This window comes from Pyrus communis, chromosome 4 (assembly GCF_963583255.1).
Source record: "Pyrus communis chromosome 4, drPyrComm1.1, whole genome shotgun sequence".
NCBI lineage: Eukaryota > Viridiplantae > Streptophyta > Magnoliopsida > Rosales > Rosaceae > Pyrus > Pyrus communis.
In genome coordinates this window covers 25,270,573-25,342,661 of record NC_084806.1, presented here as the reverse complement: position 1 = coordinate 25,342,661, position 72,089 = coordinate 25,270,573, and the positions used below count along the sequence as shown (strand labels likewise).

Below are 72,089 nucleotides of genomic sequence, written 5' to 3'. Positions count from 1 at the left end.
CTTTCAATACCCTAAAATTACCATTATAAGAGACGACATTTTAATTGTCTCATTCAATTAGCAAATTATATTTCCATCTTCTTAAGTAAATCTCATACCTCAAAAATATATAAGCTACCCTCACAATTCTTCGATAATTGTGGTTACTTTTAACGTTATCATCAAATCAATCACATTTCTACTTTAAGAAGTAAGGAGCAACTAAGGTAGACTTTATCTATCTTTTCTTTTAGGCTTTCAAGCCTAGAAGCACTTCTCTTTGCACTCCTTTTACTTTCACATTGTAGCATTTCACATTTTATTGGTTTCATTATTTATGCATATGTGTTCACTACATATGATGCCCTAGTTAGAAATCCACACAAACCGTATCTATTGTGTATACCTATACACATGATATCTCAAGCTTTCAGGCCTTCTTTATCTACTAACACATGTCGGCACATAGTTTTCTAAGTGAAAACAAACATCATTTCCTTTCCTGAAAAAGTATTTCCCCTTTTCTCATACTTCCTTATCATCCAAAAAAAATTGCCACAACCATAATGATTAAGAAACCATGATCCAGTATGTTGGGATGTTACTATAATTCCTCATCATCCAAATCAGTTGAAAGGTACAACATATATATTCAGTAAGCCTCAGTAGCAATTCAAAGTCATATATCTGTTGTCATGGCGGTTACAAAAATAGTTATGCCTTTCCAGCATATCACCCTTCCGCCAAGTAATCCATATGTAGAAATATATTTTCATATCATCTACAATCATGCCAATTCATATGGGCCTTGACACAAGGGTACCAGTTCAATGACTGATCGTCAGTATATATAAATATATACTTTTGCATGAATAGGTATAAGTCTCCAGACTTTGCATTTGTCCATGAATGTATATGGGAAAAAAGGCGCTCAGGCTATCGTCATTCTTAACTAATTGGTTAAAACAGAGACCAGGTAATATATTTCCAATTGAAAACTTATCATGATCTACACCCAAACCTTATGTTTCTTCAAATCGAGTTGTAACTTCAGATAACAGGATCTGAAAGGAAACCTATATCAAAATTGCCATACACCATACTTTTATTATAGTGGTGGAAGTCATGATTGTTAGGAGTAAAGAAAGCTCACAGTCTTATGAAGGGTGTGAAGCACCAGATTAGTACCTTAGTCTTAGTTAACTTTGGTATTTAAGTATAAATACTGATTGTACACATAATCTTAATGTAATGTAACTACAGTTTCACAATTCTCTCTTTCTCTACATTTTCCTCTCTTTCTCTCTCTCTCTCTCTCTCTCTCTCAAACTCTGATTTCTTACTCACTAAGATAGTATTTTCTAAATAGTATCATTGCTGGAGTCCACTGACGTTGATCTCCCACTTCCATGTTCTTGATTTTCTTGCATTTTCTCTCTTGCCAAACAAATTTTTTCCTCATTCTCCTTCAATTCGCTATGAGATTCCACTATGGTTGCAACGATGAATTCCTCAAATTCTTCTTCCTCTGCAAATTCTTCAGCTTCTGCTCCTCACCCTGAAGTCTATAATCCTCTCCTTGCTTTGATTGCCTCTGGCATCATTCAGAACATTGCCGGTCTGGTTTCGACTAAGTTGCACAGTCACAATTACATCACCTGGCACATTTTATTTCTTCTAGTTCTGAAGCAATTTAAGCTTTTAGGTCTTATCGATGGCACCGACGTATGTCCCTCTTAATTTGTTTGTGACTTTACTGGCCTTTGAGTTCTCAATTCTGCTCATGAAATTTGGCGTGAGAGAGATCAAATCTTGATGATTTGGATAAATTTGACTATCTTTGAAGATCTTGTTCCTTTGACTGTTGGAATGGATGATTCCATATCTCTGTGGCTTTCTCTGGAAAAACGTTTTGTTGGAACCTCTGGCACACACATTCATAGTCATCGTACTAAGATACAGACGATCCAAAAAGGTGATTCTTCGATGACTAATTACCTCAATTCAATTTAAGAAATCTTTAACAAATTGGTTGATGCGGGTGAACCAATTTCTGAGTCTGATTTGGTAGCCTATATTCTATCTAGTCTCCCTGATGATTATGAATTATTTGTTGATTCCATTGAAACCAAAAATGAATTTGTTACTTTTGATGAACTTCATGGTTTACTTTTGAGCAAGGAAATTTCCCTTCAAAAGCGTAAAACTCAATTGACTGCATCCAATGCATTTACTCCAAAAGGGTAAAACTCGATTGACTGCATCCAATGCATCTACTCCATTTCATGCTTAGGCTACTCAATCATCCAATAATTCTGGTCATAACTTTGGATTTCAAGGGAATTATCGAGGTCACAACCAGAATCGTTCCAGATTCAATCAAAATCTCAATTTCGTGGGAAATCACTCTACTAACCAAACTAGTGGAATTCTTGGTGCTAGTCCAGCTCGATCTGGTGGTTTTCAATTTGGTCAATCATCATTCTTCTCTGGAAAATCAATTTCGTGCCAGCTTTGTAATCAACATGGTCATCAAGCTCCTCATTGTGGTCGTCTCTCTCAATTTGCTTCTTCAATGACTTCTGGCATCAATCAGTTTTCTGGCAACCATCAGTTTTTAGGTTATTCACTTATGGCTATGTCTGCAACAACTCCTCCCACACCAAATTATTGGATAACAGACAGTGGTGCTTCCTATCATATTACTTCAGACCCTTCTTCTCTTGACTATGTTATTCCCTACATTGGTAGTGAGCAACTATTTGTGGGCGATGGTAAAGGTCTGTGTATAACTCATATTAGTCATGCCTTTATACGCATATCTAATGCAACTTTTAGACTTAAAGATGTCTTACTTGTACCTGTGGCTTCTCATAATCTGTTATATGTGTACAAATTTGTCCATGATAATTGGTGTTCTCTAACTTTTGAGCTTTTTGGATTCTATATCAAGGATCTAAGAACTGGGAAGATGCTTTTCCAGGGACCCAGTGAAGGTGGTCTTTATCCATTCTACTGGACAACTTCCAATGGATCTTCAGGAATAACAGTGCCTTTTCGTGCATTGATGGTTGCAAAGGTAGATATTCATATCTGGCGTAGAAGGTTTGGACACCCTTTTAGTGCAGTTTTACATAATCACCATTTACTTGTAATTGGTTCAGTAAATAAATTGCCAGTTTGTGTAGCTTGTCATATGGGCAAAGCCTCTAAGCTTCCATTCTATGTGTTGCCTTGTAACTCAGTCAAACCATTTCATTTGGTTCATGTCGATGTATGGGAACCTTCTCCTACCTCCTCTTGTACTGGTTACAAATACTACTTAATAATAGTGGATGATTTCACAAAATACAGTTGGTTATATCCTTTGTATCTTAAATCTGATGTTGCTTCAGTACTTTAAACTTTCATTCTGAAAGTTAAAACACTGTTTGCATCTAAAGTTCAATGTCTAAGATTAGATTCAGGGGTTGAGTTTTTAAGCAAAGCACTCCAGAGTTTCTTTAATGATCAAGGCATTACACATCAGTTGAGTTGTCCTCACACACATAAACAAAATGGGTGTGCTGAGAGGAAACATCGCCATATTGTTGAAACGGATAGAACCTTACTTTCTTAGAGTGGTTTACCTCCCAAATTTTGGGTTAAAGCTTTTCAAACAACCATTTATCTTATTAATATGATGCCTTCACAGACTTCATCCTTGAGTCTATGGGAAAAATTGTTTCAAGTTTCCCTAAAGTATCACACATTGAAGCCTTTTGGTTGTGCCTATTATCCATGGCTTAAGCCTTACTCCAATCACAAGTTAAAACCAAAGAGTAAGTTATGCATTTTTTTGGAATGTAGCTTAAATCATAGTGGTTATAGGTGTTATGATTGTATCACAGAGAAGCTTTATATCTCAAGGTATGTTGTGTTTAATGAGAGTGTCTTTCCTTATCTTCATCATAGTTTCTTAGTTTCTCAGTTTCTACACCTCCTGCAATGTCCAACTTCACTCTTGCAGCTTCTCCTATTTTAGTAACTATACATGTGCCATTTACTTCTCCACTTGTAGTCTCTCATGCTCATGAATCTGCTAGTGCTACTATCTCTTCTGACCCATCAATGTCTAACACTACATCTACTACTTCCCCATCTGCACCATCATTACATGTCATTGATTGAATTGTTGAGGCACCTCACAACACTCGTCCCATGATTACTAAAGCTAAATATGGTATTCACAAACCCAAAGTCTTCACAACCATGAAGCATTCTCTTCCTTCTTCAGTTAATCCCCTCACCAAGATACCATCAACACCAACTACTTACCTATACGCTTCTAAACATGCTCCTTTGATGATAGTAATGCAAGCTGAATTTTAGGCCCTTCAATCCACATGGACATGGGATTTGGTACCTCATCATCCATCTTATAATCTTGTAGGTTGTAAATGGGTCTTTAGAGTGAAACACAAGGCTAATGGGTCTATAGAAAGGTATAAAGCATGTCTAGTTACTAAAGGCTTCCATCAACAAGAAGGCTTGGATTTTTCAGAAACCTTTAGTCCTGTGGCTAAACCATCAACCATAAGAATTCTTCTCGCTATTGTAGTTCATTATAATTGGTTTGTACATCAACTAGATGTTAGTAATGCATTTCTTCATGGTCATTTAAAAATATGGTGCAGCCTCCTGGTTTTGTTGATGCTTGAAAGCCTACCCATGTTTGCAAGCTCAAGAAATCTCTCTATGGTCTTAAATAGGCTCTTAGAGCTTGTTATAAAGCCTTTTATAAAGCCATTCTTTCCTTGGGTTTCTTTCCATCTTCTTCAGATACTAGCCTATTCACCAAGAAAGACACAACTATCACCTTCCTCTTGGTTTATGTTGATGATATAATCATCACAGGCAGCTCATCTTTAGTATGCCATACCATTATTTCTCAACTACAAGCTATGTTTCTTGTTAAAGATCTTGGTGATAATTCATTATTTTTTGGGAATTGAAGTGCAAAGGTCCTCCAAAGGCTTATTTCTTCATCAATCTAAGTATGCTTTAGATTTGCTCAAGAAAACTGATATGTTAGGTGTTAAACCATGCAACATTCTAGTTAGCTCTTCTAAACTAGATCACTATGGTACCCTATTTCCAGATCCCACTTCTTACAGGTCCATTGTTTGTCCATTGCAGTACCTTAACTGGACTCAACCTGATCTAGCTTTTGCAGTGAATCAAGGCTGTCAACATATGCATGCTCCAAGAACAATACATTTGCAAGTTGTAAAGACTATCTTACGATATCTCAAAGGTACCATTGACTCAAGACTATGGTTTACAAAAGGTGCTCAACATCTCACAGCTTGGTCTAATGCTGATTGGGCTAGCTGCCCTGTTGACAAATGCTTTACAAGTGGATATTGTGTCTTTTTGGGATCAAATTTGGTGTCTTAGAGTGCTAAGAAACAAAATACAGTGTCTCGGTCATCCACCGAGGCAGAATACAGGTCTCTTACTAACACTGCTGTAGAAATTACTTGGATTTGCAAGATTCTTTCTGATATTTCATTTCCTCTTCTCATAAAACCTGTCATCTTCTGTGATAACAAGAGTGCTATAAAACTAGCTTTCAATCCAATTTTCCATGCTTAGACAAAGCAAGTTGAGATTGATTATCATTTCATCTGATAGAAAGTTCTTTTGCGATAGATTGGTGTTCAACATGTTGGCACAATGTCACAGATTGCTGGTATTTTCACCAAGTCTCTTCCTGTTGATTGTTTTGCTTCCTTGGCTGACAAGCTTTCAGATTACTCCTCTACCTTTAGCTTGAAGGGGTGTGTTAGGAGTAATGAAGGCTCACAGTCTTATCAAGGGTGTGAAGCACCAGATTAGTTCCTTAGTCTATATGTTAGTTAAGGGAGTGCTAAGTCAGCATAATTAGTTAACTTTGGTGTTTATGTATAAATACTGATTGTACATAGAATCTTAATGTAATGGAAATACAGTTTCCCAATTTTCTCTCTTTTTTTTTTTTTTTTTTTCTTTCTCTCTCTCTCTAGAACTCTGATTTCTTACTCACTAAGATACTATTTTCTACAATGATGCCCTTCAACGCTTAGCAAAAAGGGCAGCGCTTTCCCTTCATTCATTTGTTGGGTTTGATAAAAGGATGGCATTTCTAGAGATACGGCAGACGACAAAACACACCAAGCATTTAAAGACTCATGCATGTGTGTATGCAGTAAAGAGATTCTCTCATTCTCAGGTCTTAAGAAGTAGGTGCCAATGAAGGCATTTTTTGTTTATCTATCTTTTCTTCTCAAACTGAAAAACTCAATGCATGCATAACTAACCAATTATATAGCGTAATTATTCTTGCAATAAACAATGTTTCACAATTTCTTTGACTCATTTCAACAAGACTAATAAAAAGCAATACCAGTCTTCAAGCTTAAAAGTCTACTGATACATGAGAACAATATATATTAACTTACCCTATCACCCGATACAAAAAATAAATAGAAGATTTAAAGTACAAAAAACTACCTCAACTATTGGCTTCACGACACTTTCATACCTCATCTTTTAAAATTGACAATGTCATACCTCATCTTTAGAATTTGGTCCAATGTTATACCTCCGTTAGCTTGTCTGTGAATTGGTTTGTTAAATGCTGACATGGCATGATCCGGGGCCCAGTTCCTTGCCTAGATGGATTCCACGTGGCACCACACCCAATGTTTTCCCGCCAAATGTCATCCAGCTAGATTCCTAATACACGTGTCTTTCTCACAAGACGACACGTGGCTATTCTATTAAAATTTAAATTTAAATGAAAATGAAAATTTAAAAAATTTAAAAAAAGTAAGGGAACGTTGTAAAGTGTGCCTATTGAATTGGTTTCCCTCCCCCCGATACCCAAATCTTGTCGATCTAATTCCCCATTCCCATTTCCAGAATATCAAGAACCCTAACCCTAGTTCTTGCGGCTCCAAATCTCGATCAAAAATTCAACGAAAAACCCAAATCATCTTGTCAACTCGCTTCCCTGACTTCGTTGGTGTTGGAAGGGGCTTTCATCTGGGTTCCATTGGCTTCGAAGGAAAATCAAAGGATTCGCCATAGGGTGGTACGTGCGCGAAGATCCTGACGAAACGACTCCTACCTATTGCAAGTTTTTTGTGCTTTTGATGATTCCAAATGTATAGTGGACTTAATTTTTGTTTATTCTTGTTTGAAAATGTGGGTTCATGCTTTGTGAATTCGAAATGGTACCTAAGGTGTTGGAATGGGTTGAATGTGGGTTTTGTTTATTCTTATTCTTGTTTGAAAAGGTGGATTTATGCTTTGTTAATTCGAAATGGTTCCTACGGTGTGTTGGAATGGGTTGAATGTGGGTTTTGTTTATTCTTTTAGCATTGTTTATTCTTGTTTGAAAAGGTGGTTTATGCTTTCTTAATTCGAAATGGTTACTGAGTTGTTGGATAATGGGTTGGTTGCTTTGTTGCTTTGTTTATTGTTGTGAAGATAAGGTGGTTGGATAGTGGGTTTGTTGCTTTGTTTATTCTTGTGAAGATAAGGTGGTTTGTTGCTTGGTTTGTTGTTGTTCGGAAATGGTTAATGTGCATTGCCTGTTTACATATAGTTGTGGTTTGTTGCAATTGCATATAGTTGCATATAAAATGTTGTGCATTGATTTTTGTTGTTGGCTTTTAAAATGAAATTAGTTACATATAGAATGTTGTGCATTAGTTGCATATAAAATGATTTGTTAGGTTAAAATGCAATTGCTTATGTTTGTTGTTAGCTTTTAATTAGGGTTTGTTTTTGTGAATTTCAGTTTTTACAGAACTGTTCTCTATTGAATTGCATCATGGTGGGGAGATAAGTTATGACATGTACGTTGGGGGAAAAGTGACATATATAGATAACTGTGATAAAGACCTTATGTCACTGTCAGTTATAGATGATATGGTGGAGGTAGTTGGATACATTGAGCGGTTCATGAACTATTATTTCAAGATTCCCATTATGGACCTTTCCAATGGTTTGAAGCAGATTCAATGTGATTCCGATGTTCAGTCCATGTGCAATTTTGTTCCAAAAGATAACGTGATTGAGATGTACATCGAAGAATTGACGACAGAAGAAGCCATAACCCAAGAGCAACAGTTTTTGAAGTCCATAGAAGTGACAGGTCCAAGTAAAGTGGTTATTGAAGAGATAAGTAGTTCAAAAGAGGATGTTGGGCCAACAGCACTTAAACCAATAAGTTATAAGGGCTTGCTAGCTATTGAAGGGCCAGAAGTGGATGATTGTTGCACATCTCAAGTAGTGCAAACATGTGTGACTGAGGTAAGAGAGATAAATGCCGAAGAAAGGAATGGTCAGAAAGAGAAAAATTGTGAAGGGCCAGAGAAGAGTAAGGGGTTATTTATGGCTGAGGTAGGCGAGGGGGATGTAGGAGAGGGGGATATTGAAGTATTCTTTGATGTACCTATTAGTTTGGAGGGGAATGTTGAAGAAGAGAATGAAGAAGCTACTGAAGAAGATGATAGTGACTTTGAAGAGAGTGAATATGGGAGTAATGCTGATAACCCAGTATTTTCCAAGTTTGATGAAAGGGATTCTGAGCAAAGAAGTGCAAGGCAATTTGAGCAAAGCCGGGAAAGAGAAGAAGAGCAAATGGAAGAAGAAATTGATACTGCAAATGTGGAACAAAATGTGGTTGATGATCCAGACTATAACTCTGATGCTCTTGAGAGTGTACACTCTTCGGATGATGAAGGAGGCAAAAAACATAAGCGATTTCCAGAGTTCAATGAGAAAACTGATATGAAGGATCCCACTCTTACACTCGGGCTTGTTTTCAAGGCTCATGTCCAATTCAAGCGAGCTGTCATCATGTACTCCCTAGTGAATGGATATGTCGAAATCTATTTTCCTAGGAATGAGAAATTGAAAGTCGTAGCAAAGTATGCAAAAGGGTGCCCTTGGAAGTGTTGTGCTGGAAAAATGTATAGTTCGAACAGCATACAGATTAAGACCATACTTGATGAACATACATGTGGGAGAACTTGGGTAAACAAGAACATGAAGTCCCCTTTGCTAACTGATTTGTACATGGAGAGGATAAAACTGAATCCCACATGGCCTGTGGATTCCTTTTTGGCAATTGTCAAATCAGAATGGAATCATGGTTGTACAAAGAGGAAAGCTTACAGGGCTTTAGATAGGGCTTTAAAGATCATTGAGGGAAAACATGCAGAGCAGTACACAAAGTTGTGGGACTTTGCTAAGGAAGTGAAGAAGACTAACCCTGGGAGCACAGTGAAGGTGAAGTTGGATAGGGGGAGGTTCCAAAGGATATATGTGTGCTTGGGGGCTTGTAAAGAGGGATTTAAGTCAGGGTGTAGACCATTGATAGGATTAGATGGGTGTCGTTTAAAGAGTGTATATGGAGGTCAGCTACTTTGTGCTGTTGGCATTAACCCAAATGATGAAACATGGGTTATAGCGTATGCAGTTGTAGAAATGGAGAATAAGTCCAGTTGGATTTGGTTCTTAGAGTTATTAGTCGTTGATGTTGGGATTGTCAATCAAGGGGGATGGACATTTATCAGTGATCAGCAAAAGGGGTTAATTCCGGCCTTTAAAAAAGTCATCCCTAATTCCCACCACAGATTTTGTATGAGACATCTCTATACCAACTTTAGAAATTTGTTCAAAGGGAAAACATTGAAGGATGCTTCGTGGTCAGTAGCCAAAACAACAACAGTTCCCTACTTCAAAAAAGCAATGGAGGATCTGAAGAAGCTCGATGAAAAGGCCTACGATTGGTTGGTGAAGTTGCCTGCACATCATTGGAGCAAGTCCTATTTTGAAACACATCCCAAGTATGACATGTTGCTGAACAATCTCTGTGAAAGTTTCAATGCTGTCATACTTATACCGAGACAAAAACCTATTGTCGCCATGTTGCTCCTTATTCATACACTTTTGATGAAGAGAATTCAGATGAGAAGGGATATAATGGCGAACAAAGTTGGAGATCTCTGTCCTAAAATCAAGAAAAAGTTGGAGGAAGCCAAAATTCAGATTGGTAGGTGCATTGCACAATGGTCAGGGGACTCTAAATTTCAAGTTGATGCTGGAAGGGGGGAGCAATATGTGGTTGACATGGTTGAGAAGACATGCTCTTGCAGAAAGTATGCCTTGACAGGAATCCCATGCAACCATGCAATATCGGCCATAAATTTCAAGAGGGAAAAACCGGAGGACTATGTCGATGCTTATTATTCGAAGGCGCGGTACTTGGAGCTATATTCTCATTTAGTAATGCCGATGAATGAGATGTCTATGTGGGAAGAAATTGATAAACCACCGATATTGCCTCCTATATATACAAGGCAACCTGGAAGGCTGAGGAAGAAGAGAAACAAGGAAGCTGCTGAGAAGGACAATGAAGGTGAACAAACTCCCACAAACCTAACCAATAATCCTCAAGGTCCTCCTCAACCACTTAAGCTAGGAAGGAAAGGCCAAGGCACTTTGAAATGTAACATATGCAAAAAGGAAGGTCATAATGCAAGAACCAATCATAGACATCTTCCTCCAAGGGACAAACAGGTAACATTTTCTACTTTATATGGTTTTTTAAATCCCTTAACATCATATTACACTTTTAATCCTTTAACATCCTTTTCTACTTTGTAGGCATCCACATTTGCTCAAGGACAAACTGCACCTAAAAAGAGGACAAGGAAAACAAAGGTAAAAACTTAACCATTTCCTTAGTTGTAAAACATTTGGATTTAGTTAAAAAGCTTGCTTGGTCTCTAAATGAACTTTGGATTTAGGCATCACAATCAGTAGCTGAATCACCTAGAAGCACCAAGCAGAGAAAGACCAAGCAATCCACTAACTGAATCATCCAAAGGCACCAAGCACAGAAATACCAACCAACCTAGCCACAACCACGTTTTTTGCATAGATGGTTGTTTTTTGTAAAGGAATTGTAAAGTTTGAATAGGTTTTATGCATCCAATAGGTCTTTTGTGAATTGAATGGATGATGTAGCAGGTTTTATGAATTCAGTAGGTTTTGTAATGTTGGTTGGAGATGCTAGATGAATTCTGTTAGTTTTTTGAACAGGTTTAACAATTTATGGATAATTAAGCAGGTTTTATGCTTAATTTGGTCTATTTCATATTTTTCTTGCAAATGATGAGTAGTTTGTGCTTGAATACACTTGTTTTGTCGTTGTTGTGGTTATATCATTATTTTTGGGTGAGATTTTTCAAATTTGAGGTCAAGGATGATATAATATGTGCTTAAGGATGATAATAATCTGTGCTTAAAATGGTATATCATAGGTTTTGTTTTTTGCGGGAAAATTCAAAATTCAAATTACCAAAAAAAAAAACCAAATATATTTTCTGACGTGGATGTCATTTGGCGGGAAAATATTGGGTGTGGTGCCACGTGGAATCCATCTGGGCGAGGAACTGGGCCCCGAATTATGTCATGTCAGCATTTAATAGACCAATTCACGGACAAGCTAATGGAGATATAACATTGGACTAAATTCTAAAGATGAGGTATGACATTATCAATTTTAAAAGATGAGGTATGAAAGTGTCGTGACGCTAATAGTTGAGGTATTTTTTGTACTTTACCCAAGATTTAAGTTCGAATTGCCAACACAAAAATATATCAGTTTGATCTGAAGGGTTCTGGTTCATTGTACCTTAATTGTCGTTTCGTTTATGCTAAGAAGAACTTTAGCCCGGCATAAATTGGAAAGAACTTCAAGTACATTGCTAGAGCCATTTACTTCAGGCTTCAGAAGAATAACAGCTTCTTCTAAGAATTCTAATTTTTCCGATATTTTGGCTTTCCATCAAATTCCACTTCCAACTCAAATATTTAAGACAAGTTTACGTTCTCCTACTATGCCCATGGTTGATCGGTACTTGTCTCCCAAGATACAACGACCACGTCCTTATAATAGTAGCACTCCAAATCATAAGGCTCCATGAACCACGATTGTATTGAAAACTCTCATATGGACTGAGACTCTAATATTTAATGCACTATATGTATGTATGAAAAAAAGTTATCTTTATATTTATAGGGGGCTTTCCTATTTATAGAATTTGAGATACCTCTTTGAAAAACATGTGATCATTAATGAAGAGTCAAAGTTACAATTCTTTATTAGAAATGACAGATATTCCACCAAAAGGCATCACTTCTAATTTCTATTAAATTATTTAATTATTTAATTTAATATAATAATAATATTATTATTATTAAATTTTCCAACAAAATTTTCCCAGAAACAGAAGCAAACGAAGAGAATTCCGGGAAAATTTCAGGAAACCAGAGTAGCTAAAAGAATCATAGTCAAAACTTGGAATACATGCATGTGCAGCTGCATGTTATAAATCGACTTTTCTTGTCTCTGGCAGACGAGGTGGAAGAAGACAAAAGACTTGGCATCACCTTACAGCTTTAGAAGCAAAAGGAGGTACAACCTTCTCTGTTTCATTTCTCTGAAATTTTAGTTCCTAGACCGATACTGTGAATACCAAGGAGTAAATAGTTGTTATTTGCTCCCATGGTCATCGGTAAATTCATTTGGTTGTGCTTTGCTAGAATTTCATTGAATTTGAAGGTCAAATTGTTTAAAGGAAATTGCGTTACGTTCTTTATTTCTGTTGATATGGACTTTTGAATGCTCTGTATTTTCTTAGGTAAAGATAATCTTACCTCTCAATTCATAGTTGTGGCAAAAATTACATAATTGTAATACTTGAAGTTCCTCCTATAAAGTAACATTGGATTTAACTGCAGATATTCTTCAGTTGTAGCATGTAGATGTAGTCCAATACTTTGGGGATTCTTCGGTACAACCGGGGGTATGTCTCCCTATTAGTATCTCTCGCATCACATTCCATGGTGATTCTCTCCGACACTTGAGTTAAAAGGAACAATCCAACTTCTTATCTCTTACTCTATCAATTGTATCTCGTGTTCTCGTGTCACTAGTAATTAAACCTAAAATCATGGTGCAGAAAATAAATAAATAAAAATCAAGGATCTAATAATCATAAGTATTTCTCCAAATCAATATCTACTGGAACTTCGTATCCATAAACCATCGAATAATCATCCAACTCATCCGATGAAAACTTAGGAATCCAGCTCCTTGCAACTTCAGAGTGGTGGCCATTGGTCAGAAGCTCTAACACCTAAAAGCAAAGAGAAAATCAAATATATAAAGCAGTCTCAATTCGTGCATGGAGGAATGTATTGTATTCGGAATTTACCTCACTCATTGCGGGACGCCATACTGAGGATTGTCTCACACAATTGGAAGCTGTAAGCACTACTCTCTGCAGTTGTTCTGCATCATATTTTCCTTCCAGTTTTGGATCAGCTAGTTTGGCTATGTCCCCTGATTCCATAAGAGGCTTTGCCTGCGCATGATATATGTCAACCATTACGTTCCTAAAAAGCCGGAATGGTAAACGTGAAGAATTTTCAGTTTGTCTAATCCAATAAATTTACTGATATGTACGTGTCTTTGCACATGCGGTGTGCGTTTGCATGTTATATATATAGAAGTAACAAATTCTTACCCATACGAGAAGGTTTAGTTTTGATGAATCCACAGGCTTTCTTCCAGTTACAATTTCCATAAGAAGAACCCCAAATGCAAAAACATCAATTTTTTCATCGACAATTCCGTTCATGAAGTACTCTGGTGCTAAGTACCCAAATGTACCCTCAATTGGAAGCATAGCATGGTGAGTCCATTTGTTAGGAAGCCACTTTGCTAGTCCGAAATCTGTAATCTACAGAGAGGGAAATTCATATCTAAATTAAACAAATCAATGGCGACCAATTACGTTATACTGAAAAAGGATGTTTGCTTGTTCACCTTCGGCTCATAATCTGGTCCCAGAAGGACATTTGAGGCTTTTATGTCCCGATGGATTATTCGATGCTTGCAACATTTATGTAGATAGTGCAGACCTCTTGCAACTCCAATGGCAATCTTGTATCTAATAGGCCACGAAAGCGACTTGCAGGATTTACCTGAAAATTGTCTCAAGTAATAATTCAAGTTGTTCTAGCAGGCATAATTAATGTCCATAATTCAACAGGTCATGAATAACTCCTGAGGCAGTAAGTAAATCTTTGTTACCATGCAAAGCAGATGACAAATTTCCTTTTGGAGAGAAATCGAAAATCAGGTAGAGTCCGTTTTCAATGCAGCAACCAACTAAGTTAGCAGTATTAGGATGGCTGACATGTAAAATTACACCCAATTCCATGAGGAACTCTTTTTCCTTGTTAGCATCCTTGCTGTCCTTGGCCAACATCTTAACCGCAATGCGTCTTCCATCAGAAAGATCGCCCTTATATACTTCTGAATACCCACCTCGACCTACTATATTATCTGAAACGCAGAGGAAACAAATTGCATGAGAATTCCAAGTAAGCCGGAAACCACAGTGCTACAAGATAGGATGGCAAAACCCCACAGTTTTCAACATTTTCAAATAACTATTTTCAGTACTAATTGTACTGACACTTTTACCTGGTTGGAAGTTGTTTGTGGAATTCATGATCTCCTTGTAGCTGAAGCACTTCAATGAAGGTAGCTGCAGTTCGTTCTTGGATAACCTTCCATTTCGTTTTCTGAATGGTGAACCTAAAAATGAAGTGATGATTCTGCAAGGTGACAGTCGTTGTTTTCTTAGGTTGGCTTGGTTTTTGAAATTGGGAGGAGCAAGAGAGGGGGATGCTGTAATGGTCGAGTCTGCATAGCTACAGGTATCATCTTCTGTGCTCTGAGATTCAGCTTCAAATTCATGTAAAACAGTTCCTGGTGAAGGGTTTTTGTTCCCTGTTTCTTGGACAGTTTGCTTTTCAGAAAAGGATGTAGTTCTGCTACTGTGCATGATATCTTGCAACGACGTTCTTGAACTTGATTGAAGGATTTCTAATATTAATTAGAGACAGATTAGAATACAATCCAGAGGAGTTGCCACACCTCAAACATTTTGAAACTAGCTACCTTTAGAGTTTGCAGATTCTGAATCTGAATTTTGTTGAGGTTGCCTTAATTTCCCAAGTAAAACCAGTGTGCAATTAGCCGGGGCATGCTTGAAGCAATATTTTGTGATGGATGGAGTTCTAATTCAGTGAGGAAGATATGTCAATGATCATGTGATCAATATCAATTATACTATTGAAGAAAATTGGAAGAAAAAAAAAAAGAGTAGGAAAATTTTCACCTTTTGGATTGGTTTCTTGAGCCACCAAGAAGAAGATAGTCAGCTGAAAGTGATTTTGCTTCCTCAATGAGGCCTCTTCCAACACTTGAGCTAAAAACCACTCTTGCTTCTAAATTGACCTGAAAATTAATGTCATGCATATGAGCCTTATTATAACTTCAAAACAAGGTTACCGATACTGAGAACATTTTACAATTTCCAAAAGAAGACGACAATATTTCACATCCTTATGCTCAGGTCACCTGCTTGGATTGGCAACTCCTGGCAAATTCTCCAAGCACAGATATAACATTGGCTTTTGCTCGACGAAGCTGCGATTGATTTTTAGTTGCTAATTCGTGCTTTTTCCTCTCCTCGCCAACTGAAAAATAGATAACCATATGTAAGACCTACAAATACAGATAACTTGAGTAGTTGACCATGCTACTATTTTGTTAAAGTGATAAACAAAAATATTTGTAAATTGATACAAACCAACCGACCAAGAACATGGATGGCAACAATGTTGTCATTTGGAAGAGCAAGAACTCTGATGGGCCATGAGAGCAATTCCCGGCTGTCATTTGCATCGGAAGATATGCCTACGAGTATTTTAGACGGGGCTGAAGGCCGCATTCTGTTTGTCATGAATTAGGTAACTAAGAGGTTGTGGATGCGCACTACTTGATGGCTATAATGTGCAGGAGTACTTTCTTTTAGTTATTTGATCTTGTTGTTCTCGTTGAACGAATTAAGATTATATATACGAAGAGGACTAACATCATGATTAAGTCAGTTGGCGACGTGTGAGGACCCCTTATAGTTCTCATTCCATTAGTCTTGTTTAACAAGCATGAAAAACTCTTTTTAGAATGCCAATTTTAGGACAACTGTTCACTCTCTCACTCACTCTCTCTCTCTCTCTCTCTCTCTCTCTCTCTCTCTCTCTCTCTCTCTAGCTACAATTAAGTGTTATGGTTGGGTGCTTTGGGGTATAAGCAAAGTTGGTGGGCACGTATTTGATTTGTCTTATTTTGTAAGCCAACGGAAGAGACTCTTCTGAAGTCTGAAATGTGGTGAAAAGAAGGAAAAAGTGCTACTTTGTTGGATTTGGTAGGAGGGGGGCTGCAAAATATGTGCCACTTCAAAAAGAGCCCCTCACCTTATCATGATTCATGAATGAAACGTTGATAGGACACTACGGCTTCTTATTCATCGTCGGATGAGAGATCGAGAGCGAGAGGAAAACTATAAGCTACACAAGTTAATAAAAAAGAAGCCACTTAGTATTACGGTTGAGTAGTATTCCTTTTTACTTGTAAGTAAGAAGTCTTAAATTCGATTCTCGTTAAAGATGAATTTAAACGACATTATTACTAACGCTAAACCTACCCATGCCCTGTAGTATAAATAATATCATTTGTTTATAAAAATAAAAATAAAAAAGGATTATATAGTTATATCCCATATGTTTTTTTATTGGCATTGGGCATCCAAGGGCACATGTGAAGGTCAAACTTCAATTTAACATATATGAAGACAAAGTTTTCAAAATATGTGTTGCCATTCAGTCTAACAGATAAATAACGGCTCTAGTACCATATTAGCACATAAGATGTTTCATTTTAGTTCAATTAAAATTTATAATATTACGAATACATCAAGTATATTTGTCTTAATTATAAGAACTTGATGAAACTTTCCTAGTACACTTTTGCACTCAAACCCTAAAAGAATTACAATTTAAAGATTACATTGGCATCCCTTTTCTCAAACTTTTGATAATTTTAAATAGATCAACCCGAATTCACACAAATCATAGCAGTTTCCACAATTCAATTCTGCAGATTCGAACTCTGTATGGCAGTTTCTAATTTATTGGGTGGAGTACAAAACCCGAGAACTAAATCCTAAGCTCCACCACAATGCAATAAACATACGCTTTGTGACCAAAGACGTGACTTGAGCTTTTAGTCTTTCAGCTCTTTACGGGCACTAGTATAATTTGGTCAATTACAAAGACCTAAAAACCACGAGCTTGCCTTCCGATAATTAAATAGAACTCCTGCACTAATCCCAATACCAAAATTGACTCATAATATTCCTAATTACTAAAGATCGATTTTAGTAAATACACCCTGTAGACATCGAAATTTCAGTAAAACAAATGCTCACCAATGCATTAAAGTTTTGACGTGTCAAGGCATACATGGCATACGCCACGTGTTGTACAAATTGTACACATGGCGTGTGACTCAACAAAATAGGAAGAAATACCCTTGAAGGACTAAACAAGTTTTTCTTCTCATTTTGGGCAATGACAAGGCAAGTACATTTCAATCCATTGAGGATCAAAACAAGTTTTTCTTCTCATGTTGGGCAATGACAAGGCAAGCACACTTCAATCCATTACGGATCAAAGCAAGTTCTTCTCATTTTGGGCAATGACAAAGCATACACATTTCAAGTTTAAAATGGTGTTAAGTGGGAAATTAGGCCATAAGTTAGACCACTTCAAGTTTAAAATGGTATTAAGTGGGAAATTAGGCCATAAGTTACACCACTTCAATTTCAATATTGCATTAAGTGGGAAATTAGGCCATAAGTTACACCACTTCAATTTCAATATTGCATTAAGTGGGAAAATTAGGCAATGGTGCTTGGAAAGGAAAAAAATATTTTGTGGTGGTGATTCATTCTCAAAGCCTATAAATAGGCTTCTCCATCAAGGTATCAAGCATCAACCAATTCACAAATACATTTCTCTACTCCCAAATTGGAAGAGAATTCCCCAAATCCTTGAAGCCTTGAAACTCCAAAGCTTCCAACCATCCAAATTCCCAAGAAAAGCCAACACACACCAAAACCAATTCACAAATACATTTCTCTACACACCAAAACCTTGAAGCCTTAAAGTCCTAAAGCTCTCAAGAAAATCCCGAAGGATCAAGAAAGCACTCTTCGTTTCTTCGTCAAATCCTCCTTCAAGATCAAAGCCTATAAATAGGCTTCTCCATCAAGGTATCAAGCATCAAGGAATTCACAAATACATTTCTCTACTCCAAAATTAGAAGAGAATTCCCCAAATCCTTGAAGCTTTGAAACTCCAAAGCTTCCAACCATCCAAATTCCCAAGAATTCCGAAGGATCAAGAAAGCTCTCTTCGTTCTTCGTTAAACCATCTTTCAAGATCAAGCCCCGACGGCCCTTGAAGAAAGTGTTCATCGTTCATCCTAAGATCAAGCCCCAACGGCCCCTTGGATCAACAGCACAAACAAATCCACACATCCAATCGTTCTTCAAGACTAAGCCCAAAAGCCCTTGAAAATCTGCTCATCCATCAACCTTCAAGATCAAGCCCAACGCCCCTTGAAGATCCGTTCATCAACTGTTCATCCTTAGATCAAGCCCCGACGGCCCTTTGGATCAACAACTCATCCACAAACCTACACCCTACGAAGATAGAATCAGAGGACCAAATTTGAGAGAGATCGTAACCCCAAAATCATAAACACAAAAAATATTATTTTGTACACGTTATTCTGGTTTCTTGTTTCAAGGAATCTTTCGTGTTCACACACCCATAACAAACTATGAAAACCTTTCTTTCTCCCTCCCAAAACCAAGCCATAAGTATTCAGCAATCTCATCTGTCGCCCCTTTGCTCCAGTTTGGAGTCGGCGGCAGCTACTTCCCACCCTCCTTCTAGCTTTTCTCCCCCCCTCTTAATTACCCTCTGCCAACCCCTCCACACTTCATATTCCCTCGACTCCCTCCCCCTTCCCCACGCCGCCCCCTACTTTCTCTTAGCTTTCTACAACACCTCCTTCTGCTCCCCTAATATCTCCCACCATTTTGTGAGGAGCCTTGTCCATGTATTTGAGCATTTACCAAGATTCGAGCCATGCTTTTGCCAAGGTCTCTTCCTTGATTTAGGGCTAAATTTACTTGGTCATTGGAGTTATGTACTCAATTGGCACCCTCTGTATGCGTTTGCAAAGTTTAAGGAAATAACATTATCGTTTTTTTTTTTTTTTTTTTTTTTTTTTTTCAAAGTAAAGAGGATCAGTTTTAGTAATGTTAACCTAAATTCTATTTAGAATATTAGCATACAACTCAAATCATTTGACAATAGAACAATTTTTAGGAGGCAAAATTTTGCCCTATCTAAGAACATATGAGAATATTTGAGTGTACAAGCATACATATAACGCTTTAAGGTATGCTCTCAAAACAATTCAATAAACCCATGACTTTCAAAGCCTAGTGAATGATGAACAACAGGACTCTTTAACAAATTAAAGAGGAGAGAGTTTGAGTTTCATTATCTCATCCTTGTTTACACAAGGGATCACCCAAGTGGAGGGCCTTCAAGTCACTTCCTTACTCTTTGGATTGTTCCTTATGTTTTGTGTTCATCTCTCCTTCGATGGTTGCTTCTTTACTTCTCCTTTGCTCCTTGAGGATATGAGGACAGGATCTCCAAAAGTTTGCAAGATTGCAAACCTCTAAGTCTCCACACCAAGGATGATGGTGTGAAGATGAAATGAATTACTAGGGAGAAGAAAGATTGCTAGCTATTTCTCCCTAGAGTGGCCAACCTCTTTGGAAGACAAAGAGAGAAAATGTTTGCTCTTTTGCCTCAAAGAAAACCCTAGAGAGGGAATGGCTATAAAGATACTTTTATACCACCTTACAAAAACTTGCAATTAAGCCAATTTCACCCTCTCTCTAGCATGGCTGGTTTTGGCTTTGTATGGGCTAATTTCTCATTTAGTTTTAGTTGTCATACAACTTAAATTCAATAGGCCTTGTGGACTAAAAAGCCCTTTTGGGCGCGTAACCTGAAACTAACTTAAAAAGTCAATACAAACCTTTCGTATGATTAATTAACTAATTAATTAATTCTTGACTATGCCCAATTAGACCATTTAATTGTTTATCCATCTCGTTTATATTTCTTCACGTTCATCCTTACTCGGTTTATGTATGATCCATTAGGTTCCAATTAGTGAAGCAATGGGCGATTGTTACTTTTACTGGTCGATTGTGAATTGAAACCACATTTCAATTCTTTGTTTGATGAAGATTAGTGTTTGCTAATCTTTAGGGCTTGCACAACCCATGAGTGGCACCTAGCAATATGTCATGGCTACCCAAGCTAAGTAAAAGTGGTTGGAGAACCTATCCAATTACAACTACAATGCAATACGGTCATTCTCTGATACAATACTCTTAATCACATTGTTTAACTGATAGTTTGTTTCATGTTTGCAATCCAGTGTGATACTTCTCTATATGATTCAATTGAATATGATTTGGAACATTCTTCCTAAGTCATATCCATTTGCTTTGGCCAAAGACTCTCGAATCATATCTCAAAGTATTCTCCTTCCACCATGGAAGGTTAGAGATCCCTTGTTGTGCATTTGCATACCTACATGACTAGATAACTTGACCCCAAGAATGCCGTGAACATTCTCAATGGAATTCCTTTGACTTTGACATAGTCAAAGATCAAGGACCTAACTATTAGACAACTATGATGCCTCAGGTCAAAGGACTTCGTTGTATATTGTAACTTATGAGGTCTTTACATGACATGCATTTTAGAACTCTCTTTTGATTGTTGTTTAGTGTATTCGATTACCCTTTCGTGCAACTATGTGTTTGTCTTAGTGTCCAACACTAAATGACTTGAGACTAGTCATACTCACACTTGAGTCAACATAACACATGTTAATCTAAGCGGATTGTCAATGCTCAATTGACAATCCTATGGCTAGGAACGTTTTAGGAATGAGCATAAGAGAAATGTCTTGTTAATCTAAACTGCTTAGATCATTATCTCTTACATCGAATACATCACTTGGATTCCCCTATTGCTTAAACACATGATACAATAAATAGCAATTAACAATAAGCTTTACTCTTCCATTAAACAAATAAGAGTTTAACATAATGAGTATTCCAAAAGCTATTACATCAATGAGGGCTTTATGGGCATACTTCCAACATTTTCCTCCTTAACAAGAGTTAAAAATAAAAGAGATTTTAGGAGTAGATTTTAAAATTAACTGAAGAAGTGGCAAATTGAGATTAGCCACACAATAGGCCATACATAACAATTTGGTTACGAACTAGGTTTAGATTGGAGTTGAACTTAAGATCCCACACTTATTTGTTCTTCCCAATATATAATATTGTGAGGTCATCATACAACACTAAGTTTAGTGTGTATTTCTCACCACTTATAAGTGTGATGTTAACGTAGCAGAATGTATGATGAAAAGACTTAACAAACGTTTATATCCAATAACACAAATTGAAATGCATCAATAATCCATAATCCACAAACAAAAATTAAGAAAGCTCTAAAGATTTGTTGATAACATAAAGAAACTCATAAATTCAATTACATAAGTTGCTTAAATAGAAAAAACTAAAAACCCTACCTTGTAGGACACCATTGACATCGAGTGTGAAGGAGCATGAGATTAAGCACAAACCAACATGAAAGCTTAATCATGGGGAGATTAAAGAAGAAACATTGGAAGAACATCTGAGGTTGAACTTTTGTGGGGAAATTGAACAAATAGAAGATGGCGTGGAGACGAGATTCCTTGAGTTGAAGAACTTTTCTAAGAGTTACTTACCCTCCTTGTGATCATTAGTTCCATAACAAGCCATTTTTCATAATTGTATAGATGCATCACTAGCCAAACGGTTTTAAGAAGAACCCTAAGGCAAGGTCTCCCAAGTTCAATTTCTTTTTTAAGGTTTATGACTTAAGGATTAATGTCATGAAAGTTGTGGTAGTTGGTCGAGAAGGTACTCAATGGAGGACCAGCCGAAGAGCCACCCTTGAGTCTCAATTACGAATCTTGGGTGAACAAAAAACTTGATAGTTCCAGGAGCAAGAAGAGTAAAATACCAATCAACTTCCAAGATTATTGTACTTAATAGTTCTGTCTAGAAATTGGCTCTTCCTTTAATTGTTATTTAGTATTTCAAGTTTAAATAAGGTGTACTTGATATGTTGAGTAACCAAGTTTGAATAGAATTTTATCTCCATTGAGTTAGCTTCATGCAACTGCTCTTTTCTTAGCTTGCATATTGTTATTTCCCTTCCTATTCTTTTCAACTTTTACGTCTTCAGGAATGTACTTGAAGATGCACATTTTTTGCTAAGGAAGCTTGTCAGTAGATGAGAATACTAAGATTTAGTGTGGATTAATTTGCACAAAGAGAGGTTTCCAAGAGGTAAATTTGGTAAACTTCAAGATAGAGATGACGGTCCATTTCGCATTCTAAAACGATTTGGTGAGTACTTATCAAGTGAGTTGTCAAGAAAAACAGAGGCCTCTACAACTTTCAATACGGCTGATCTATAACCATATTATTAAGATGATCAACTACAAAACTTTGACTCAATGACAAGTCAATTTCAACCCAGAGGGACTAATGGAGGACCAGCCAAAGAGCCCCTTGAGTCTCAATTATAAGTCATCAGTAAATGATGAAAATCCTGCTAATTCTGAGGAGCGGCCAAAGTGGAAGAGTAAAATACATCAAGTTCCAAGATTATTGTACTTAATAGTTGTGTGTAGAATGTTGGCTCTTCCTTTAATTAATTTTATTTACTATTTTAACTGTCATTTTCAAGTTTAAATACGGTGTACTTGAGATGTTGAGTAACCGAGTTTGAATAGAATTATATCTCCATTGAGTTAGCTTCCTAGAACTTTCTTTTTCTTTGCATGCGTATTGTTATTTCCCTTCCTATTCTCTACAGCTTCTTCAACAGGAACTTCATGAGTACTCTACATCACCAAGGCTTGTTTTTATTTGACATATTCTTTCCCAGGGATTATATATCCCACTCTGCCTCCCCAACTCTTTTACCATTTTTATGGCCTTGATTTCAACCCTAGCTTGCCTGAAAGCGACAATGTTTTGCTAGACGGAATTATTTTGAAAATAGTCTAATATGTTGGAGATGTTTGTTTCGATTCAACAACTGGTTCTTCTGACTGGTAAACCCTACATCAATAGTGAACATCTGCGACTCGATGAAGAGAAATCTAACTCAAAGTTGAACAAAAGGGTTTTTGTGCAAACTTGTGAAGCCATGCATCATATGTTGAAATGCTTGCCTATGGGTTTTGAAGATTTTCTTTTAGGGTATTTCCGTAAGAGCTCATATTTTGCTTAACTACAAAGCTTGTGTGGATTTTAAGGATTAGTCGATGAAGACGTCATTCTTCAAGCTTGTGAAGGCATTTGAAACTAATGGAACTTATTATCGACATCATTATAATCAGAGGGAGTAGGATTTGACATTCAAAAAGAAGAGCTCTTTCAGAGGAAGGAGAGAACTATGGCTAGTTTTTGGTTCCCTTCACTAAAGATGTAGAATAAGTAGAGAAATTATTAGATGGTACAGTATCACCACGTGGCATTGACAACTGGTAGTACCCACCAATAAATAAATGACACGTGGCATAATAATTATTAAATGAAGAACAATACCTGGATTTTCATCTTCCCTAACGCCGTTAGAGTTCTCTGCCAAAACCAATACTGCTACCCCTCGTATTCCACCTCCTTTTTCCTCTACCTTTTTTGCTTGAATCAAATCCACAAACTACAATTTTTCTTTTCCACCAAAACATAAAATTCCCTCCGCCTCCCTTTTTGCTTGAATTTTGCTTGAAATCAAATCCACAAACTGCAAAAATCAGAAATGTCATGCTATAGTACTGTAACTTTTTGCTTGAATTTTGTTTTATCCTTTTTGGATTCCGGCTTGCATGAATTTTGGGGTCTGATTTAAGCAAGCTTGAATCTGACTGCAATTTCTTGCTTGAATTTTGTTTTACCCTTATGGATTCCAACTTGGGTAAATTCTGGAGTTCTAGGTCATCTTAGATTATTTTATTTTATTTTTTATTTATTTTTATTTATTTTTAATTTTTTTTATTTACAATTGTTACATGTCGAGTGATTGCTTTATTTATTCAATTAATTGGGGCCCCAACTCTGTCTCTGTTCTTGTTTTCTTCTTAAACATGAAATTTGTGTATTATAAATGTTAGGGCAATGCCAATTTTCTATTTAACAAAGAGAGCTAGAGAGAAAGTAAAAGCTAGAGGTACTTGAAAGAATTACAAACATGATACGAAAGACTTGAATGCTTTGCTTTATGGTTTGTGTCCTTTCTATTTTTTATTGATTCGTAAGACTTTGGCAATTTATGAGTTTAGTTAAACAAATTGGATCTTAAAGTGTCTTTGTTTTTACTAATTCATTGTAATTGATTAAGTGGGATTTTGGTATGTACCAGGAACTAAAAGAATGTCTATCAAGGTTTGATGAAACTCCAGGAAATGCCCTATGTCCTTTGGGTATAATGTCCATGGATGGAGATTGCAAGATTGAAAGAGAACTTCTATGGGATTTTTTTCATTTGATTAAGCTTTTCTCTCTAATGTTTTTAGGGGGTGTCAGATTGCAAGAATGAAAGACAACTTGAATTGGATTTTGGGTTGCTTCAGATTACTACTTTCAGTTATAGCTACCGTTCATTTTAGGTTGATGTATGGAATTGGATTTGTTGTATCAAATGCTACAATTTTGTAGTGACATACAATGTTTTAATAGCCTTTTGCTGTTGTAAGTACAAGTGAGCTTGTGGCTGTAAATTTAATGAGACAAAATGGTATCTTATATAACTCATCGTATGGCTGACATGATTTATTATGCCTTGGCACTTTGCTCCTTATATGCTTTATTCACTATGATATCTAGCATGATAGTACATTACTCAACTGACAGGCGCACTTAATCTTAAAACAAGAAAGATATAGAAAAATAATTAAGAGCAAAGTTATTATTGTCACCCATAAACATATGGATGTGAATCCTGCATTACATATAGCTTCACATTAACTAAATGCTAAAAAAAACAAATATGATGAATTCTGCCACATGTATTCATAAATTCTTCCTTCACAAAGTAAATCTATCAATACCTGACTCGCCATAAATTGACTATCTTGTAGCATACTTGTAAATGAAAAACTAAGCTGGATTACTTGGTTATATGGAGGCAATGCATGATTGTTTGTTGTTAACAAGCTCACAGCTAGGAAGACCTGCATAACAATTATAAGATGATACGCAATTAGTCGAATTTAGAGAAGATAAGAGCATTCAAGGTCTTAAAACATACATGATTGTAAACTAACAAATTAGATTACTTGGTTTGATGGTGGCAATGCATGACTATTTGTTGTTAACAAGCTCATAGCTGGATAAACCTGTCTAACATTTGTACAAGTGGGTGCACTGAGTTGTTGAAGAAAATTTGAATCATATGGTGCTGAACCATGTGAAGGGCCTATATTGCTTGGCTTCTTGGGTTTTCCTACAAATCAAATTTCAATTTTTAAGTAATAAAGAATATTGGAATTACATCTAATAGTCAATAAAAATATAAAATTTCACTTACGAGATGAGACAATATCTTTTGATGCTTTCTTTTATGGTTTCTCCATACCGTTTTTTAATTTGGCATTGCTTACTCCTTTCGGCCTTACCACCGGAGGAATCAATATTTATGGCTCATCAACTAAGCAACCATTTGTGTTACAATCATCATCATTATTATCATTCAAAAATATGTCATTGCTCTCTTTACGAATCTTGGCCAAAATCAAAGTCAGTGACGGCTGCAGGTTATTGAGGATGGCAGAGCATGGCTGTTGGCCATGCGTGGGAAGCCGTGAGGCATCGGAGTTTGGCAGGTAGATGATGTCAAAACAATGTCGTGCATATGGGTTCCAAAGGCGTAGAGCTTCTGGCTCTGGTGTAGGCTCAGGTCATGGGTTCGAAGAACCGTAAAAAAAAAATCCATTTTTTTTCAATTAATTTAATGCATATTTAATTAAATAATTTAATGAATGAACATATATAGGATGCAATTCATGGCAATATCAAATTCACACAATTTAATAATTATGGATATAATACATACACAATTTATGTAGAATCTAAAATTCGAAAAACGTAAAGTTGGGTCATGCATTATGATGTGCCACGAGCATAAACGATGACATACCCCAGAAAAAACTTTTCAAAGCCATTTGCCATAGCTTGACACTGATTAATAAAAATTGTCTTTCGCTTTTGACCTCTCTCATTGATTCTAAAAAAGTATAAAATAACCAAGTAAATATTTATGTTTTCTCATCCAGTAAAAATGCATAACCGAACAATATGTTTTTCCAATGGTGATAACGCCAACAAAAGGACCACAAATCATGTTATACCTATTGGTACTATATGTAGTATCAAATGCTGCAACATCCCCAAAGCACTCATAGTCAAGTCGTGACCTTCCATCTCTCCAAAAAGGTTTGTCATTTGATTTTCTAGATCCACTTGCACAGTGTAAAAGATCATAGGATCTTCTGCTTGCTTGTGCTTCAAAAGGTTGATCAAATTTTGAGCATCCCCTGCTTCAAACATGACAGTTTTTCCTTATTCACAATATTGTAGCAATCTCTTTATGTAAAACCTACAATCTGGGAACGCCAACTTCTTCTGCTAAATAAGAATATGTATTTGTAGTCCTTATTCCTGCAGCTACCATGGTTTTAATCATACCCAAATGAGTTTTAGAAACTTTTCTATTTTTTCTCAAAAACTACCTCTCTTCTGGTTTAGCAAGCTCGTGATTGTTTTGAGAAAAAAAATTGAGCAAGTTTCAACGTACCATCCATTTGTACTACAAATTCAATTCTAGCTTTGCAACCTCTTCTTGTCTCTAGTTTATAAGAATTGCTTGCTTCTGACAGGTCACCTTCTACCTTAAAACCTTCTTTTGAACAAAGATAACAAACTTGTCTTAGTTGACTGTAAACACAAAAAATTCCTGAAACAAGAACACGTGTACAAAATATATTTTGTATTAATTAAGGATTTTGGGGTTACAATCTCTTTGTAATTTGATCCTTTGATTTGATCTCTGTAAGGTGTTGATTTGTGGATGTGCGATTGATCCAAGGGCTGTCGAGGCTTGATCTTGGATGAACGGTTTGAAGTTTCTTCAAGGGCCATTGGGGCTTGATCTTGAAGGTTGAGGGAAGTTTCTTCAAGGGGCCTTCAGGGCTTGATCTTTGAAGGTTGATGAACGAGTCTTCAATGGGGCTTTTAGGCTTGATCTTGAATAATGGTTGTGCAGATTTCTTCAAAGGGCTTTTGGGCTTGATCTTGAAGGTTGATGGATAAGCGGATCTTTAAGGGCTTTTGGGCTTAATCTTGAAGAACGATTGGATGTGTGGATTTGTTGAGGTTGTTGATCCAAAGGGCCGTTAGGGCTTGATCTTAGGATGAACGGATGACGAACGATGAACACTTCCTTCAAGGGCCGTCGGGGTTTGATCTTGAGTTGGTGGAAGTTCTTCAAGGGGGCCTTCAGGGCTTGATCATTGAAGGTTGATGAACGGGTCTTCAAGGGGGCTTTTGGGCTTGATCTTGAAGGTTGATGGATGAGCGGATCTTCAAGGGCTTAATCTTGAAGAACGATTGGATGTGTGGATTTGTTGAGGTTGTTGATCCAAAGGGCCGTTGGGGCTTGATCTTAGGATGAACGGATGATGAACGATGAACACTTTCTTCAAGGGCCGTCGGGGCTTGATCTTGAGTTGGTGGAAGTTCTTCAAGGGCCGTTGGGGCTTGATCTTGAAGGAGGATTTGACGAAGAACGAAGAGTGCTTTCTTGATCCTTCGGTATTTGCTTGAGAGCTTTAGAGATTCAAGGCTTCAAGGCTTCAAGGTTTTGGTGTGATGTAAATTCCCTTCCTTTTTCTCTTGATGGAGAAGCCTATTTATAGGCTTTGAGAGTGAATCATCACCATCCTTTTTTTTTGGTGAAGTGAGTGGATGTTGTAGGTGAAATAAATGGGGTTGGTAGGTGAAGTAAGTGTGTGATGTAGGTGAAATAAGTGTGTGAGGTTGGTGAAGTAAGTGGAAGTTGTAGGTGAAATGAGTGTGTGATGTAGGTGAAATGAATAAAGGTTGTAATTTTAATACATTGGTCAACATTTATTTCATAGAAATTTCAATGCCTATAAATGCCCCCACTTCAAGGCGAGTCGTATACATGTGCTTGTCACGTGTAGAAGATGTGTTTTGAAGTCCCTTAATGTAGATGTCGATCTAAGGGCCGTCGATGCTTGATCTTGAATTGGGCTGGAAATTTCTTCAAGGGCTATCGGGGCTTGATCTTGAATTCGACTGGAAGATTTTCTGGTTTCCTCCGATCGTTGATTTTCCACCGGCTTAATCTTGAACTGGGCTGGAGGGTTTTTTGGCTTCCTCCAGAGGTCTGAACTTACTCCTTTTATATGGAGTTGAATTTGATTCAAGGGTGGTGAACACTTGATTTTGAATCAGACTTGTGATTTCTTCAAGGGCCATCGATGCTTGATCTTGAATGAAAATAGGACCACGAGCGGTTTTAGGATTCAGACACATGGCAGGCAAGCACGAGGTAGAGGTGATGGCATGTTTCTTTGTTCAATCTTTCCAATTCATATTGAAGAAGGTTAGGGGATGAATCAGCACGTGCAGTTGTTACGTTTGCTGACGATCCACAAGATTGATGTTTCATTGTCACTCGTCTTATCTGTTCTCCAGACAGATGTGGTATCTTCCCTGGAAGTGTAGCAACCGTTGAAGACAACTACTCGAGAGCAACGCTAGGTAAGAAATCAGGGAATAGGTTCCAGGCGAGATCGGAAGGCTGATTCCGAGTGCTGGCTGATTGCTCTCTTTCTCCTTGCCCTGCAGGTAAAAACAAGGACAAAGGAAAGGACATGGAGAAAGCATGATATGAAATACTCTTGCTTTCGTAGAAGTACTGGCGATTTAATGGCGTTGCGTGGCGAGGCTTTGCTCTTTGGCGACGATGCCAGCAGAAGGTTGTTGAGGCTTCTCGAGCTCTTTGATTAGAACGACGATGTCGAGCTTGGATTTGACTTAAACTCCTCTATTTGGATTATGCGGTTCTGCAGGGGAGGGCGTCGTGTTACGGTGATTTGTTCCAGCTCCTTGTACTGTATTCTTCTCTGCTTGTTTTTTTTTTTGCATAGCCGAGGTGGTGCGCAACCCTTTGCCTTTAAATGGTCTTTCAGAGCATCACTTCTTAGCGATTCATCCATGCTTGGTAGCTTCAGTGTAAAGAGCCAACATCATGTCACCTGTCCTAAAGTATTCGCTGAGGGAATTCGAGACTCACCAACAGTTGAAGACGAGCACTCGAGAGCAACGCTAGGTAAGCAACCAGGCAAGGGTTCTGGGCAATCAGTTCCAGATCGGAAGTTTGATTTCGGGTTCCGACTGATTGCTTTCTTTCTCCTTGTCTTGTAGGCAAGAGCAAGGGCAAAGGAAAAGACAGGGAAAAAGCATGATATGAGATACCTTTGCTTTCGCTCCTGATGATATGAGATACTTTTGCTGTCGAAGAAGTAGCGGATGCATTAGCACATATATTTGTTACGCTTATCTCCACATGCTTCGATCTACCGTTTCCTCCTGCCTCATCTGTTCTCTAGGCATCTGGTATCTTCTTTGGGGGTACATCAACATTTGAAGATGAGTACTTGAGAGCAGTGATGGGTAAGCAATCAGGGAAGGGGTTCTAGGTAATCGGTTCCAGACGGGAAGCTTGATTCCAAGTGTCGACTAATTGCTCTCTTTCTCTTTGTCTTGCAGGGAAGAACAGGAACAAAAGAAAGGACATGGAAAAGGCATGCTTTGAGATACTCTTGCTTTCGACCCTGATGATATGAGATACGTTTACTTTTGAAGACGTGGTTGAAGAGGTGTTTTCAGGGAAGAAGAAAACTAAGTATATTGAGAGGTTTGGTTGCAGCTGCATTCTTGGCAGGGAAGAAGAGTCAGGCGTTTTGGATGTATGCCTTGCCATGAATGTTGACATATATAGGCATTTTAATAGCAGGTAGTGGTGCGGGTGCGACTTTGCCACCCACGCTTGTCGGCAAAAGTGTGGTAGTTGGAATAGTGAACTCCACGTGTTTTCAACTTTGTCAGAGATCTTCGACAAAGTTGCACGCGTTATCTGAAAAGCTAAGATTGCGTCTGAAAAGTGTTGACTAACTTTACATAGGAAAACTCGGCTTTTAAAATTCGAAGAGTGGTGTCTCTTCGATTTTTTTTTTTTTTTTTTTTGAATTGGTAGCTGTGTTACCTCTCCTTTTATAGAGGTATCGATCACATCCAACATGCACACTTTAAAGATTGCCCGTTCGTGAAAATCGTCTTCGGTGTATTTTTTTTTTTTTTTTTTGAGATCTTACTCCATCCAACCCTTTTCTTTTAACATCTTTGAAAATGGCTAACCCATCTAACATTTGCTTAGATTTGAGTCTCAGCAGTGATACAAGTGCGCTGCGTCAGGGTAATATATGGTGCCCATCTTTCTTATCTTCTAATGGGCCTCTTACAGGTGAAGACTCCATGATGAGAAATGCAACAATGGCTACGGTAGTAGCTAAGAACCTCCTCACTCCTAGAGATAATAGGCTGTTTTCAAGACGGTCCGATGAGTTGGCCATTCAAGAGTCCCTAGCTCTCAGTGTTCAGTGTGTGGGCTCTGTGTCCAACATGGGCCAACGCCTACTTGCTCGAACCCATCAAGTTGAATCATTGACGATCGAGGTGGAAAATCTTAGACAAGAGATCAGACAGCTTAAGCACGAGAATAGAGATTTGCACATGCTTGCAAATAATTATTTGACGAGCATAAAGAGGAAGCTTGATCAGCTGCAAGAATTTGAAGGTCGGATTCAAAGTGACCATCAGAGGTTTGTGGCTTTCTTTCAGAGACACCGTTTTCCTTCGTCATCTAGCGTTCAACCAAGTATTGAGGCTTCGAATAATCTATCTTCAATGCCACCCGTTCCTGGGGTTTCGCCAAGTAGTGGGGCTTCATGTAAGCAACCTTTGTGAAGGCTCCTTCTCTTTTTCTTTTTTTTTTCTTTCTTTCTTTCTTCTTTTTTTTTTTTTTTTTTGTACGCATTTGTAATTTCTCAGAGATATCAATAGACATGCTTTATTTCATTCAGCGTATTGTGTTAAGTACAAACAAAACATATTAAGATGTGTTACTTCCTTCCTTTTTTTTTTTTTTTTTTTTTTTTTTAAATGATACTTTTGCAAGGTGGTGCCGTGCACCATCCTTCCCCTATTTTCTTCTTTTCCATAATTATGTTGCCACCATCTCTTTTCCTTTTTCTTCTTGTCTTGCTAACAGTAGCTTGCACCTTTGTGTGCATGTACATTGTTCTGATGACGAGTATGGTAGATTGGCACTGCTGGGTTCTTTGCTACATCGCATGCGGGCCTTTTTTTTTTTTAATTTTTATTTGCACAGTCATCTTATTACATTCTTCATTGCATGCGGATTGCTGTTTGCATAGTCACCACACCATTATTTGCACAATCGTTGCACTTCATTTACTTCTCTGGGTTCCTCAATGGGATTCCTCGCCTACATCCTTTTCTGCATGCGGACTCGTACAGTCACTGCATCATTACCTGCGCAGTCGCCGTACTTCATCTCCTTCTTTGGGTTCCTATACACATATATATATATATATATATATATATATATATATATATATATGGGATCGCACCATCACTGCGCAACCATTGCACAGCCAGCAGCTGCAATATTTGCTATCTTGTGGTGGAGGAAGGAAACAAGGCATCACTTGAATCAGGCAACCTTTTATTGAAGCCAAAGCAACCCAGCAGCAGGTGTCTTTTTAATTTTATTTTCTCGAAGAAGTTGAGTCCAGATGTTAAAGCTCACTAGCTTGCAGCAATAAACTTGTCACTAACCTAAGTCCGGTCTTCTTAGTAAGTTGCTTTGGGAGATTATCAAGCCACAGAGACTTCTTTAGCTTCCGTCCAGGTGCATCTAGATACATTGATACAAGAGCAAGAACAGCTGGGCATCGAAGCATCACGACTTGAAAATGTTCTCGGGGAGTAGGGAGCTACACTTTCTTAATGCCAAGAGGAGATTTCACTCCTAGAACAAGGGAAAGGCATGGCTATGGAATTGCCCATCTTGTCTCCCACCGAGGTAGAGACTTTGAAGACTTTGGAAGGCTTGCTTGAAGATTGTCTTCGTAGTTTTAGGCACATAGTTTTCAAGTAATGTCTTCTGCTTTTTTTTTTGTAATTAGGTTCTGGGGCCAACTTTTTTCCTTTAAAGAAATGAAGTGTTTGCATTCTTGAATTTGCTCTTTATTCTTCAAAATGTTTGTGTTTTTGTTGATGATGTGACTGTACTTAAAGTTTTGAAGTTTCAAGTTGCCTACGTACCCTTGGTTAAGGAAAGATCAAGTCATGACATAGTTCAAATGAGTGATGGTTTTTTTTATTTTTTTATTTTTTTTATTTTTTTTTATTTAAATCATTTTAATGGTGATTTTGATGATTATTTTGCCATACACAGTTTATGCTCTTGTGGGCAAGGAGCTTTTGGTGCCGTTTGTAGTTTCAGCTCATGCAGGCAATGAGCGTTTGGTTGTCACCTTTTAGGCTTGTGCGAACGAGGAGCTTTTTGAATTTGTCAAACGATCTTAGAGAGGCATTCCTTGCAATCTTCATAGCAAGGAGTCTTGACCGAGTGATTGAAGAAGTCTTTGGGGAAGAAATCGCGCATGGTGATGGCAACGGACGATCTTCGTGTCATAATTTCGTCATCCTCAACACTTTCATGTAGCTTTGAAGACCCGTTCATGTAGCTTTGAGAGTGAATCACCACCATCCAATTTGAGGGAAGTTTCTTCAAGGGGCCTTGCCTTCAGGGCTTGATCTTTGAGGGAAGTTTCTTCAAGGGGCCTTCAGGGCTTGATCTTTGAAGGTAGATGAACGAGTCTTCATGGGGGCTTTTGGGCTTGATCTTGAATAATGATTGTGCGGATTTCTTCAAAGGGCTTTTGGGCTTGATCTTGAAGGTTGATTGATATGAGCATATTTAGGCGACTTACTTAGCTTGTTTTCGTGCATCTATGTTGTTAATTCATAGTTGTTTTAGTAGTTTAAGCCATTTTCGTGTGTTTTTAGGTTCATATGGCTAAGGAAGCAAAAAGATGCATTTTGGAGCATTTTGGAGCAAAATTGGGCTTGGAATGGATAGCATATGCTTGGAGCCAAAGTGTTGGACGAATTTGAAAGCCTTGTATGCACTTTGGACATAAAACAAAGGGCCTAGCCCAATCAAACAATCCTTTGAGCCATGCAAAACCTCTAGCCCAATCAACAACCCTTAGCCACATGCATTCACATGCATCACAACCCCAAAACCATCAAGAAACACCCATTGCCGTGCCTTGCACTCCCCCTTGCATTTTCAGCCATTCCACTTCATCATTACACCACCTTCTCCATTTTTATTCCACATGCATTCATCATAATTCACCCTAACTACCACCATTCACACACACATGCACTTACTCTTTCATCATTGCACCACCAATTCAACACATGCATTCACACACCAACAACAACTCCATGCCGTGCATTCCCAATCCTTTTCCAGCATTTCACATGCATTTCCACCTTCCTACTTCATCATTTCAGCCACATATTCACCCACATGCACTTTAATCATTCAACACATGCATTCACACACCAACAATAACTCAATGCCGTGCACTCCCATTGCCTTTCCAACTCCCTTTTGCATTTCCAGCACCAAAACATGCACTCACATGCATTTTCAGCACCAAAACAGCATTCACATGCAATTCCACACACAATGCCGTGCATTCCCTTGCCTTTCCACCAACAACCTAGCTGTTTTTCCATCATTATTTCATCCACATTCACTCTTAAACAATCATCCACATATTCTCCCATTCCCCCTATAAAAACCTATGCATTCATACACAAAAACACATCTCATTTTCATACACAAGATACCACAAACACATCCAATCTTCCCCTTTGCCGCAAATCCCCTTCCATTTCTACACAATCTCTTCTCGGTTTCATTCCATTCCATACACTCTCCCATTCGCAGAAACCATTCAACCTTAGCCGCTCCACCTTCATTTACAACACACTTGGAGCACCAACACCGAAGGCAACTCTTAAGGGATTTCGACATCAGTTTTGCTTCAAGGGTTCTTTCTTCTTAATCCTATGTTCACTCATGTTATATATTTTTATGTCAAACCTTTTGTAAACATGAAGTGTAACTAATCTCTCTCTAGGGATTCGATGTAGCCTTGCAAGATTGCCATGTAGTTAATTCAGAATTCTCATTTAATCTATCTATTTCTTGTTTCATTCTCCGATTTAATTGTGACTTAGTGTGTTGATTTTAATGCTTGATCATCATTTGAATTAACCACAGGTTGTTTAGCCAAGATTAAAGCACACATCATGCATAATCTTGGTGGATATGTGAATGAATGAAGGGAATGTTTTGCAAACATCCTGCCGAGTGTTCCCTTTGGTTTTGTGAAAGTTTCTTGTGCACTACATATTCTTGATTAGGAACCAAAGTTGCACATCACAATTAGGCTCATGATTAGAGACATTTGATCAAATCCACACATCATATGGTTGATCATATCTAAGTGAAACAAACTCAAGAAATAGGTAGATGGATGAGTATAATCTGATTCAACAAGCATGGCCTTGGGTTAGCAATGGTAAAATCGAATCCTTAGCTTCATCTCCATTGGTACTATCTAATTTTATTAGCTGTTGATTCATTCATTTTGTGTTTACTTCATTTCCTTATGCTTTCAAGTTACAACAACAAATCTGCCTACATTGATTAGTTTTATTTCTCTAGTAAAGAGTTCTTGCAAAAAAAGTGAGTATATAGGTCCAATTAGTCCCTGTGGATTCGACACCCTTACTTGTGCCATTATACTAAACCTATTTTAGCACTAGGAAGGAAAACCCTCAACATTGATCGATGAGCGGATCTTCAAGGGCTTTTGGGCTTAATCTTGAAGAATGATTGGATGTGTGGATTTGTTAAGGTTGTTGATCCAAAGGGCCGTTGAGGCTTGATCTTAGGATGAACGGATGATGAACGATGAACACTTTCTTCAAGGGTCGTCGGGGCTTGATCTTGAGTTGGTGGAAGTTCTTCAAGGGGGCCTTCAGGGCTTAATCTTTGAAGGTTGATGAACGGGTCTTCAAGGGGGCTTTTGGGCTTGATCTTGAATAATGGTTGTGTGGATTTCTTCAAGGGCTTTTGGGCTTGATCTTGAAGGTTGATGGATAAGCGGATCTTCAAGGGCTTAATCTTGAAGAACGATTGGATGTGTGGATTTGTTGAGGTTGTTGACCCAAAGGGCCGTCGGGGCTTGATCTTAGGATGAACGGATGATGAACGATGAACTCTTTCTTCAAGGGTCGTCGGGGCTTGATCTTGAGTTGGTGGAAGTTCTTCAAGGGGGCCTTCAGGGCTTAATCTTTGAAGGTTGATGAACGGGTCTTCAAGGGGGCTTTTGGACTTGATCTTGAATAATGGTTGTGTGGATTTCTTCAAGGGCTTTTGGGCTTGATCTTGAAGGTTGATGGATGAGCGGATCTTCAAGGGCTTTTGGGCTTAATCTTGAAGAACGATTGGATGTGTGGATTTGTTGAGGTTGTTGATCCAAAGGGCCGTTGGGGCTTGATCTTAGGATGAACGGATGACGAACGATGAACACTTCCTTCAAGGGTCGTCGGGGCTTGATCTTGATTGGTGGAAGTTCTTTAAGGGGGCCTTCAGGGCTTGATCATTGAAGGTTGATGAACGGATCCTCAACACTTTCATGTAGCTTTGAGAGTGAATCACCACCATCCAATTTTTTTGTAGAAGTGAGTGGATGTTGTAGGTGAAGTGAGTGTGTGAGGTTGGTGAAGTAAGTGGAAGTTGTAGGTGAAATGAGTGTGTGATGTAGGTGAAATAAGTGTGTGAGGTTGGTGAAGTAAATGGAAGTTGTAGGTGAAATGAGTGTGTGATGTAGGTGAAATGAATAAAGGTTGTAGTTTGAATACATTGATCAACATTTATTTCACTGAAATTTCAATGTCTATATTGATTCTTTCTATTATATCTCTTTTGTCCCTAACGAACACTAAATCCAATTGCCGTAACATAGTTGTTGTAGAGATCAGAAACTTCCTTTTCATTAAGTACAACGTTTCCCAAGAAAACGTCATCAGAATTCTCCGTTCGATTCACAATGACTGGGTCATCTTCTCTATTATTTTCTTCATCACTTTTTATATAAATGATTAAATCTTCTTTCTGATTATTTTCTTCATCACTATCGGTATCAATCAATACTGTACAAGAAAAATTTGTACGTAAATGAAAAATCTTTATGTAATTGAACGGTTGAATAATAGATGCAAAATAGCAGACATATGACAGCAGCCAAATAACAAGTTAAAAATGAAAAGAGAAAATGAAAAAAAAGACAAACCAAATAGGTTGATAGGTTAAATATTTTACCAGTATCCATATTCTTCCACTTGGTGAAGCTTTGCTTTTTGAGAATGGTGCAGAGCCTACTTTTAAGGTTTCAACTAAAGAAGAATATGAGTTAGTTCATGAAAACTAAATCTCAGGAACTTACGCAAGCTGGTAATCAAAAGATAAAACGAAACTCAAGATAAAAAATTGGAGTCAAATTCAAACAAAAAATTCCAGTACCAGTAGCCTGAGATTCTAGGTTTTGCAGTTTGTGGATTTTAATTGTAGGGAATGCGATTCAAGAGAAAAGGAAGCGGCAATTTTTTTTGCTTTTGGGAGAAAAAAAGAGAGTGGAATACGAGGGGCAGCAGTTATTGGTTTTGGCAGAGGACTCTAACGGCATTGGGGAAGATGAAAATCTAGCTATTGTTTTTTATTTAATAATTATTATGCCACGTGTCATGTATTTATTGGTGGGTACTACCAACTGTTAATGTCACATGGTGGTATTGTACCATCTAATAATTTCTCGAAGTAGTGATGGTTTTATTATCAAAGCCAGCTAGGCATGCATGGTTTGTCTTTATTTTTTTATCTTTTTTTATTAGAATAAAAAATATTCCCCTGTTGTAGCCTATTTTATCTTACTAAGGGGAAGAGGTTGATGGTAAGGAGAGAGAGAGGAGAGCTGTGTTTGTAGAATCGTAGGGAAATGTGTGTGTTTTTTCCTCCTATGTGGTGCCTTTATTTATAGTAATAAGAGGAAGAAGAAATCCTTCATCCCTAAGGAATCCAAGTCCATATAGGAAAGAATGAAAAGAATCAAATTTGATCTAGGATTTATACAATCACACTTAAACTAGGAAAGTTTATAACACTCCCCCTTGAGTGTGTAAATACTCAAGGTAGATTGGCATCACGTAGAAGTTGAGGAAGTCGACTCGTCGACACTGATTATGGGAACAATGCTATTCTCAATAAGGTAGGAACTTACATAAAGAAGTAAGTCTCACCAAAAAAAAACCCTAAGGCTATAGCAAAAACCCAAATAGGGACAAAATCCATAGTCTAAAGAAAAATGTGTGAGTAATGCAAAGTCAAATGAAACGTCTATAGGACGTCATCAACGATATGATCAACCCAAGGTGGGTGCTTTGTTAAAACCTAGTTAGGTAGTAAAAGCCCAGTGGGAAAAATGCTCCTAATAATAGAGAAAAAGAGTACATTAAGATCAACCAAGTATACTTTAGGATACTCCCCCTGAGTTTGACACAATTCCAAAGAGAACTAGCAATGTTACAACTAAGAAAGTTTACGCATACCAATTCCTTGAACAAGTTTATGAATTTCATCTTCGGTAGTGGTTTGGTGAAGAGGTCTGTCATGCCCCGATCCCGATATACGTCCAGGATTGACACGTGACGTCACCAAATACCCGTATCTCTATCTTATACCGCCTCCAGGATATGGGCAAAGCACAACTCGAGATCCAACTGCGTATACTTTATGGCTATATCTAACCTCCTCGTTAGACTTCCTACGTACCCTAAACAATGATCAAGCCATTCGTAGTTCGTCAATCACTACACTCAAACGTTCATCAAATAAATGACTATGTCCAAACATAATACCATGATTCAGGCATGCAACATCTCAAGGAATATTCGACGAAGCACAATAATATTATCTAGTCATCTTGCCATGCACACACACATATGTTTTCCAACACCATTCAATATTCACAGCAATCAATAACACATATAATACATCGAAATGCAAGGCTAGAGTAACACAATTCAGCCAAAGCCTATATCTCTGAGCTGAAATCGAATCTAAGTAACCAAAAAGTCAAATGATGTGATTTTGGACCACTCGACGGAATCCAAACAGGATACGAATCCGAACCATTCAACGGAATTGTGGAGTATAAGGGATTCTGGACTTCTCAACGGAATCCGACTGGATGTGTTTCCGAACCATCACTCAATGTAATCACGGAGTAGAAGGGATTCCAGACCTTTCAATGAAATCCGAGTGGATGCAATTTCGGACCATCACTTAACAGAATCGTAGAGCACGAGGGATCCCGGACCTCTCAATGAAATCTAGACGGAGCAGGGAATTGGACCACTCAATGGAACCCCAGCAGAACCCAGTTCTGAACCACTCAATGAAACCAAGCGGAAGTCTAAGAAGCATAACAACGGCTCGAAAAAATAAGGCATGAATCAAGTTACTCAATTCATGAAGGCTCAATGAAATGAAAAAAACACAAGTACTAAATTGAGAACAGGTCACAAAACGAGAAATGAAACAATATTGAAGCATCAAATCCCCATCACAATGGGTTAATGGTCCACTACTAGCCCTCACATTTCATAAGAAATTCAATATGCATTTCAAATCATATGTCACAAATATTTCCAATAAACAAGTCGAATCACATTTTCAATAGAAAACACATTTATAGAACCAAGTCATATCCAAAAAGGATACTAAATATGGAATAGGGTAATAACTATACCACATGTATTAAAGTCACTCACATTTCACCACATCATACCAATCCCTATGAATTACAACGTAGGCACCGATACTATCCACTTCTCATGGCCACTAACTAACATATCATGCAAGCATATATATTCTATAGAATACTTCTAATAGGATTCTAGGATCACATGGTCATAACTTTATCATTCATATTATCAAGAAAATAACTAAACACATATATATCACCATATGACGTCCCATACACGTAAACCTAGGTATATATAATTTGGGATAACTCACTAACCAATATAGGCCCACTAAACCTTACATAATCTCTAGTAATACTAATTTTAATATTTAAGATCAATTTGTAGCATATTGACCAAAAGTCAAGCCTCTAACAAAGGTGGGGTCCATGACCTTATACAAGTCAATCTGGAACATCCACCCATGGATTTCTGATCCGTAACTTTCCAAGGTTCTCATTATCTTCTAGAACAATATTCTAAAATTTTGGAACGATCCAACGATCGAATCTTCGCCAATCGCTAAGATTAAGTGGCAGTCAATGTTTGAGTTTACAGACTTAGAAATCCAATTTGGGCAGATCCATACATCGGATATCCGATCCATAATAAAGTTTGGTGACGATCCAACGGTCAGATCGTCGATTCATATAATGACGAAGTGGTGGTCTCTATCAAAACTATAGTCATATGACGAGATTTCATCAATTGAACGTCACATATGGAATCAGGGTATCCAAATTATTCCAGGAAGGGCAGGTGGGGTCTTAGCCCACACACTGCCTCGACATGCCAGAAAATTCAACTATTTCCAAAAGTTACCAAAATTTACAAATTTGTAGATTTTAATGAGGGGAGCAATTTTCATACTTATGGCCAAATCCAATTTGCCCGGGAAAGGTCCCAAATTGGCTTGCACCCATCAGAAACCCTAGAATAGGTGAGCTTGGATTCTCCTTCCTTGGTGTTTTGATTCCCCTACCACTGGTTGGGTCTTGTTCCTGGGTCTAAGGGGAGTTGATTAAGGGTGGTGGTGGGTGGTGTAACTCACCAGAACGACGGGATCGCCGTCGAGTACCTCCGGTGCTCTGGTGAAGTTCCTTGCGATTTTGTACCTAAAACCCTTCGATCTTGGGTGTGATTGATAGAGGGGAGGTTGTGGAAGAGGTTGCAAGTGGTGGATGGGGTGAGTTTGGCATGAAAAAATGGCATAAGTGGCCGGAAACCACTCCGGGTTGAACGGGTTGGGTACGTGTGGATGGATCGATAGGACATAGAGGTCATTTCTCTCACTTTTTGATTAGTCCCCCTCCCTCTCACTAATTTATGATTGGTCCTTAAATAATAGTCTGATTGGGCCTCTTTCCCACAAGGTGGGAGTTTAATTAATTTATAATCTAAATTTAATTATAAAAAATAAAAACATGAATTCGAACGCCCGTAACATTTCCGTTATAATCTCGATTCGTAAACGGCTTTCACCTATGCACGCATGGTTTTGAAATCTATTCAAAAACATTAATTGTGACCTTGAAAGTTCAATGAATTTTAATGATTAATTTCCAAACTTCAAACTTCGTAACCAGTTTAATTAAAATCTAAATTCAAATAAATTAATATAATTCCTGAAAAATAATATAAATCTCAATAATACAAATACATAAATTATAACAGTGAAATCCAGGAACGAGATTTCACAAGGTCGGCCAGATTGTCTTGTGAACGGATTTGCATGACTTCAATCTTCTGATGCTCTTGTTGTTGATGTGAGAAGAAGAACTTCGGCACAATGTGCTTGGTGTTGTCTCCTTTAATGGAACCCTTCTTGAGCTGTTTGATGCATGCTATGCTGTCTTTATAGATCATCATCAAGATGTCAATGATGGGGTAAAGATCACAGGAGCGTCGAATATGACTACAACTGCTCTCAACCGAAAGCATTCCCGAGTTGCTTCATGTAAGGCGATAATTTCAGCATGGTTAGAAAAAGTGGCAACTAAGGTTTGTTTAGTTGACCTCCAAGATATTGTCAAGCCTCAAACGGTAAAGACATAACCCGTTTAAGAATGCGCCTTGTGCGGATCAGATAAGTATCATGCATCGGCATAACCAACAAAGCGAGAATCGACTTGAGAAGCAGGAAGTACGACATCACTCGAGGATCCATAGGGATAGAACAAGCCTAAATCCGTAATACCCTTAAGGTAACTGAAGATGTCTTTAACACTAGTCCAGTGTCTGCGTGTTGGTGCATTACTGTATCTTGCTAAAAGATTAATAGTGAAGGAAATGTCGGGTTTAGTTCATTGAGCTAAGTACACTAAAGCGCCTATCGCACTTAGATAAGGAACTTCAGGCCCCAAAATCTCTTTGTCATCCTCCTTCATACAGAAGGGATCTTATTTTGCATTTAGCGATCGAACGACCATAGGAGTACTCGAAGGCTTCGCTTTATCTTAGTTAAATCGGCGCAACACCTTCTAGTTAGTTTGATTGATGTACTAAAATTCCATCCGAACAATGCTTTATCTCGAGACCAAGATAATATCGAGTATTTCCTAGATCTTTCATCTCAAATTCCGACTTCAAATGCGCGGCAGGCCATTCTTGGTGTGAACATGGGGTAATGGATGTTTAACTTCAATCTCAACTGACTTGCAATAGTCATCAAAAGTGTTAGATGTGAATTTTCTAGCATTACCCAATCGAATATATTTGATTGGATAATCAGGGTGGTGAGCCCTAAGCTTAATAACATGAGCCAACCGTTTGGAGAATGCAATGTTCCTTGTGGACAACAAGCACACATGTGACCAACGTGTGGAAGCGCCAACCAAAACCATAAAATATCTAAATGGTCCACAAAAAGGGTGAATCAGTCCACAAATGTCCCCCTGAATCCTTTGTAGAAAAATGGGAGGATTCGAATGAGTCTTGTCATAAGAAGGCTAAGTAATACGATTTCCCATAGAACATGTTCGACATACGATTCCTTGGAGCAAACCTAAGGTTTGGGTTAATGGATGCCCGTGTGATGATTTGAGGATACAGCGTATCGCTATTTGTCCAGGATGTCCTAAACGATCATGCCAAAGTGTAATTTTGTATGCGGTCCCAAAGGTAAGGCCTGCCACATGGTGGCTCTCTATGGAGCGTATGGTCGTAGTATATAGACCACTCGGGATATGTTTCATCTTCTCTAGAATATGCTTCTAGCCATATTCGTAGAAAGTTATGCACATAAATTAAACTTCGTTTTCTACGTGGGTTTCAGCGTGGTAATTGTTATCTCTAATGTCCTTAAAAATCAACAATGTTCTTCCGGAACGTAGAGAATAAAGTGCCTCATCAATGGTCAAGATTGTACCATTGAACAACATTATATGTGCCTCACCAACAAATAATCCAAACATAAAGGAAAATTGTTCAAAATTAACCAAAAAACAAAAGGGGGGTTCAGCCACTTGCATAAAGTTTGATTCAAATTTCTTATGACGAGAATAATATTCAGTTACAACCTTCTGGGGTGCTCGACAAACATGGGACCAATGGTCTTTTGAACCATAGTGATAACACATATCTGCATCATGGTTTCAAATGCTTTGCCCTTATTCTTGAAGTTTGGGGCCTTGGGAGCGAGGTTAGGGCATTTCTAGGCTTTGTTTCCTTTCTTAGATGGGCCTTGGCTCTATTGAATTTGACGGGGTGGCTTCTGGTTGCCCCTACCACACCTCTATTGGCATTTTGGGTGTTGGTGCTATAGTGTGCTTTAGACACAACAGTCGCCTTAATAAGTCGAGCTTGATGATTTTTCATCAACAACTGATTCTGCTTTTCAGTGAAAATTAAAATAGAGATCAAATTTGAGAAGTCAGTGAACTTATGAACTCTAGATTGTTGTTGCAGGACAATATTAGTTGCTGAGAAGGTCGAATGGTTCTTCTCTAGGAAATTTTCTTCGGTCAAAGTTTTTTTACAAAGCTTGAGAAGTGATCAGATTCTATGAACTTCAGAATTATATTTATTCATAGACTCAAAGTCTTGGAAGCGCAAATACTGCCAGTCATGTCTTGCTTCAGGCAAGAAGATGTCCTTTTGGTGATCAAAACAATCAGCTAAAGCGACCCATAGTGCTCGTGGATCATTCTCAGCAAGATACTCAATTTGCAATGCGTCATGGATATGTCTTCGGATGAAGATCATAGCAATGGCTTTCTTAGCTTCACCAATAGGGTTGTCCGCCTTATCTTCAAAGGCGGGATGCAAATTCTTTGCAGTGAGGTGGAGCTTCACATCTTGGACCTACTTGAGGTAGTTCTTTCTAGAGACCTCCAAAGCAGTGAAGTCGAGTGTGTTCAAATTCGTCATGTTCCTATCACAAAATAGATGGACAAGATGTGGTTAGTGCGATGGAGAAAAATATTAATCCATTCACACAAGAGTAAAACATTTAGGTTCTAATAGACATGTATTGGTTAAAATTTGCATGAGAAACTTCAAGTTTTCATGGGTGATGTTTTTAAGGAAAACTTAAGGTTTTCAAACAAGGCATGATTTTAGAAACTTCAGGTTTCAAAATAATTATGAACTTGAGGTTCATATGTTCTTGCAGACAAAAGCAAATATATATATATATAGAAATATGCAACAAGAAAATATGCAAATAGAGTTTCAGGTCTATAATTGTAATTGAAATAATTATTTGGACTTCAGGCCAAATTAAAAGTGTGGGTGAAAAAATATAAAACCCAAATTGTCTAAAAATAGTAAACAATTGAAGCTCCGGGCCCAAAAACATAGGCCAAAGCCCACAGGTGGGTCAAGCAAATTGGATCCATGTGGCCCAAGCCCAAGAATGGGCTAGGATAAGCTTGGGGGGATCAGGCCCAAATAATATAGTGGGCTGCAAAAGGAGTCGAGCCCAAAACAGAGGCCCAAACTGGGGGCCAATTGTGTGTGACGCGACACGAGGGAACACAGATACTCCAACGGAGCTGGGATTCGGTGTGACATACAGACGCAAGGACACTATAGCCCTATGGGCTGGCATTGGGCCGGGCCTAGGAATTGGGCCGCATCATGCGAGCCCGTTTAAGAAAAAAATAACTTTTTCTTTGCAGGCCGAGAAGGCCAGCCCTGATTTGGGCTTTGGGTTTAAGCGAAAAACACCCCAGCCAGAGCTGGGTGCAATTACCGTTGATTAAGGCCGGTGCCGCCACTATAGGTGGTCGTGTTTTAGAAGATGGTTCTTGGTGCAGGGCCATGAGCAAATTCCTTGGGATGAAGGGAGTACCTCGACATTGAGGGGAAAGAAAGGGAAACCCATGAAATTCAAACTGCAATTTAACCCAAATTTGGTGGAATTCTTCTGGAATTCAATGATATTGGTTCAAAAATCACGACACCATGTTGGATTTTCCCAAAAAATTGCACAACAAGGCCGTGGTCTTACTTCGGGCGAGTTGGGTTTTCTAGGTTGGACGCCATAAGCGTCGGGTTTCAAGGAGCTTGTTGCTCTGTGTTTGCTCGAGGTCACGGGTTCGAAGAACCCAGATGGCATTTTCAATTTTTCTCTTTTTTTTTTTTTTTTTTTTTTCAAATTATAAAATTCAATTATATGCATATACAATTTAATAATTTAATGCATGTACATATATTTGATGCAATTCATGGCAAATATCAAATTCACATAATTTAACAATTATGAATATAATGCTTACACAATTTATGTAGAATCTGAAATTCGAAAAACATAAAGTTGGGTCATGCATTATGGTGAATGTTCATGTTATCAGTGCTGCAAAAATATCGAGATAAAAACCGTTGTTTTGGAAGAACCTGATTGCGTGATGATATGGATGAAATAGTTTGATGCAAAAAAAACTCCTCGTCAGATTCCTAAGCGTAACTAAGGGGAAGGGGCTGGCATCAAGGAGAGATGTGTTTGTAGAATCGTAGGGGAATGTGTGTGTTATTCCCTCCTATGTAGTGCCTTTATTTATAGTACTAACAGGGAGAAGAAATCCTTCATCCCCTAGGAATACATGTCCATTTAGGAAAGAATAACTAGAACCAAATCTAATCTAGGATTTACACAATCACACTTAAACTAGAAAAGTTTATAACATCCTCATTTTTTTAGATGAATTCAATGTCAATTTATTATGATTGATTCATTATGTGGCTTACCTCAAATCAATAGGACACAAAATCAAATAATTTGGTCAAAAGATAATGGCAATCGCATATTATAACATCTTTAAATTTGCGTAAGGACCAAGGGAATAAAAAGTCTGTCAAGCCCCTCTCACAAATCAATTTCTCTTGTATGGAAAACAATTGCTTGTTGTTCATATTGACAAATCAAGAGCTATATATAGATGAGCAAAATCAAATTAATACTCTCTCACACATATTTCGCCGTTCTCTTTCCTTGTAAGGATCCTGCATTTTCTGCACCTCTATAGCACTGAAAACTCCATACCCGTTAGTACTTTCGTCCGTCCCTCCATCTTCATCATCATCGGTAGCTTGGTCGAGGGCCAGAAGCTCCTCCTTGTATCTCACACTTTCAATTCTCAATGGTTTCATCTTGATTTGAGCCTCATACCCTTTTAAAAGATCTACCACTTCCTTAATCTTGAGCCTTTTCTCAGGGTCACTTTTCACACAAAGTGCAGCAACATTGATAGCTTGCTTCAGTTGGCCTTCATCAAAGTTTCCTCTGAGTCTTGGGTCTGCAAGTTCCTTAAGTCTGCCTTTGGTTATAAGTGGCTCTGCCCACTCAGTGATCGTCCTCTTAACTCCGCCAGGGAGTTTTTCTATGGGCTTTCTTCCAGTTACGAGCTCTAAAAGAAGAATCCCAAAACTATAAACATCACAGCTCTCTGAGACTTTTCCCCACATGGCATATTCAGGTGCTAGGTAACCCAAAGTTCCCTTGACTCGAGTAGTCATGTGGCTCACACCTTCGGGGATTAGCTTGGCAAACCCAAAGTCTGCAACTAGTGGTTCGAAATCTGAATCCAACAGCACATTGCTAGCCTTTATATCTCTATGAATGATGTGGGGTGTCACCTCATGGTGTAAGTACCTACAAACCACAAATAGGATGGGAATGCACAGGTTAAACAATTGTCAAATCATTTTTATAGGCAAAATTAGTGTAGCATTTGGGAAATTTGGTTTTTGCTTGAAAAATTGTGAAAAATGATGAAATTATTATCTGCCTCACATTTACTTATTTCTTTAGACAAACCATCTATATAATAAGTATTCTCTAGATTGTGATTATAGACCATACGTTTGGGCGAAAATCAACACAATCAATTGTGTTCATATTTCCAGTCTAGTAAGGTAATAATCCTATTTAACCAAACAGTATGTCAAGAGAACATTTCTCCTCAACATGTGATCTAAAGACATAAGCATCTAAATGCTAGAAAAATATTGAGGGTTACTGTTGGTTACTTTTCTATTGTGCATGCTGATCCAATTATAAGAGAAAATTGACCTTCAAATTTCATGTGCAAGAGATGTCAATAATATTCCAAATGGTTCTTAACTGCGTAATTATTATTGTATTTGTCAATTTCTTAGTGAGTTGGAGGGCACAAGTTGGTGGACTCGATCAACCAACACTTCCATATATGATTTTGATCAATCGTAGCTTCAAACTAAACCATGCATGTGTATATAAATAATTAAATGTATAACTTATGTTATACTGCTGCTTACAGGAGGCCTTCTGCTGAGCCAATAGCAACTTTCATTCTCCTTTTCCAATCCAGCCGAACTTCACTTGCAAATTGGCCATGCAAGTGAGAAAGTAAACTAAGATTTGGCATGTAATCATAGACAATAAGGCGTTGATCTGCCCCAGCATAATAGCCCCTAAGTCCCAACAAATTCTTGTGCCTAACCCTTCCAAGAACTTCTACCTCAACTGCAAATTCCATTTCAGCTTTTGAATTCATTGCTTTCAACTTCTTCACAGCAATCTGAATATAAATTATTTACTCAAAAATTATATATAAAAAAAAAAGGGTAAGTAGCGTATTAGGATACTAATTAATTAGTTTTCTTTTTCATTACCTGTAGACCATCACTGGTCTTTCCCCAATAAACACTTCCAAACCCTCCCTCTCCAAGCAAATTGTCATCACTAAACCCATTCGTAGCTGTATGCAACTCCTTGTACGAAAATATTCTCCATGATGTGTGACCTGCTCCACCAACTTCCCGAGTAGCCCTAAAAATACCAAAGCAAAACTTAATTTCTGGATTTTTTTTTCCTTTTTTCTTGCAGAAAACTTAAGTTCTCATAACAAAATGTCAATCTCAGCTAAACTAGGCCACCTAGATTTATCGCATAAAAAAAAAAAAAAAAAAAATTAGCCTGTTTAATTTTGAATTGGGATTTAGGCAAAAAAGAGGAAAAAGGTCGAAATTTTTAACATACCTTTCTTCGTCTACCTTCTCTGAACTACAGCAAGCACTCACGGATGATCCCATAGTATGGACTTGGGATGGGTACTTTAAAATTTGAGTTGATCTAATTATATAGTAAGCTTGCTTAAGAAATTATTCAGTGTTAACCTCTTAAATTAACCATATTAGTTGTGTTCTGGCTTATATATAATATCATAGATGCGACGTAAGAGCCGACCTGGGCCGGCATGTGTTGAATATCAAGTTGCTTGAACGGTTGTAACTAAACTTGATAATAAAATGAAACAAAAATTTACCATCCAGATATTAATTAATATAATAAACCATCCTGCAATATGATGTACTAAATTACCATGTGACCTTCAGGACATAATATCTCTCATACCAATTTGTTAATTAATTGAGTATTTGTGGGATGGTCCGTCAATAATATGTTAATTACTTCAGGACAATAATATGTTGGAGACTAGCTTTGAAATTTTCTCTTACCATTTTGTACGAGAATTGAATTTAATCGGCTTGAAGATATATGGGAGATATGGGCTAAGTGAGTCATAATAATGAGCTATGGAACTCATCATTCATATGAGTCGAATATGAGATATCTCACTTATAGATGAAATAATACTTCTAAACCGTAGTGATAGTGGCTATAGAAGACATTATTAGTTTGACATCTTTATTTAAAGGAGAGAGAAGCAAATTTAGGATCTCGACTAATAAAACGAGGAATTTAGCAAATTTGGTTAACCAATGTGCTCTAATCTCTGCACCCAAATTCGAACGTTCTTTTTCACAATTTGGTCTTACCTGTTCGTGCTAAACCAATTCGTTGAAGAAAGCTTCACTAATGCCAAGCCGGGCGCCATAGACTTTGATAACATGTCCCAATCCCTAATTCAGGATAACTATTCTATTCTTCGTAAACAAAAAGTTAAATTAAATAAAGCAAGGATTTACTTGACAGCATGAGATATACACACATATATATGTATGAACTCTCTTGACTTTCATTCTGAAGTGTCAAAATAAAGTTTTAAAAAGGATCACATCACCTTCACAATCCTAGCATCAGTAAATATCATTCTCCAAGTCCTATACATATATCTAATCATAAAATTGCCAATTGGTGCGCATTGATCTGTTACTTTTGTTGATATTCACATTCATTTTTCTAGTTCAGAAGATTTAATTTAAACATATTGCATTTGATTTTGAGTTTATTGCCTAATTAAAATATATACACCCACAAGATTAATAATCTAATTATCTAAGGGCGGACCTAGGAATTTGCAAAGGGGTGGACAAATTTATTTTTGTTGTAGTATGGAGTGAAATTTAGGTGTTGGGGTACGCTAACTTTCTCTCTGTTGTGCAATATTAGACTTAGTTTTTCATAACATGCTTCTTTTTAAAAAAAATTCATATTTTAAAACTTGAGGTGGCCTAGAGCCTTGGGCAACCACTAGCTGGCTCCACCCTTGTAATTATCTGATACACGAAATCTTCAAGGTTTATTTGTTTGATTTTAACATTTTGTACTAAGTAGATCGTTTGTTAAGTTTGAGAGACATTTTGTCAATCATTTTTTAGTAGTTGTCACCCAAAGGTATATAAAACGAACTTGTCTCAGATTGTATTTGAAATTTAAATTCAAATCAAGTTTTAAATAAATAAACGACATTCCAAGTGAGAGATCCGAAAATTTCTTCGGTCCTTTACATGTGGCCTCTGCATTTTTTTAATCATTGATCAAAGATTTTTGGAGTTTCCTCTATCTCATTTCGTTTTCATTGAGTTTTCATATTAGAAGTATTCTTTTGTACATGGACTCTCCTAATTCAAGCACAGTGATGCTGCCACCATTTTCCCTTTGGATGATACCAGCATTCACTTACGCAAAATAATTAATTCTTTGATAATGCGACACAAAGCTTCGAGATTTAGATTTAAATGATGTGTCATTAATAAGAAATAAACACGTTAATCAAAATTTAAGTAATATTCAATCATCGACTTTCATAACATTATGTTTACAAAATTTAATTTACAAATTTGGGGCTTGTTTGGAAGTGTTTTTTTATAATGATTGAAAACACTATTGGTGAAAGGTTTTTTGGGTTCCAAAGCACTTGAAGTGCATTTTGGAAGAAGCACCAGTTATGTACTTCTTCTAGGAAGGATTTTCAAGTGTTTTTTTAGGATTTACTTACATTATTAATTACTAAAGATTAGTTTCAAAAGAATTTTCATCAAAAACGCTTTCAATCATTGTAAAAGCACACTTCCTAACTTACTCTTAATCTCCCTAGCATTACCCTATATTTTATAATCGAATGACCATTTCAGACCGGGTTGGACCCCTAATTTTCTTCTAGCAGCTCTACTTCGACTGATGTTCTTCTCTGCCCTTCCATTTGTGCGTTTGATGGTTTACCGAGACCGATTCCTTAATTGTTAGAACGAAGCCTCTGGTTCTTGGCACCAAGTCTAATTCTTGGGAGTTTCTTCTGGGCGTCAAGTTTTGATCAACCCCTTTCGGTTTTCACATTACTTAATAAAATTAAGAAAAGACAAACACGACTTGATGATTTCCAACACAGTACGGTATGTACAGTACAATCTTGTGTATTCCTTACTAATATTTTAATGGTTCTTAACATAAGGTTTTTATAACAAATGATTCCTGAAATTAACCCACCTCATCAAGATGGTTCTTACAATTGAAAATCAATTAATGTAGTCCATGAAAATTGGTGTTGCAAATCAATATGGTCCTTCTGTCAAAAATTCTGTTATGTGCTGATGTGACACATAACTGGGTCTCACCAATATAATTAAATATTGCTATGTGGATTTAAAATATTTAAATAAAAAAATATTTATATAATTAAAAACTTAAAAAAAAAAAAGAAGAAAAAAAAGAAGATGACTATTCATCATCTTCTTCCTCTCCCATCCGAGTAATCACAGGAGCAAATCCGTCGTTTGCGCCCTGCTAGTACGGCCTTCGAGGTCAACCAATCTTTAACTTCCGCCACTCCGTCCAATCTTTTGCCTTTTCGGGTCGGGCACGGGTTCGACTGGCACAAGCTGGAGCCCAAGTACCCTCTAATCATCGACGCATCGACATACTCACGACAAAGGTTTGCAATGCGAATTCCGATGGTAATTCCTCCATTAATCTGCTTTTCTTCCCATAATTTCACATTTTCTAATTTACTTTAATTACATTTTGTTATGTTCTGTGATTGCCTTGATCACAAGTAACAAGATTTTGGGTAGAATTGTAATGTTTGAGGGTCAAAATGTAATGTTTTGGGGTCATTATGTAATTTGCCTTTCTTTTATGCAGTTTGTTAAGGAGTCGAGGTTGTTTGCCATGTGGCAGTATCACATTGGAGGGGTTTGTTAGTGCTATAATACTCTCTCTCTCTCTCTCTCTCTCTCTCTCTCTCTCTCTCTTGTTGCAACGGTTAGAAATGAAATCACAATGAAAAAATAATTTTACAAAATATATTTCCATCTTCGTCCTCTCGCCATTCTCTGCTACTCTTGTTGAAAGTTAAGGTTGAACTAGTGACCGAAATTGGTATCTAACATTGGTATTAGCCTCCGATCTTGGTTGCCCTTCTGTGCATGCCGCCACACTACCACAACCTGCTTCATTGCTATGGATGCTCAAGCAGCTGAGTTGGAAGCCTTCATGGCTGCCATTCCTTCTTTGATCGAAGAATTGGTTGCTAACATCTTGGATACCAAACTCTAGATGTACTTTGAGCAATTCTGACGTGAACTCCATTATCGTGGTCCTAGAGAAGGTCCATCCCACATTGTGGTGCCTAAAAAACTAGATCCTTCTGCTTTTGGCCAACTTAAACGACTGCGAAGCCCGATCCATGACGACGATGATCCCTTACCATGTCCTCAGTGGTTTCATAAGCTTGATTTTCCTAGATTCACTAAGGGAGATGATCATCTCGCTTGGATTTTTAAAGATAAACAATATTTTTCCTTCTATAACATTCCTACTGTTCATCGTGTTCTCACTGCTTCTTTTCATTTGGATGGGGAGATTTTATAGTGGATTCGTTGGCTTGACTGTGTTTGTACTACTCCGAGTTGGGAGGAATTCACTTGTGCTTTTTGCCGTGAGTTTGGCTTTTCCGAATTTGAAGACAGTGTCGAGGCCTTGTTCAAGCTTCGCTAAACATGTACCAGTCGCGAATACCTTACCGAGTTTTGTCGTTTGGCTACTCGAATAGCTGACCTTGGTCCAATTCTGCTTAAGAGTTGCTTCTAAGAAGGACTTAAACGTGAACTGAAATTTGATGTTAAATTGTTGAAACCCGCAAATGTTTATGAAGCAATTGCTCTTGCTGTCTAATTGGATACCAAGCATTCTAAGTTAAAAAATTTTCCTCCTAAACCAACTCCACCAATTAAATCCTTATACGTAGTCCATACTCCTACTACATATCCGGTGCCTCGAGTGGGAAACTTGGCCATTAAGAAACTCACTCTGGAAGAGATTCAAAGGAAGAGGGAAAAGGGTGAGTGCTGGTTTTGCACTGATAAATGGACCAGGGGACATAAATGTGGAGTAAAACAATTGTTGATGCTTGATGTGGTTAATGATGAATCTGTTATGATACAACAGGAGCTTCTTCATATGGAGCTCAGTGAATGTGCATTTTATGGTACCAAGGCTAGGCAGGCTATTCAAAACATGAAGGTGGATGATGTTGTTAATGGTCAGGCTGTGAAAATCCTCTTGGATTCTGGCACTACACATAATTTCATTGATTCCAAATTGCTTAAGCAATGAGGGCAACAAGTTCATCCCACCAAAGCATTTGAGGTGATGATAGCGGATGAAGGGAAGGTCAAAAGTTTAGGGTGTTGTAAATCAACTTCACTCACTACAGAAAGGTATAAATGTGCAGTAGGTCATTGCACTTTGCTTTTAAAGGGCTATGGCACTGTGCTTGGGGTCCAATGGCTCTCCTCAATTAGTCTTGTCCTTTGGGATTTCCAGTTGCTGACTATGGAGTTTGTAAAAGATAATCAGCAATATAGTTGCATCATAGCCTTACTACAATGCCACTCATTCAAGAAATTTCTCTGCAGCACCTTGATAAGGAAATTTACATTTCCAATTAGGGTTGTCCTTATATTCGATGGAAGGGGAAAAACTTGAAGCTAGTGATCTCACTCAGTCTTAACTATAGGAATTACAATGTTTATTGGGGCAGTTTGAGGAAATCTTTGTTTTACCCTCTAAACCACCACCCTCCAGAGTTCATGATCATCACATACCATTGGTACCAGGAGCAAAACCACCAAATATCAAACCCTATCATTGTGGTCCCTTACAGAAAATAGAAATTGAGAAAGTAGTTTAAGAGCTATTGGAAGCTAGGTTTATAAGACCTAGTCATAGTCCCTTTTCATTCCCAGTGCTGCTAGTGAAAAGGAGGGTACATGGAGGATGTGTGGTGATTATAAGGAGCTTAATGCTCTTACCATCAAGGATACATATCCCATCCTTTAATTGATGATTTGCTTGATGCGCTGCATAGAGCTATATATTTCTTAAAGCTTGACCTAAGATTAGGTTGTCACCAGATATTGCTGAACAAAGAGATATTGCTGAACAAAGTTGTAGAGGCCTCTGTAAGTAACTCCACTTGATAAGCACTGACCAAATTGTTTTAGAATACGAAGTGGACCGCCATCTTTATCTTGAAGTTTACCGAATTTACCTCTTGGAAACCTCTCTTTGTGCAAATTAATCCACACTAAATCTCAGTATTCTCATCTACTGACAAGCTTCCTTGGCAAAAAATGTACACCTTCAAGTACATTCTTGAAGACGTTGCCAAGACTGCATTTAGTACTCATGAAGGACATTATGAGTTCTTAGTCATGTCTTTTGGTCTTATTAATGCACCTGCCAATCTTCAAAATTCGATGAATGATCTCTTCAAACCATTTCTCAGGAAATTTATGTTGGTATTTTTTGATGACATCTTAATAGGCAACAAGTCTTGGGAAGACCACTTGGTTCATTTACAACAAGTTTTTTAGATATTGCAATGCAATCAGTTGTCTTTGAAAAAATCGAAATGCTCATTTGGTCAAAGTAAAGTGGAATACTTAGGCCATGTTGTGTTTAAAGATAGTGTGGTTGCAGATCCTAGCAAACTACAAGCAATTACTGATTCGCCTGTGCTAAGGAATGTCAAGGAATTAAGAGGGTTTCTGGGATTCATTGGTTACTACAAGAAGTTTGTTCCTGGTTATAGAAAAATATGTCAGCCCTTGTACAATCTTACCAAAAAAGATAGATTCTGTTAGGGAGTGGATCCTTAGAAGCCTTTGAAAAATTCAAGAAGATTATGTCTTCACCTCAGGTATTGGCACTACCTAATTTCAATCAACCATTTGAATTGGAGTGTGATGCTTCAGATAATGGAATTAGGGCAGTACTACAATAAAATAACAGACCAATTACCTTCACTAGCCAGGCATGAGGACCTAAGAACCAAGCTCTTTCCACCTATGAAAGAGAATTGATTACAATAGTTCATGCTGTGAAAAAAATGATAAAACTATTTGCAAGGGAAACATTTCATAATCAAGACTAATCACAACAGTCTCAAGTATTTCCTAAGTCAAAAAGCTAATACTCTTTTTTAGCAGAAATAGGTTTCAAAACTCCTGGGATTCGACTATGAGATTCAGAATATGAGTGGAATAAAAAACACAGTGGTTGATGCACTCTTTAGAATACCAGGTATCAACTCTAATCCTGTGCAAAATCTTATTAACTTTGACATGGAACTCACTACAATATCTTACCCTTATTTTGGTTGGATGGATGACATAAGGAGGAGTTCTGAAAATGATAAGTGGATTATAGAAAGAGTTAAACCTGTGCTTGACAGTTCTAAAAAAAAGCTAGTGATAATGTTGCAGTCTCTAAATACACATTGGATAGTGGATTCTTGTGCTATAAGAAGAGGATAATGTTGAGCCCTACATCACCTTGGAGACACAAAATTATTGCAGAATATCACTCTACTCTTGGAGCAGGTCACTAGGGGGTGGTACAAACCTATCACATGATTAGAAAGGGGTTCTATTGGTAGTGGATGAATAAAGACATTAGAAACTTTGTATTTGAATATGGTATGGTCAACAAAACAAAGTGAAAACCATAGCACCTCATGGCCTATTACAACCATTATCCATCCCACAAAAGAATTGGTCTGACATTAGCATGGATTTCATAGTTCGTTTCCCAAAGTGTAGAGGGAAAGTTGTGATAATGGTTGTGGTGGATAAACTTTCTAAATATGCACACTTCATTGCTTTTTCTCATCCATATACTGCAGGGACTGTGGCTCAAGCTTTCATTGAGCTTGTGTTCAAATTGCATGGAATGCCAAACTCCATTGTAAGTGATAAAGATCATGTGTTCATCAGTGCTTTTTGGAAAGAGTTTTTCAAGCTACAAGGTTCAAAACTGTGCATGAGTTATGGTTATCACCCTCATAGTGATGGGCAAACTGAGGTTATGAATAAGTGTTTGGAGACCTATTTAAGGTGTTTCATTGGGGTGCAGCCTAAGAAATAGGTGAATTGGTTGCCTTGGGCTAAGTGGTGTTTCAATGCATCACATGACACATCAGCAGGTTTTACACCTTTTGAATTGGTCTATGGTCGTTCCCCACCTCATATAGCTCCATATGAAGTAGGAGTTGCAAAGACGGATTCTATGGAACAAAGTCTGGTACAAAGGGATAACATACTAGCTATTCTCAAGCATAACTTGGAACTTGCACAAAAAAAAATGAAAATTCAGGCTGATATAAGAAGAACTGAGAGACATTTCAATGTGGGGGATTGGGTTTACCTGAAGCTAGTTCCTTTTCAGTTGCAAACACTTGCTACACACAGTAATCACAAACTGCAACCTAGGTTATATGGCCCTTATGAAGTTTTGGAAAAAATTGGTGTGGTAGCCTATAAGTTGAAGTTACCTGAAGGAACAAAAATACATCATGTATTCCTTGTAAGTAGCTGCAAGAAGCAAATGGGGGAAGAAGTGGTTCCAAGTGTGAACTTACCTATTATAGCAGGTGATGGATTGGTGCAGAACCTACCTCAAGCCATCTTGGCTAGAAGGATGTATAAGAAAGGAAATGCAGCTAGTGTGCAATTACTGGTGCAATAGTATAGACAAGAAGCAACAGAGGCTTTATGGGAGGACTTTGATGCTTTCAAGACAAGATACCCTGACTTTTTAGTTTGAACCTTGTGGACAAGATTATTTTTCAAGGGGGAAGCATTGTTATGTTTGGTGATTACCTTGATCACAAGTAACAGGATTTTGGGTAGAATTGTAATGCTTGAGGGTCAAAATGTAATGTTTTGGGGTCATTATGTAATTTTCCTTTCTTTTATGCAATTTGTTAAGGAGTCTAGGTTGTGTGCCATGTGGCAGTTTCACATTGGAGGGGTTTGTTAGTGCTATAAAACTTTCTCTCTCTGTTGTTGCAACGGTTAGAAATGAAATCAAAACTAAAAAATAATTTTACAAAAAAATATTTCCATCTTTTTCTCGCCATTCTCTGCTACTCTTGCTACAAGTTAAGGTTAAACTAGTGGCCGGAATTGGTATCTAACACATTTTCGATTTAATTTTTTAATTTTGTATTTGAATTGTGGGGATGTGTTGCTTCATTGTGTGGTGGATGTGATATTAGTGGCTTTAGGCTTCTGGGTATCAAACATATAATTCTTGATTCGGAGCCGAAGTGGACGGGTGTAGCTGACACACCCCAACCCAGAATGTCCACTACGGTTTCGAATCAAGCTGTGTTGGCTGACACCTTCCAGGTGACGAAGCCATAAAGTGTAGTGATGTGGAAAGTGTGAATAAATTTAAACCTAAGAGTGCCTAAATACCAGAGTGCGTTGGTGAGCGGGAATGAACCCATTCACACGTGACGCCAGAGCATAAGTAAAGTATAGTAAAGTAGGTAAGGACTATACCCTCAGACGTAGCCACTTATACCAAGACTCGCCAAGAATCCTCGTCGATACGAACTTTCAGCAGCTAAAATCTGGAGGGGCGAAAAACAGAAAACGTGAGTGGGCAAAACAGCCAAAGCCTTTTAAAACCATTTCTCTTTCCAAAAAAAATAATAACCCCTCACTGTAAAACCCGTATAATTTCCCAGAAAATAGTAATACATACCTATGTAGAAATCATGCTCGAGATTAATGAAAACCAAGTATATGCCATGTCAAGTATCTCAGCAATAAAATAAGTAAGCCAGGTTAAATAAATCAATGTAACTGATATGTTAGCTGGAGTCACCTAACTTGACCTGTACGGCTGAGCCTATAGCTCATCTACTAATTCATGCACACAAGTCGGAACCACTTAATGTGATCTGTACGACAGGCTGGGTGTAAATAAGTATGCTCAAGTGCTACGATCACGTGAAGGCTGTGAGACGAATCGTAGGTCACCAACGAGTCGGAACCACCTAATGTGGTTTGTACGACAGGCTAGCACTTGATTTGGATCCAAGTTGAGCGTGCGGTGCGGGAGGTGAACGATCACGTGAAGGCTAGGCCCTGGCCACAGACGGAGGACTAACACCGGAGTGCAAGATAATGAGCACTAAATGCATCTAAACATAACCATACTCACCATAGTCACTATCATTGTGATATACTCACCTGAAACTTACTTGCGCCTCCGCAACATCAACAAATATTATGCATATGTATACTAATGCATATACCAACATATAATGTAATTGACATGGCATTTAAAAACGTAAATCCATTTAACACAGTTCTGGGAAAATGTAAAGCATATATGTGTGTGTGTGTGTGTGTGTGTGTGTATAGAAAACCAAAAGCCCACTCACTGAGATCCGCGCTACACTCCCTAGCACGAATATCGAAATGTCTCGAATGATCGTCACCTAGAACAATTATCAAGCCAAATCTCAGAATCCTTATCAATAGAACATGTAACTTACATAAAACAAATCCCCAAGGATGTTCTAGAATGATTTAAGACCCATTGACCAAAAGTCAGCCGTCGATCAAAGATCGATGGTAGGGTCCACAACCATACGTAACTCGATCTGAAAGATCCGCATCTCAAATTTCCAATCCGTAACTTCCAAAGATACACATTATGCTTCTAGAACAACATACTAAATTTTCATTATGATCTAACTGCTGGATCTCTGCCAATTGCAAATTCAAGTGGCGGTTAACGTTTTATTTTATAAACTTACAATTCCAATTCGGGAAGATCCGTATGTCGGATTCTCGATCTGTAAGTTTCTATGGTCCTCAAAATTTTAATTACTATAACATATCAAAGTTTAGTGACGATCCAACGATCGGATCGTCAATTACTATAATGTTCAAGTGGCGGACCTTAACGAAATTTTGCCGAATTCTGCAGATTTTGCAGATTTTATGGGCAATATTTGGAACTCTATATCTCACTTGTTTCTCAACAAAAATCGACCCATAATATACTAAAACAAAGCTAGAGAAGTTTAGAACAAGGTTATATCTGCTTGGAGTCCAAATGGTCGCCGACGGTGGCCAGAAAATTGCCTGAAAGACGGCTGTCTGAGGGAAAACAAGGAAACTCTCCAGAATTTCTGGGTAACCCTTCAACGTCCATAACTTTGTCAATACTCAACGAAATCAAGTAATTCAAGAACAGAAATCATAGTTATCGACGAGACGAAGAGATTGATACCTACATGATGGCTATCTTGCCGTGATTTAGCCGTAAAACGCCTCGAAAGTGGCGAAGGTTGCCGAAAATTGGACAAACTTTAAATCGTTATAACTTTCTCATTTCTCCACCAAATCGCATGATCCAAACATGAAAATTCATCTACAAAATGAGGAATCGATTTGTACCTGTTTTGAGTTCAAAAAATGGCTAGGAATTGTCTGAATCAAGCCTAGAAATCTCGGCCCAAAACCTTGTTCTTCGAACTCGAGGTTAGGATTCGTTTTCAATGAAACAAAACTCAAAACTGGGTTTATGGTGGTGAAGACATGCAGATAATGGTGGTTTTGACGTTTAACAAGACGAAATTTTTGGTGATGATGGTGGTTTGTTTCACGGGAAAAAGGGAGAGCCAAGAGAGAATTACTGAGGAGCTACGGAAGAAGAAGAAAAAGAAAAAGAAAGAGAGTTCCAGAAAAGTGGGGGTGGCTTCACGCGGCACTCATCCAATGGTCAGACAAAATACCACCTGTGTTTCAAATGAAAAATTACCAAAGTGCCCTCCACTTTTAAAGGTTCGTAGAATCTTCGTTATAACTCCAAATTACATTTTGCTTGAGCCAATGCGTCCGAAGCGACGAGTACTACGAGGATACGCCAAGAAAACGAGTTTTACGTGACACGACACAGTAGTCAGCAAAAGTCAACGCATTTGCCTCGAAGGGTATTTTTGTAAATTCACTTATTAAAATTATAAAAAAACCGTAAAATTGGAAATGGGTCATTACAGTAGCTTCCTCGGATGAGAGAAGAAGATGACGGTTTTTTTTTTTTGAATTATTAATTATCCAAAAATAGAAATTGTTTTTTTATTATTTTAAAGTATTTCTAATCCGCATGGCAATATTAATTAGTCTTGTGGAACCCATTTATGTGCCACATCAGCACATAACACAGTTTTTGACGGAATTGTGATGGAAGGGCCACATTGATTTCAGACACCTATTTTCAAGGACTACATTGATTGATTTTCAATTTCAGGGACCATCTTGATGAGTTGAGTAAATTTTAGGGACCGCTTGTGATAAAAACCCTTTAACATATATTTATTTATTTATTTATTTATTTTTATATTTAAAATGGTCCTTAAGAGCAAACTCATCACCTTGGTCTCTGAGATTTAAAATCGATAGAAGTGGCCATTGAGATTGTCCGATATCCATTGTGAAGAGCATCGATTTCTTGTGAGGAGGACAGGCAGCAAGTTCAATGATGTCATTCTAAAGAGGTTGTTCATTAGCGAGTTGAACATGGCCCCTCTGTGCCTTTCTCAAATGATTAAGTAAATGACCGAAAATGAGGGTAAGATTGCTTGTGGTGGTCGGGACTTTGATCGACGACATTTGGGTTTATAAGGTTCCATGTCTGATAGTGACCGCCCTCAAGTTCACCTTGTTAGAGCTAAGGTTGAGAAAGCAGGTGGCGAGTGCTTGACTTTTGACGAACTGGCTCTCAGAGCTCCTCTTAGCTAGAACATGATTCCTCTTAGAGGACCTAAGAATGCTCGTGAAGCTGTGAAGCATTTTGGACCTGCTTCTGGTGTTCTACACAGCCACACCAAAGCCTATATCTTACCTTCATCTATTTTTCTTATTCCCTATGACTTTCTTACCTTCAAGAGGAAGATATTTAGAAGTTTGAAGAATTCAGAAAATATCCAAAAAAAAAAGAAAAAAATGGTTGCAGCTTATTTTCATCCATTTGTGCAGTGACATCCATTTGTTTTCTTCTTTTCTCAGTCAGTTGACAAGGAAAAATTGATGACAAAGATGAGGATTGAGTTCTAAAAGATGAGAGAAATGAGAGTAAAGGGTGAAAAAGCAAGTGGAGAATTTGATTTGGCAAAAATATCTTCAATCTAACGAAGCTTTTTAATTGAATGACTAAAATGATAGATGGTGGAAAATCTCAAGGACCACTTCTATTGATTTAAATCTCAGGGACCAAAATAATGAGTTATGCCAATCTCAGTGACCATTTAGACAAAAAAGGCTATTTATTTTTCGTAATTTTTTGGTAAAGTCTTTCAAATACACCATTGAGTTTACACATGTGTTTGGGACTAAAATGTAGGATTTGGGCCGAGGAAAGATAGGTAGAGTGGGAAGGTTGTGACTCTCGGCCCAATGATAATTCTTCAGGCTAGTTGGTTCTCAGCCCATAGAAGCATGATTCGACCAAGTCCTAGTGGAGGTAGGATTATTAAAAGATTAGACTTAGCTGTGGCTTGTGTGAGTCCTAGTTGAAATAAGATTTCTAAGGATCAGGCAGGGTTTTGATAAGGCTCAAATTATGCTAGGAATAAAAACCTATGGCTGATTAGATAAAGAATAAATTAAGTGCATAAAGGAACTATATATAGAATCCTAGTTCAAGTCGTAGAAACCGAAACTAGATAAAGGTTGATTTCTGTTAAAAAAAGGGATTTAAGAGATAATTTCTAAAGGTATCCCAAGTGTGTGTTGAAAAGACATATTCCTATCAAGACTCTACCTCGGCAAGCTTAGTTATCACGAAATCCATCCCTATAAATAGAAGTGGTTCTGCAACATAAAAGGCATTTCAACTCAACAAACAATTCAAGTGCTCTATGTGTAAAACCTCGAAACTTCTCACAACCTTGAGAAAAATACTAATTATCATAACCCCTCCACCAACACATATTTAGTTCGTTGGAGTATCATTGGGTTGGCAACCGGCAATATATTCAATTTGCTGGAACATCACTAGAGTTGTAGAACTAATCGTCTAGGAGTACATTCAGTTTGGTGGAATAACAGTACCTTTAGTTAAGTTGATTATCCATCCAAGTCTTAGCTAGCGAAGAGACTTTGATTCTTTTGCCGAAAAAGGTCACTTCATTAGCGAAGTGAGGTGTTCTATGATCGGTTACTCACAAGTCCATTTAAGAGTTTGGCATTCAGACGGTCGAACAACATTCACGATAAAGACACTCATTTATTTTGGGTATCTTTGCCATTACAATCTGATACTGATACTGTGCACTTATTTTAGGTATCTTTCTTGATCATATTCGCATAGAGAAATAAGTAGCACATTTGGCACCACCACCACCACATCTAATATACTCACACGACCGAACTCGATTGAGAGTTAGGCCACATGCATTCACATGAAGGAAGTAGTTAGTGCAATATGTACGTAGCCTTTGAAATTTTTAGGGTCATTTAGGCATGTCAAGTGTGATCAAATGCAAAAAAAGAAAAAAAGAAAAAAGAAAAAAACCTATGAAGTTCATGACCACTGAAATCACTCAGTTTAGAAGAAAACAACAATGGAAAAAACATCTACAAATCCGGAAATTATGCTTTCGGGCTTTGAATTGGTACATGATTCTCATGTTTCCGTCATGCTAGACCATATGGCATCTCGGGAGGTGGAAATAAATCTCCGCTGACAGAAATTAACAATTGCGGCTATTATATGGCCACCAAACCAGCTGACTTTAGACTTCCAGAAGAGATGGTCAAGGAAGACGATGACGATGGTGATAAGGCCTCAGATGTTCTTCCTAAAACCTATATTCGATGCAAGCTTGCTAAACACACTAGACATCTTGAGCTTATCCTAGAGTGTGAGCTCGGCCGACTTATCCTCAAACAAGATACATCGAACCACTACTGTTGGAACCAAATTCGTGCACATCCGTGGACGAAGGAGAAATCCAGTCGGTCTTACCCTAATCTCTAATGAGAGGAAAATAAGGTTGATTGGGGGGGTGTAGTTGAATCTGGGAAGGAGAATCAAACCAAAAGTGTAGTTTTGAGGAAACATGGTGTGAACTATCCTTGATGAATAGCCTATGGCAGGGTGTTGACATATGAGATCTCCATGGATATGGATGCACGTATGTGGTGACGTGAGGGTCTTTGCTAGGCATAGAGAGAATATGTGTGTTGTAGAGAATATCAGACTTAGAGAAAAGTAAATGTGATGTCCCCTTGATAAATACACATGCTAGTGTATTTATAGGGATCTTGAGAGTTCTTGTAGGGAAAGTAATCTTCATCAAATCGGGAGATAATCTTGGAGGAAATCTAGGATAAGTTACATAATCCTCCTAGAATCATGATTGTATTACCTAACCCCCAAGATACCCTAATTTGACCTTAATGAGGTTTTCTTACTTAGGAGACAAGAAATATCTTTAATAGGCTAAGTTTATTCTACCGGACTACAGTCCATGGGCTTCGGGCATTCCGATCATTCTTTCGACATATCATGGTCCCACATGCCCCTAACTATGCTTCTGAGAATGTGCTCCGCTTCAAAGATGGATAATTATCAATGGACCCTGAGTGATTCATTGTATAGTAACTTCTCCGGAATGTGCGTCAGAATGACTTTCAAACTTCTTGTTGATCCAGAGCTAGCTAAGTCGGACTAGTCCTACTCGCTTATTATTCAAAGGTTTGATCTTTCAGAGTTTTGAATTATACTATAAACCCCTGGTTGAAGTTCCAGATGCATAGCTAAAATGCTAGATGCAAGGTGGATTGCACCTATATATTCTTGGAATGACTTAGATGCCTTAGGAATATATTGCTAAGTTTATTTTACTCAAGCCATTAAGTATGTTTTAGGAATATATTGCTAAGTTTATTTTACTCAAGCCATTAAGTATGTTAGAGAAAACACTTGGAAGTTTCATCCTTTGCTCCATAATCGCAGAATATAGTTTAATTTGTCAATCTTTCCGAAGTAAGCTAAATTTGAAGTAAGGAATACTGAGGCAAAACAAGAGTAAGCTTGTAGACCCGGGACAGAGTTTATCAAAACCCCCCTCAATGACATTGATTCGACTAATCAACATCACCTCCCAAACTAAGTGTTTATAAAATTTCCCATCACGATATTCAAAGTACTGATAGGTGCATTATTTATCATATTTTCATGTTAATTATCCCTAAGTTTTGTTAAAGAATTGTTTATAAAAGAGCCTTATTACTTTCCTTTCCTTAATTTCAGCCAATCTGCAAACTCAGGACCTTTTTGGTGATAATTTGACTTTCCGGAGGACTTTTGATGCAAAGCCAATTGGAGAAGGAAGCTATAGGCTAAAGAATGTTGTGTTCGAATTTCATAATTTCCCTTGAAGCCTTTCATTCCAGTGTTACAAATCAATCCTGTAGAAGTTATTTTCTCGTATAAATTGTGCCGCTGTGGGAGAATGAAGATTTGAAGGCTTTCTTGATTTTTCCTAGGACGTGCGATATATGCTTGGAAAGATAAGAGATAAAGATACGTTTCCCATATTTTTACATAATTTTTCAGAAAATAAATTGACCCCAATTTTGGGGTGAAAGACAAATGACGTGTTTCCCAAGCCAAGAAGGATTCTTTCCTAGTTTTGTGTCATTAATTGTTTAGGAGATGTCCTAAGCTCTCTCTAGAGATCCCGACATCATCCCACATCCATGTTACATTAAGCTTTTTGTCTCAAACTAAGATTACGATATACAAACAAATGTTAGTTCAAAGTGATTGAATCAAAATATATATATATATATATATATGCGCATTTACATACCTAAAGAAGCCATAAATAATAATATGAATGCACTGAAGAGAATACATAGAAGGCCTTCTACTCACATAGCTCTTATGTCTAATACTAGTGATAGTCTAGTGATCGAGTGAACGTAGTTCTGGTGAGCAGGGACGTTCATATTTATAAAGTATATTCATAACGTGATCCTAGCTATCATGGGATCAGTTAATATCCATTAACTTGAACGTTTAAATGAGGTTATGTATAATGTTCCTATAATCCCTTAATTCTAGGAGATTAGTTGTTGACATGGCCATGACTCCTAATTGGTTTAAACCCATGTTTAGGTATCCTTATTATGATACATGTAAGTTCAAAACCTAATATTCTCCCACTTTTGAACTTCCACTTATCATGTTCCTTGTCCAATACATTAAACAAATCCCTTAAGTGATCACTTGAGTCATGTCAACCATACAACAACTCATATCTGCCATGAATAGCTTCAAAGAGTTGAACCCCAGAAAACTCATACTTCATAATTTGTACTAACACTCTGAGATCACATCCCCCAAAACTACTCATGCATGATATTAACACAGCAAGCAAACATATTCAACATGTCTACTATTTACACTCTTACTGATCAAACCAAACATTATTGTCAAGCCTTTATTTGGCTCCAATGATAACCCTTTTACAATAACCAACTCATTAAACCTCGGTTTGATTAGTACTTCATCATTTCAAACGTAGCATATATATTTGTACATACACACAATAACTAAAACAATCGTCTTGAATTCATTGTTTAAAAACCAACATATTAATGCAATAATCCATGCTTATTCAATTTTTCATGAAAAATAGAAAAATGATGAAAGAAAATAACCTTCATGCATGCAGCACAAAAGCATCAAAATACTTGACAACACCCATTCATGTTACATGGTCTTTAAACACTCCAACTCCAAGTGGTTTTATGAGAGGATCTACTAGCATTTCTGAGGTATTAACGTGCTCAACGGAAACTATCCTAGCCTTCACCTTTTCCTTCACTAACTGATACTTTACATCCATCACCCTCGCTACACAGGACTTCTTATTGTTTTTAGAGAAGAACACTGATGCCTTATTGTCACAGAAAATGACAATTGGCCTTGTTATGCTTTGAACAATCTTCATTCCAGTGATGAGATTCCTCTAGAAGCCAGCTTGTTTTGTGGCCTTAAAACATGAAATATACTCTGCTTGCATTGTTGAACTAGCCAAGGTCTTTTTGTTTTGCACTTCTCCAAGATATTGCATTGCCATCCAAAAGAAAAATAAACCCACTCGTAGACCTCTTGTCATCCTCATAACCTACAAAATCAGAATCACAGTAGCTAACCAATTCTAATTTCTTTGTTTTCCCATACACCAAAATGTAATCTTTTGTTCTTTATAGGTACCTCATAACCTTTTTGGCTGTTGTCCAATGCTTTCCTCCTAGATTTGGTTGAAATCTCCCAAGCATACTTATAATAAAAGCCAAATCCGGTCTAGTGCACACTTGAGCATATATTAGACTGCCAACAATGGACACGTATGGCCTATTTGCCATCCCTTGTATTTCAATTTCATTACTAGGGCACTGAGACTTGTTCAACTTATCTCCTTTGCTCATTGGTGCTTCACCCTTTGAACAATCTTGCATGTTATCATTGCTTGCTAATAAAATGTCATCAACATATACGTTTAGAAAGATGAACCTCGAGCCACATACCTTGAGATGCAAGCAATCGTCAACTTTGTTTTCAACAAATCCAAAACTGGTTACTTTTTCATCAAACTTTAAGAACCACTGCTTGGAAGCCCGTTTCAACCTATAAATCAACTTCCTCAGTTTACAAACCATTTGTTCTTGCCCCATTTCAACAAATCCAGGTGGCTAAACCATGTAAATCTCTTCATCTAGGACTCCATTAAGAAACATAGTTTTCACTTCGGTGGAGTTCTAGTTTGTAGTAAGCAACTATAGCAAGGATGATTCTGAGAGAATCCTTCGAAGAAACTGGCGAGAATGTATCGGAGTAATCCAATCCTTCCCTCTGAGTATACCACTTGGCAACTAGTCTTGCTTTATGCCTATCAACCTTTCCTTTTGAACCTTTCTTCGTTTTCTATACCCATTTGCACCCAATGGGTTTTATGGACTCATGTGCTTTTGTCAAGACCAAACCCATACTTCATTCTAATACACAAAGTCCATTTCCCAGAGTCCATTTCCTCTTGCATAGCTATTTTCCATTGTTTAGCATTTCACTTGCCATTGCTTGCTTAAAGGTGACCAGATCAATCTCTATGCCTTCCTCATGTTCAGTTTTATCTCTATTAGCTTGCTGAAACTTAAGTAAGTCATCATCAACCTTGGCTAGTTTTTCAGCTTCTCCCACATAAACAAGAAAATCTCCAAAAATTGGTGACTTGTACGTGGAGGTTGCCTCCTTATCATGGGAACAACCATTGATTGCATGGCAATTGTACCATGATTTTCATCTCCATTATGCTGCATGTTGGAGATTTGTGTATTGCTACTGCTTGATGCATGCTGGATGTCAGTAGCCCTACCAAAATCACCTTGACAAAAATCTTCATGCACTTGGTTTTGCGTGTCAATAGTCCCAATATCAATTTTGGTTGATAATGATGGTGAAGTTGTTGTCATAGCCTTTTCTTCTTCGAAAAAAAAAAACAAAATCACGAGCCTCTTTTCCATTTGATTCTTCCACTTCAATAAACCTTGCATTATTTGTTTCAAATATTCTCGTATGTAAGGTTGGAGTGTAAAACTTGTACCCGTTTGATCTCTCTGGAAAAGTAATAAAACTCCAACTTATAGTCTTAGGGTCAAGTTTATTTGCCTCTGGATTGTACATTTTTGCTTCTGCCTTGCAGCCCCATATGTGAAGATGATTCAAACTAGGCTTTCTTGAAGTCCAAAGTTCAAATGGAGTCCTGTGCACTAACTTACTTGGGACTCTGTTGGAGATATAATTTGCCATTTTTAGCGCCTCATCCCATAGAAACATAGGAAGATTAGTCCTACTCATCATGCATCTCACCATCTCAATCAAAGTCCTATTTTTTCTCTTGGTAACACCATTTTGCTATGGTGTTCCGGGAGTGGTGTACTGAGCTCGAATCCCATTTTCTTCCAAGAACATAGCCATTGGACCCTTTTGCTGTGGTGTTCCGGGAGTGGTATACTGAGCTCGAATATAAGATATATATATATATATATATATATGCATACCGAGAAAAATCATCAATGAAAGACACAAGGTAGGCATTTTTGCTAATTGTTTGTGTGGGGAAAGATCCACAAACATCTGAGTGGACGACTTCTAAGAGGTTTAGACTTCTTGTTTAACCAGTCTTCTTTGTGTTTGTTAATTCCCCTTTCCAACAGTCTATACAATTTTGCATATCATTAAAATCCAATGTTGGGAGCATTTGTTCTTCAACTAGAAATTCTAATCTTTTCTTGTTAATATGTCCAAGTCTCCTATGCCAAAGCATAGAAAACCCTTCATCATTCAGAGACCTTTACAAAGACAAATTTGATTCCACTGCCAAAAATTTTGTATTTAGCATTACTTGACAATTCAACCTCCAAAGATCATTGTTTAAAAAACAAATACCAAGAAAAAGATTCATATTATTTTTCTTGTAAATCCGTACACTTTCATCATCCCCCACAAAAGCATAACTGTCTTTTACAAGTTTCATGCAGAAATTAAACTTCTAGTTAACCTAGGAACATAAAGAACATCTAGAAACTCCAAAATGAAACCACATGACAACTTGAGCTTTAGGGTGCCTACTGCCTCCACAGCTACTTTATTCCCATCCCCAACGTGGACATCGTAGACCTCATTTCTTGAAATTTCCCTTCTTGTGAATCCCTGCAAGGAATTGGTAATATGCACCGAATAACCAGTGTCAAACCACCAAGAATCTGGAGGGACTTCAATAAGATTAACATTAACACAGACAAAAACATTTTCAATTTTATTACCTTTTCTTAGGTGCCCATTTCTTTCGTTTATCCTAATCTCTCTTCAAGTGGCTATATTCTTTGGAGAAGTAGCATTTAAAACTTTCAATGTTGCCTTTAAAACCGTGAGATCCCTTGGAAAATGAGGGAGTATCATTTCCAATAGCATGAAAATAGGAGAAGGGTTTATATGGCTTACCAGATGTCGAGATAGTCTGCCTCGCAGTTTCAGCCCTTATGAAATTCACTGCTTCATTTGACACATTTTTATCCTGCTTTCCTGTTGGACACATATGGAAATGAGATCGTTCAGGCTCCACTTCTCCTTTTGTGTGTTGTATGATGTCTTCAATTGTTATGAACAGCAAAAGCATTATCAATGAGAACCTCCAGGTCCATGAACTTTGGTGCAGCCTCTACTAGCTTCAGGATGTGTTATCTGACATTGCCTTTCCCATCATATTTCAAAGTTGTCAAGGTAGTCATGAGATTCCCCATTTCTCCCTTCTCTAAAACCTTGAATTTGGCCTCAATTGCTTCTAGAAAATCCTTTGCTTTGTCAATTGCAGGAATATCTCCTTTAACAGCTTCACCAATGGATCGTTTGATCACCAACAGTGCCATGCGATTCGCTTTCTCCCATTTTTCAAAATTTAGCCTTTGTTCAACGGTGCTATTGTCATCTAGTGCTTATGGCTCATATTCCCTCAATACAAGATCGTAGTCCATTAATCCCAAGATGATCTCTATGTCCTCTCTCCATTGTTTGTAATTTCCCCCACTTAGAGGCTTGATAGAGGAAAAATTCATTGAAGTGGGATTCACTGAAGAAACCATGAGGACAGATGTTAGAAAAACAATGAGGTAAGGAAAAACATAGTAAGATACAACACCTTTGGGTGAGGAACGTTTGTTGCAAAAACTTAATCCATGCATAGCCATTTAGTTATTTGTTAAAAATATTTCAAAACTCAGGTCTTTAGACAAGAACCAAAACTATAATTAACCAACCACCAAAAACTATGCCCTAATCCATTAATCGAACCATTCATACATTGTCTTCTTTAGAAGTTCTTATATGCATGTTATGATTAAATGAACTACAAAATTCCCATGCTTCTGATTTCTCAATTTAACATTTCAATATGAACCCATTTTGATGTGGTTCATACGATCAATTATGCTAAGAAAACAAATCCATACACGATCCTCATTTATTCTGCAATCACTGAAGAACACTGTGAAGTATAAACATTTATATTTAGTCTCAAACTAAGACTACGATATACAAATAAAATATTAGTTCAAAGTGATTGAATCAGTATATATATGCATATACATACTTGAAGAAGCCATGAAGAATAGTATGAATGCACTGAAGAGAATACTAACAAAAGATCTTCTACTCACACAACCCTTATGTCTAATACTAGTGATAGTCTAGTGATTGGTGAGCAGGGATGTTTGTATTTATAGAGTATATTCCTAACGTGATCCCAGCTATCATGTGATCAGTTAATACCCATTATCTTGCACGTTCGAATGAGGTTATGTATAACGTTCTTATAATCCCTTAATTCTAGGAGATCGGTTGTTGACATGGCCATGACTCCTAATTGGTTTAAACCCACATTTAGGTATCCTTATCATGATACGTGTAAGTTCAAAACCTAACAATCCATCTCTGCAATTTGTGAAGAAGAGCTTAGGGATGTGCTTTGTTATGAACTCTGGGTTCTATATTTCTTTTATTTTTTCTATGTGTAACTAAGTTATTTTCTAAGGTTTATGATGAAGCTATGACATGAATATTTGTGAAGTACTTTTTTAATTGTTATCCAATTATATGCCATGTTATATTCTTAATCTTTCTGGGTATTTTATTCTAGCTTTGGATTTCTAATGATTGATCACCTTTACGAATTTTGCGTCTAGATAGTTAGATGAATCTATGAGGATGACCAATCAGTTAGGTTTATTGGAATTAAGATTAAGAAGAGTAGATAAACTAGCGAGGATGGCCAATATCAAGCTAGTCCTACTTGGTTGACATGATTCTTCTACGATTAATGGGTTTTTATGTGTTTAATTGTATTCCTAACCAATAGAATATAATTATCGTATAGAGATACAAGAGTTGATGTCTGACCACGGATTAATTCATACCTTAGAAATAACAACCTTTAACATTGACATGGTAATTGGATAGTAGTTGGCTCTAGGAAAAGTAAATAGGATTGTTATTGGTGAATTCATAACCTTAGGTTTTCTTGTGTCGCGTGTTTATTTTAATTAATTGTCTTCTCCTTTTCTTGTTAATTTTAGTCTTGATCAATTACTCAATTATTCAATTCAATTTATCCTTTGTTTGTTTAATAAAGTCTAGCGTGATTAATCGATTAAATTGGTGTTAAGGCAATCCTTGTGGGATCAGCCTTGTATTTGCATATATTATTACAATTGATTAGTGCGCGTGCCAGTTTAATTTGGTTTAAATTAGTCTATTACTTAAGTTAGTTTAAATATACATCAAGTAGCACCTTACTCGATAGTAGGTTTTAAATTTTTAAGCCATGGAAAACCTTTTGCCCCAGACTTGTCATAATGCATTGAACGGATCAAGGATGAGAAGTGTCAAATTATACTTGGAACGGCCTCTTGATTTTAATGTCAGTCTGACATGTTTAGGTTGTCTTGTTTGTTGATTCCCTTTGTTCTTTCACCTTGCCCCCTTTCTAGGTCAGAGGTTTTTAATAGTGCAACATGTAACCAGGAAGGGGTTTCCTTCTTAGTCCGAATTGTTGATTCATCCCTAGTGGATCTTAAACGAAAGTTTGTTAGGGACATGCTCTACATATGGGTCAGAAACATTTTTTGAATCCTTTTGGCAGACCCTATGCGTCGGGCTTGAGTGTTTCTGGTCGGACTATACTTACCTGGCTTGGCTAAGACACTTCTGCATATTGGAGACCAGTTGGAAAAAAATTCATCTTGAGGATTTCCTAGTTTGGATGCCTTATTTGGACCTGCTTAACACATGGTGTTGCAAAATGTACTTGGCTTAGTATGTTGGTCCAGGAGAGAATAAGTCATATTTAGGGTTGGAGTTCATAGCCACCATCGGATGATTTCCAGATCGCCCATTCGACTATTCCCTCGAATGGTGTAAAACCCAGGTTTGAATGTTATAACCCACATCGTTTTTGGTTGTATAATCCTTCCGGAGGCCGGGTGGTGCATTGAACTTCCAGGTCAGGGTGCAATGTGCTGTGCCCATGCTCGTAGCCTGCCAATCGTAACTGTGCTTATGATGGCTCATGCCTCTCAAGCTGTTAACCGTATAACATGGGATGAGCTTAACAGAGACTCCTCTAACTAATTTGAAGTTTTGAACTTTGCGATCCCGCAAAGTTTCAAAGCTTTTCATAATTATGGAATTTAGAATATTCCATGTACCACAAAGAATGGTGTAAGAATAACGAACGATGGCGTGCCAGGATACGAAAAGATCATTTCCTGCTTTGGGTCTTTTGTCATGGACATGCATTTAGTCATTTATATAATTAAATACATAGACGTACTTATCTCTTAGAGCGATACCATGGTTTTCAACCAAGGTTGTTCACCCGTCAAATGGGCCTTCAAGTTGGTTTCCTCATTCAGATTCATGAAAATTTTCATCTAACTATATATGCTATGCCCCCTATCCTTTTCCATTACGAGCTAGTAGTGGAGGAGGATAAGTGTGGAGTTGTCATGCAATACTTTGTAGATGACCTTCATTTTTAGCTTATTGAAGCGGACTTGAATTGGTTAGAACCCTTAGGTTAACTTATAACTTGATCATGACTTTGTGCATCTTGAACTAACTACTAACTTGATCATGATTTGTGCATCTTGAGCTCATATGTCATTTGATATGAGTTCGGA

At 37.6% G+C, this 72,089-nt stretch overlaps 3 protein-coding genes across 3 annotated transcripts; 1 reads left to right on the top strand and 2 right to left on the bottom strand.

Moving 5' to 3' along the window:
- Nucleotides 1–13,079: 13,079 nt before the first annotated feature.
- LOC137730625 (probable receptor-like serine/threonine-protein kinase At5g57670) lies at nt 13,080–15,905 on the bottom strand. Its single transcript, XM_068469604.1, has 10 exons — nt 15,761–15,905; nt 15,521–15,639; nt 15,279–15,397; nt 15,059–15,177; nt 14,579–14,983; nt 14,183–14,437; nt 13,916–14,073; nt 13,614–13,829; nt 13,302–13,451; nt 13,080–13,223 (listed from the first exon to the last, which is right to left on the bottom strand). Exons 1-10 carry the CDS (start codon nt 15,903–15,905, stop codon nt 13,080–13,082), a joined length of 1,830 nt encoding a protein of 609 aa, XP_068325705.1.
- Nucleotides 15,906–45,698: 29,793 nt separating this feature from the next.
- Nucleotides 45,699–47,822, bottom strand: LOC137732878 (PTI1-like tyrosine-protein kinase At3g15890). The gene is made up of 4 exons (XM_068472135.1): nt 47,770–47,822; nt 47,403–47,559; nt 47,046–47,308; nt 45,699–46,401 (listed from the first exon to the last, which is right to left on the bottom strand). The coding sequence occupies exons 1-4, from the start codon at nt 47,820–47,822 to the stop codon at nt 45,699–45,701; spliced, it is 1,176 nt and encodes a 391-aa protein (XP_068328236.1).
- A 5,784-nt stretch (nt 47,823–53,606) lies between these two features.
- On the top strand, nt 53,607–56,001 carry LOC137732877 (uncharacterized). The gene is made up of 4 exons (XM_068472134.1): nt 53,607–53,774; nt 53,868–54,060; nt 55,160–55,306; nt 55,460–56,001. Exons 1-4 carry the CDS (start codon nt 53,607–53,609, stop codon nt 55,999–56,001), a joined length of 1,050 nt encoding a protein of 349 aa, XP_068328235.1.
- Nucleotides 56,002–72,089: the final 16,088 nt, after the last annotated feature.

Excerpts from the sequence above, each read along its gene's own strand:
- LOC137730625 (XM_068469604.1), bottom strand. The coding sequence starts at position 15,905 with ATGACAAACAGAATGCGGCCTTCAGCCCCGTCTAAAATACTCGTAGGC. Across the intron at positions 15,178-15,278 it reads TCAAGAAACCAATCCAAAAG|AACTCCATCCATCACAAAAT; the intron begins GTGAAAATTTTC and ends TCACTGAATTAG. Across the intron at positions 13,452-13,613 it reads AACTAAACCTTCTCGTATGG|GCAAAGCCTCTTATGGAATC; the intron begins GTAAGAATTTGT and ends TATCATGCGCAG.
- LOC137732878 (XM_068472135.1), bottom strand. The coding sequence starts at position 47,822 with ATGGGATCATCCGTGAGTGCTTGCTGTAGTTCAGAGAAGGTAGACGAA. Across the intron at positions 47,560-47,769 it reads GAGAAGGTAGACGAAGAAAG|GGCTACTCGGGAAGTTGGTG; the intron begins GTATGTTAAAAA and ends TGGTATTTTTAG. Across the intron at positions 46,402-47,045 it reads GGCTCAGCAGAAGGCCTCCT|GTACTTACACCATGAGGTGA; the intron begins GTAAGCAGCAGT and ends TGTGGTTTGTAG.
- LOC137732877 (XM_068472134.1), top strand. The coding sequence starts at position 53,607 with ATGTACACCTTCAAGTACATTCTTGAAGACGTTGCCAAGACTGCATTT. Across the intron at positions 53,775-53,867 it reads TTCTCAGGAAATTTATGTTG|TTGTCTTTGAAAAAATCGAA; the intron begins GTATTTTTTGAT and ends CAATGCAATCAG. Across the intron at positions 54,061-55,159 it reads CTACAAGAAGTTTGTTCCTG|GGACTGTGGCTCAAGCTTTC; the intron begins GTTATAGAAAAA and ends CATATACTGCAG.